This window comes from Neopsephotus bourkii, unplaced genomic scaffold (assembly GCF_033783945.1).
Source record: "Neopsephotus bourkii isolate Nb327-2 ecotype Australia unplaced genomic scaffold, CSIRO-AGI_Nbou_v1 NB_30, whole genome shotgun sequence".
Lineage (NCBI taxonomy): Eukaryota > Metazoa > Chordata > Aves > Psittaciformes > Psittacidae > Neopsephotus > Neopsephotus bourkii.
This window is the reverse complement of record NW_026900547.1, coordinates 378,647-450,735: the sequence shown is the minus strand read 5'-3', so window position 1 is coordinate 450,735 and position 72,089 is coordinate 378,647. Positions and strand designations below refer to the sequence as shown.

At 39.6% G+C, this 72,089-nt stretch overlaps 2 protein-coding genes across 2 annotated transcripts; one reads left to right on the top strand and one right to left on the bottom strand.

Annotated features, from left to right (window-relative positions):
• The first annotated feature begins 14,194 nt into the window (after window positions 1-14,194).
• Window positions 14,195-32,095, top strand: MARCHF3 (membrane associated ring-CH-type finger 3). The gene is made up of 4 exons (XM_061376881.1): window positions 14,195-14,388; window positions 16,445-16,652; window positions 26,562-26,771; window positions 31,468-32,095. Exons 1-4 carry the CDS (start codon window positions 14,216-14,218, stop codon window positions 31,624-31,626), a joined length of 750 nt encoding a protein of 249 aa, XP_061232865.1. The 5' UTR covers window positions 14,195-14,215; the 3' UTR covers window positions 31,627-32,095.
• Window positions 32,096-40,441: 8,346 nt separating this feature from the next.
• On the bottom strand, window positions 40,442-60,373 carry LMNB1 (lamin B1). Its single transcript, XM_061376752.1, has 11 exons — window positions 59,993-60,373; window positions 52,877-53,033; window positions 51,945-52,070; window positions 50,772-50,942; window positions 49,440-49,565; window positions 45,432-45,652; window positions 44,258-44,483; window positions 43,339-43,443; window positions 42,854-42,973; window positions 42,002-42,115; window positions 40,442-40,713 (listed from the first exon to the last, which is right to left on the bottom strand). The coding sequence occupies exons 1-11, from the start codon at window positions 60,343-60,345 to the stop codon at window positions 40,672-40,674; spliced, it is 1,761 nt and encodes a 586-aa protein (XP_061232736.1). The 5' UTR covers window positions 60,346-60,373; the 3' UTR covers window positions 40,442-40,671.
• Between the last annotated feature and the right edge of the window lie 11,716 nt (window positions 60,374-72,089).

Sequence of the window (72,089 nt, the reverse complement as noted above, 5' to 3'; positions counted from 1 at the left end):
TGAAAATAAGTTGTTCAGAGTAGTAAAGTGAACAGAGAGCCACAAAATTTTCCATCTTCCATGTTGCAGAATGGAAGTTAATGATGGAAGTAAATCAACAGGTTATAGAATCACTCATCCTAAACTTCTGTCACTGTTCCCGCTTATATAACTCACCAACAAGCAAGAACAGGAGGGCAAGTCTTGTCCTGCTGGAGATCTACAGAGGAGAATCTTTAGTTACTTGTTTTCTAAGAATGGATAATGTTTTGGACGGTGGAGTAGGTTGGCATAAGTCATTGCTGAAGACAGATAATGATTGTATCTTAGCTTTTACTTCTGGCTGTTCACAGTTTCTCCAAGAAACCCCAGAATTTTGCAGCCCCTGAGGCAAAATTTGGAGCTTTTTAGTTATTTTGCCCTTTTGCAGCAATTAATTTCATATAGGTTCACCTGCAACAGATCCAACATGTTCAGCCAAGTTCTAGTGTTTCCAAACTTCTGGATGCTTTCTGTGCCATCGGTGATGCTTTATGATATGCAAACTAGTACATGTGCACACATTTTGACGAGACTTAAGTGACTCTTTAGTAAGATACTGCTTTAAAGGGATGGCTGGAGGAATATCATAATCATCACATCCTCAGACCTCATGAGATTTCATCTTCTTATGGAATTTGGCCAGAGTCCCTTCATCATATCTACAAATATAGGATGAATTCCATACCAGATCATGCTGTCATCAAAATAGTGGCCCACTTCTCTCTAATACTGCTCTCTGGCCCTACAGGTATTAGGCTTGACAGACATTCTTCATCTTTGAGAAGGGGAAGTTAACTTTTAAACAACAAATAAACTTTGAAAGAATTCATGCTCAGTATACATTGATTATGGGTTTGAATATTTGCTGTGAGTTGATTAACGTTGTCTCTTTAGATGTGGATATGTGTTGATTTTTTAAACTTGCTCTGGCCAAAGTAGTATAAGTAAAATTTTTCATGACTGTGAACTGGGGTGTATTCCTGCACAGTGTGAGCATGAAACCTGATTAAAGAGGTCCTGAAAGATTTTTTTCAAGGCCATTGAAAATGGACAACTACATATTTCTTACTTTAGAATTTTCCAGGATGCAAATAAGATATTTTTCTGAAGGATCTGGGATTTGCTGGATACAATTTCCTGGACTGATTAAACCCCACTCAAAATTTCTGCAGCTGTAGAATACATTAGATGAACATCACAGCTGATAGGGGACCAGAATCTGCCTGTGATGGCTAGCTGGGAATTTCACAAGTTGAGAGAGCTATGTAGTGGTATAAATAAGGTAAACTATACTGTATGTGTAGTCCCTGAAGAAATAGATGGCAATAGTACAACTTAACTGCTTTCATTTAACTGCTGCAAAAGTCTAACAGCACTGGCACAAACTGAGATGTTTCACTATTACAGTCCTGTACAAAGCTCATTATGGGCACATAAGAAAATTTGCATCTCATGGCTGATTTCAGTGCAGAAGTCATAATAACACAGAGACTAAAATCACAACCTGCTCCAAAATTTCATTGCCTGTATTTCTCATAGTATTAAAGCTAACACCTCCTTCACTAACTCTTGTCCTTATTATTTTTCTTGTTTGTATTTCTCCTGGATTTGGATAAAGGGAATAAAGTTGTTCATCCAGATTTTACCTATGTCATTTTGATTTAGTTCTCTTGTGGGTTTGATTCACTAGTGCAATATTTCAGTAATTTGTTTGAAAATTACTGACTAGAAATTGGAATTTCTTTGCTTTGTTACAGCAATTATTTTTCATTTCCAGGGTGCATGTCAGGTTTGATTTGTATGACCAGTGCCAAGTTCATTTGAAAATGACTAAAAGCATTTTTGGTGTACTTGTTGCTGGAAAAAGGAATGGGACTCTCTGGTCCTAGTTGCACAAAGTTTTACATGGCTGAACACATATGCATGTAAAACCAGTTAGCGTAGGGGATTATCCTTGTTTATAATTAACTTGCAGTATTCCCATGTGCTTGTCACATCTAGAATGCTCTTTACAGTGCAAGTCTTGTAGTTTGATGAAAGAATCTTTCCCCCTAGAATTCTAGTTCAGAGAGAAAACTTTATGTAAATGTTGTAGAAAACCAAAGTCTATATTTTGCTCCTGCTGAGAAAAATAAACTCTTTCGGTTCTCGTATTAGCATGTCTTCCTCTTGGAAGAAAATGCAGTGAGATTATTTTTAGCTGCTTTTGTCTACAGGGTAAAAAGAGAAAATATTAAAGAAAAAAAGATGAATTTTGAGTAATTTTACTTTTAAAAATGTTATCTTTTTTTTATAACAGTTCTTTGGAAGACTAATTTCTTTGTCAGCAGACATCAAAAGCTCAACTACTGCCAACTAAAACAGTAAAGATAATACAAAGTAAATTCTCTTCAGAGAAGAAGGACTTGTTAGGTGGCACCTTTGGAAACACCTGGGATGACCACATAGTCTTGGAATAAAAGAGACCATACGTTTTACATATAAATATGTTTGTTTGGGGCATGCTTTGCAAAGCATCACATACAAGCTAAGTTTCGTGTATTAATAAAGTATCATCAGCTGATTCATTGCTAAATAAAGCATTAGAAAACTTGAATCTACCCCAAGGAGTCTGCAGTCACATTGTAGTACTGACACAGCATCTAGAGAAGAAGAGGTAGAAACCTTCCCTTCCTTCAGCTGAAGTTTCCGTTGTACTTAATACACAAAGACTTTTAATACACAGTTCCAGATGGTTTACTTACCAATGAAGTTACCCTGCATAGAACACTAATGGAAGGCTTCCCAGAAAAAGATGTTTGGGATGCATCACATAAGGAGAGAGGTGCTCCATACAGGAAGTAAATGTTAATATTAAATATTTATTCAGATAAAGGCTAAGGAAAAAAAGAAGTATAGGTATCTGAATGATTTAAGTTTAAATTATTTTGCATCAAAAAGAGATATTCAGGGTAAGATAATCTTTGTTTCTCTATTTCAAAACTGAAATCTTAAAGAGAAGTCATACTCATTGATCTTGTAATGAAGTTTTTGTTAGTAAGTGTAAGACTGACATAGCCAATATTGCTAAACTCTAGAACTTAAAGCTGTCAAATCCAGAAATATTTTTAATTTTTACTTATTTTAATTGGAAAGTGGTTTTAATGTATTTATTAACTTTCATATATCCAGCTGTTTTTCCATAAGTGGTGAGGACTATAAATGTTTTTAATGAAATATTTGAAGACATTTGAATAGAAATGATCATATTTGAATCTTGATTGCGAAGGTTGGAAGAATCAAATACACTAAAATAGGCAAACAGTTAACTTGGCAACAATGAACGGAAGAATTAGCATTTTTGTTAAGGTATGTGAGGAAATGGTGTGACAGCATTTCTCCAGATATTCCCCTTTAATAATGAAAAACATTTGGGTTTTCATCCCTGGTTCTCTTTGCCCTGCAGTTTTCAGACTTCTGCCTCCATCACCAACCAGTGCTGCCTCTGTGTCCTCTGTCATGCAATTCCACAGGGAAGTTGCACAGTCCTAGTTCTGCTCAAGATGTATGATGGACCACCATAAGCCATCTAAAACCAAGGGTTTACAAACTGCTCCTGTTTGTCAAAGAATTCGGTTACACAGGTTTTACACAAAAAGGAATTCATTACAAAACCTCAGACATGAAGTTATTTATACCATTTGCAGTTTAAGCAAGTAATTTTTAGCTTAACTTTACCTGTTCAGGAATAATCAAACAGTTGAATTCAGCTGAAGTTTGCCTGTGTGAGTAGAAAATGATGCACAGTTAGGGATTTATTGTGTGGGACAACGACTATAATTCATATGATGTTAGCAGCCCTCCTTTTAGCCTTGCAATGGAAATGGTGGGAGCTATTTTTTAACGGTCCCTGGGGAAAATACAGCCTTGGGAGCACATAAAGATTTAAGTTTGTGCATTTTCCCCTGAGCTTCATCCTACAGCTGTTGAACAGTGACTTTGAGTCCAACGTAAAGCTGTGGGAGGTCAATAATGACATTTCTGCCAAATGCAGTACATCTGGATTGGATCTGACTTGACTTTTTCTCTTTAGAATTTGTGTTTAAGAAAGAAGTAAGACTTTGCATTTGACAAAGACATTGGCCTTTGCTTGGTCTTGGTCCTTACTGTATGCTGAAAAGGTAGTTAGTTATAAAACATCAGGGTGTAGTAAGCGTAATTTCTGTTACGTTTCTTTGGTGCATTTAGCTGCCCCAAAGTGTGCAGATGTAGTGTGAATCCCAGAGGGCACAATGAGATGTGCTTCATGGAAGAAGCATACCACACTCTTGGATTATGCTTTTTCTAATAAAACAAGCACCAGAAATGAAGGATCTAAATAAAAGGTCATACAGAGTGAAGAGGCACTGAGTGGTTCGATTAAAACTGCTGCTATTGGAGATAGCAAAAGCCAGGATTTCTGATAAAATCCTAGATACCTGCAGAGAAGGGGATTTCTAAAAGTTTTATAGTCTTGTGCTGAAGGAAGTGCAGTATCAGTGATAAGTATTGTGTAAAAAAAGATTGCCACTCTTCAGAGCATAGAAGTTGGAGAAAGAAGCTGGAAAATACCTAATAATTTTGACTCCTCCACTCATGACTGCCAGCAAAACTCCTACATCCTTCTGCACTGAGGGTGGTTATCTTGGAGCAACATATCTTTAGTACCCCATTCTGAACTAACCTCTGCCACTCTCACTCCTGTCCTCTGATGCATCAGGCACAATGCACAGGGACAGTATGTTGCCCAGTGTTGGAAAGCTGGGATATGTCTGTCCCAGGGAGCTGTGCATTTGCGGGACCCTTAGACCGTAAGAGACTCTGTTAGCAAATAGCATCTAGAGTTGAAGCCACAATGGCTGGATGTAATAGGAACAGATTAAAAGGAGTCCTGGATAGGCAAAGAGAAAGACATGCTTGAGCAGATCTTGTGCCTATGTCCAGTTCATGATATAAGCAGGTGTAGATTAAGTGGCTATTCTGGGAGTCTGGCTCACAATACCAACCCATTGCCAGGAATTTGCAAATGCAAAATTCACAGCATATACAGAAACATTCATTTATTTACCAGATTATGCTTGGCAAGGGTGCAATTAAGCACATTAGGCTGCTTTATTCATGCCTGTGTTCTACCAGGTTCTGTAGGTGCAAGGAACCCATTCACACAAAGGGCAGTTGTAGACATACTGGGTTTCTGCAGCCCACATTACTCCAGGGAACCTAGAAGCAGCTTGTTCAGCTTAGGAGGAGTCTGTAGGCAGCATCATTTGTATGCTGAATCATGACTTCCTCCTGTTTGTCTAGTAATCCAAAACGTTTTCTAGGAAAAATAGGTCTTGAATTCTAATGCTATGGCAAGGGGTTTGGAACCGAATGATCTTTGAAGTCCCTTCCAACCCAAACAATTCTTTGATTCTACGAGGAAAGACATTTCCACTAGAAAAGACTAAAACTAGAAGAGAAAATTTATGCCTTTCTTTATACTTTGAAATAAACTATCATTACGTTCCAGTTCACTTGTAAACTGTATTTGCATCTTGTAATTTTTATTATTATGCAAGACTTAAAATAATACCAACAAAAGTACCTATGGTATATATTATCATGCAACATTTTCCACTTTGACAACCAAGAAAAATCTAAGCAAAATACTTAAGTTAGTGTCTGTGCAGACACATAAAGCAATTTATTAAAGTCCATGGTACCAAAAAAAAAGTAGGCTGTTGCTCTCAAGAAAAGAGGTTCGAGGTTCAGTACATAACAAAAAAATGCATTGATTTATGGGTGGGCAGTGATTTTTTAAATGCATGGGAAACTCTTCAGGACTATTCATGCTGACCTGCTTTGTGCTACTGCCTCAGACTAGCACTCAATTCTTTGATGTGCATGTTTATAAAATTACACTTTACATACAGTCTACTGCATGGTAATTTTTAAGAGTCCCCGGAGCTCTCTGCAGTCAGACCAGCTGAGCAGAAAATATCATTCACAGCATGAAAAAATATGTAACTGTGGACTGAAACAGCAGAACTAAAATTGCCTATTATCACTGAGGTTTGGTAATGCACTACTTTCTGTATGCTGACATGCTTTAAAGTGAAATCTTGCAAGGACTGTAAAGTTACCACTCTCCTCAACTGACAAACAAGTATTACTTCTGCTTCTTTCAGTGTTCTATTGTCCTCACAGCTCCTTTGAAGGGTGGTGGTGGGGTCGTTGTTACAAACTGAATGCTGTTGACCAGTGCCTGGACCTTTTTCCTGGGGCAGGGACAGGCAGCAGACCTGCCTGCACATGGTGTGCCCAGGTGGAGGACCGTATGCAGCAACTGCTGGGAAAGTTGCAGGAGGCAGTGAGGTGGCTGTGTAACCTCAGGAAAGCTGAGAAGGAGTTAGACATCTAGTTTGTAGTGCAGGCTTCAGTGAACCCACAGCCAAACAAAATGCAGAAGCATGGAAGCTTGCAACAGCTTAAAATTCTCTGCAGATCAAAGAAGAAAGACCTGTCCCATCAGGAACGATGCTGGAACCAAGGCAGCCTGATGTGCTCCCTGTATAACAACCAGAACAACTGAAAAAGGCAATGGGTTTGGGTTTGCCCAAAGAAGTGGTAAATTCTCCATCCCTGGCAGTTGGAAGGCCAGGCTGGACAGAGCCTTAAGCGACATGGTCTAGTGTGAGGTGTCCCTGCCCATGGCAGGGGGGGTTGGAACTAAATGATCTTAAGGTCTTTTCCAACCCTAACTATCCTATGATTCTATGATTCTATGATAGTAGTAGCAGGCTTTCTCCTGAGAAGTAGACCTTTGGTCTTGGTCAGCCTGGAGAAGAGAATGCTCAGGGGAGACCTTACAGCAGCCTTCCATTACCTAGAAGGGATGTAAAAAAAAAACTGAAGGGGGACTTTTTACAAGGGCAAGTAGTGATAGGACAAGGGGTAATGGTTTTAAACTGACACAGAGTAGATTTAAATGAGATACAAGGAAGAAGTTCTTCACTGTGAAGTTACTGAAGCACCTTTGGGAACAGGTTGCCCAGGGAAGTTGTGTCTGCCCCATCTCTGGCATTGTTCAAGGCCAGGCTGAATGGGCCTTTGAGCAACCTCGTCTAGTGGAAGATGTCCCTGCCCATGGCAGGGGGTTGGAACTAGATGAGCTTTAAGGTCCCTTCCAACACAAACCATTCTATGATTCTATGATTCTGTGACCAGGTTGTAGGGATCTTTTGCAAGAATGTTGAATATCTTTTTCTTGACATTGTGTCCCAGAACTGTTGTGACCTGGTGGTTGGTCCCCCACTGCCTTTCTTACTGATGGCTTGATGCCAATGAGAGCTTTGTATTTCCGTAGTGAACAAGTTAAGCAGCATCTTATGTCCTCCTATATACTAAGCCACATGTGAGTATCAGATGTAGAAATTATTTAATCTTCTCAAATTCCAGAAATTATATTTTTACTATGGAATACTTAAGGGACTTACATGCACTGCTTTTGGAGTTCAGATATTTTTTTTCTGATAGCTATCATACCTTTCATTTTCTTTATTTTTTCAACAAACAGAGCAAGTGTACTAACTGTACTCATCCTTATGTCTGCTAAGACTGGAGGAGGGATGGCATTTCCTATTATAATTTCTGGGCTTAGCTGCTATAAGGTCTAGCTTCAAAGAATAACCCTGATCCACACAGGTTCATGAAAAAAATCCACCGAAAAAAGTAAGAGTACCTGATGAGCTCAGAGATCCCTTCTCTTGGGGAGACAGATGCAGAAGGGATGGGGTATGGCCACCAGAAGGGGACCCATACAGCTCTGTGTGGCTGAGTGTGGAGGGAAAAGTCAAGAAGCATTTAAAACAATCCCAGCCATGAATGCCTTGGAAATGATGTACAGAAAACGTCTTCATGGGTGTAATAAGAGTTACTAAAATAAGAGTTCCATGCACCCCAGAGTGTCTATCTCTTTTTGAGAAATTATTTTGAAAAATTTTTGAGAAATTTGGCCAGTCCATCTTTTCCATACCCTGCATCATTTCTTAATAGGTAAAAAAATTCTGCAAGTTTCACAGTCCTCTAGAGTTGGGAATTCTGGTTCTTCTTTTGCATTTTTCAGTGGGAAGATGAAGCTGAGAGACAAAGCAGGAAGCCATCCAGTCACTGCAATGCTGTTTTAGTCTCTGGAGCATGTTAACATAGCTGCAGTAGGAGGGGCTTAGAAAACAACTAGCTTAACTAACTTAACTGCCTAAGTATATAGCTTCTCAGAGAGGTTTGCCAGCCAGTCTTGACTTCTGTCCTGCTGTAACTAAACCCCAAATAGTAGTTCAGTTAAAGCAGAGGCCTTCTGAGCATGGTTGTTTATCTCAGTAAGGATCATGAATTCAGGATAACTGGAAGACAAGCAACTTGCATATTGAGAAACTACTAAAAAAAATAGTCTTAAGAGGCAGGATGGTATAAAAATACTGTCTAAAACTCAGTGAGAGAAAGATGAGTTCCTGATCTCCATTTCAAAAAACAAAGCATAATATACACTGTAATTCTTGCCTGATGAGTTTGAAAGCAGTAAAAACACCCTTTCAGTATAGCCTCTGATAACTGTATTACAGACAGCTTTTGAAACTAGTAATTTGTTCATTACTTAGAATGCAACAATTTGCATTCTGGGTAATTAACTAGGATTGATAGAAGAAATAAAGGCATTTCTCCACGAGGTGTACTACTGTTCTTCCAGATTGCAGCATGATGTAGATCTATATCTGTGCTCCAAACCTGCTGACCTGTCCTGAAGTAAAGCTCTGTCTATGCACACAAGTCACTGGGGCCAAACTGCTAAAGTAATAAATAAAGTCTGAGGGGAAACTAGTTTGCCATTTCTACTTGATCTTGATACTGGTTTGTAATTTTAAGCCTGGCCAGTGGGTTGCGGTTAAGAGTGGAAAGTGAAATATTTTTCTGGCATATGAAAGTACGTAAATAGGAAACAAAAGTACACTCCAAAAATTGGTTTTTTTTATATAATGGTTGTTTTTTTTTAATACAGTATTTCTTGGGAAAAATGTCTCCAGATAGGAAGGTGGTGTTTTTTCATGCTTTTTTGTAAGTCTTGAAGCTGATTGATCCATGCTTGAGTTGCATTTCTTGAAAGTAACAGGTTGACTCATGGGAACATTGAATAAGAAAGGTGAATGAATTTCAAGTTTGAAACTGCATGACTATGAGAGATACAGTGTGTGCTATTCTTAAAAAAGATGCTAAAATAAGAGGAAAAGCAAGCAATTCACAGGCCATCTCTACATGAATATTTGTTTAACTTTTCCAGTCCCCTGCTTGAAGCATTAGATCTAAGCCACTCGCAGCTTCATCAGAAAAGTGCCACGGATTAAAAAAGTCTACTGCAGTAATGTAACTCATCAGCATGATGATGCTTTATGGGTTTAAGAAATGAGGTCAGGTCTTGCACAATAGGAGAGACTACAACAAGGACTCCAGTTGTAGGTGCTTGTTGCAAATGTAGATAGATGATTTCTTCATTAAATTCCTTTTCAGGGCATTAATGCTAGTTTTTAACATGTCATTGTCCTGTGTTCAGCAGTAGCAGTCATTTTTCTCCTTCTTGGTAGCTGGTGCAGTGCTGTGTTTTGACTTTCGGGCTGGGAACAGAGCTGATAAAAATGTTTTGGTTTGGCCAAGGACTTGGTGAGCCTCATGCTCTGCCAGGGAGGAGGGGAAGCCGGGAGGAAGCAAAGACAGGACACCTGATCCAAACTGACCAAAGAAGTATTCTATACCACATGGGCACATCATGCCCAGGGTGTAACTGGGGAGTGACCCGGAAGGGGCTAGGTTGGACTGCAGGGTTGGAGGAGGTATCGGTCGGTGCTTGGTCGGGCTGGGGGGGCAAGTTATCTGTTGCCTGGTGATGAGGTGTTGTATTCTCTTTCCTTGTTATTTCCTTTATCATTACTATTATTGGTGGTAGCAGTAGTGATTTGTGTTATACCTTAGTTACTAAACTGTTCTTATCTCAACCCGTGGGAGTTGCATTCTTTTTGATTCTCCTCTCCGTCCCTCCAGGAGTAGGGGGAGGGCAAGAAGAGGAGGGGAGTGAGTGCACAAGTTGTCTGGCTGGGGTTAAACCATGACACTCATATTTGAGTGTAATTCAAAAAGAATAGCAGTGCCTTGCTCACTAGTATTTGTTGAGTCTCATGGTTTCCGTTGATACAGAAGTTATCTTTAAAAAGTATCTTCTAAAAAGAAATACAAGCATGGGAAAGAAGATGTGCTATAAATGCTTTGCAACATATAATGTTTTTCGAGCTGAGTGAGGACGTATTGTTAGTAATAATCAGCAGTTGACTAAGTCAAGAAGTAACTTGTCTTTGAAACAAAGATTGTGTTTGGAGGCATGTGTTTGTGGGGCCAAGCCCCTTTTCAAAAATACGTGCATTCACTCATATAATGTCAAGAATAAAAGAAATACTTTCAGATACCTTTTAATAACTAGAGAAGCCCTATAAAGCAGTTGGGACTTTGGAATTATTTAAAAAATGAAGCAGGGGGGAGATGGCGGGGAGAGGCAAAACAATCAGATGATGCTGACTTAGATTTTAACACTGGGGGTGTTAAAATTATATCAGGAGAGAAAAAGGAGTGTAAATTACCCCTAATGTTTGCTAGAATAGCATCTAGCTATTCTGTATTTCTATATATATCTATGCTATATGTTATTATGTAGCAAAGGATATAGGTTGCACTTGAAACTTCTACCCAGATCTACTATGGCCTCAAATAATTTGCTTGAGTACACTGCATCTCTTTCTGTCCTATAGTTTCATGCTTCACAGTGACTGCTAGGTTGAATTTACTAACTCTGTGTATAATGCCTGTGGGGTTTTTGAGGAAATAGCATAAATATCCGCAAACTACTGTGATCATCTGCATTTGTAACTGTATAAATTGAACAAGGGAGTAGAGTGGTTATTTTGAGACTTACGCTTTTCATGTCTGTAAGCCAGCATACTGAATGCAAGAGTAACAGGAACATATGTGAGACTTTTCAGTGCTCACTAAGGAATATTTACTCCATAAGCCAGTGGATGAAGTGGAAGCAGTAAATCACAACCAGCACAATTTAATCAGTGACTAATAAAATGCTGTTGTTCCCACCACAAAAACCTGCACTGACCTCTTTCCAGACAGGAATTTGAAATTTCTGAGGACAGAGAACACCTTTGAGAATTTAACAACTTCCCCCTCTCCCCCCAAACTTATGGTACAGAAAGGATACATGCAGTGTATTTATTTTTACTCTGGTACCCATAAACCCATATCTGTTTATATATAGATAGATATATAAACTGGCATATATATATATATATAACACACTAAAAAAGATTTTACCTTATTTCAGGACTTTTCAATTTAGGATCATTAAACAACTTTGAAAATGAGATTTTTTGTATAGCTGTTTGAAGTAATTGCACAAAGAAATAGAAGAAATATACCAAGAACTATGTACTGATCAGTGATTGCTGAAGTGCTTATACCTATCAGTGCTGACTTTGGAGAGTCACTCTAAAAGACAGACTTTGCCACTTGCCATCACAAAATGTCATGTCATGTAGATGAGAAGAGGGAGTCAGAGACTGGTTCCAAAGGCAAAGCAAAAAAAAAAAAAACAATCCAAACCAACCCAAAAAAAACTAGAATAGGGAAAAGATCTGGTTAAATATTACAGTAGTAAGGCAGTCTTAAAGTAGGTTTTGGAGAGACAAGAGAGTGTAAGAGGAGTGGATGTAGTAATACAGCAAAGAAAAAAGAGTGCTAATTACTAGATTTCTTCAAACATATGTCCTGAGTGCCAATTTCAGCCACTTTTCTCTGAATTTTCTAGCACCCATAATGGATGTTGATATTCTGGCTTCTGCCATTTAATATTGTATCCCTCCCTAAATACTGTGTAAACACATCTTCTTGGTCTTTGTCTTCATTTTTTCCATTTCTGTTAAGACATTCGTGGCAGATTTCTCTATCTTTCAGGTGAAAAACATTCTGACAAAAAATAATAGATGCATTTCGGTAAATACTGACTTCGGGGTTTTATGACTATTAAGATCTACAATTCTGTATTGGCAGCTTTGACTTCAGATATGCATAGGATCTCTGTGCTTCTCAGAACAATTAACCTTCACTATTCACCACAGGGGTCAGTGTTAATGCACGTATTATTTAATTCTATAATTGTATTACTTTCATACACATACACTGGTTTAGCATGAAAATGCTTGTTCTGAAATTAGGAAAATATGCTGGTGGTATGCCAAAGTGGGATATTGATGCAGTACTGTATGCAGAAATTTGAATTAACATAATTGCTGGGATTTAGCTACATTATTTCTGATGTGCTTTAAAGCTTTACGTTTAGTTGCATCATCTGGTGCTTCAGCAAATACTCTGAACTCATCAAGTGGCTGATGCATCTGTTCGTAAAAGGCTTGGATGGTCACTTTATACACAACAATAAACCCGCTGTTGTACTTAATGAGGTCAGCGAAACAACCATAAAAGAAATATATAATTCTGTAGCATGAGTCTGCAAGCATGGTATTGCCTAAGCTTTTTAAGTTTAATGAAGCAGCTACTCTACTGCTGAATATTCATATTAAACAGTTTCAGCATGGATTTTAAAACTAAAATGTTGCTGATACCATGGTCTCCTTGGAGAGTCGGTGGCTCTTATTCTCTTAAAAACCCTGCATCTTTTATGTGTTAATAGTTTTTAAATCAGCCATTTGCTTCATTTTCATTGTAAATGAAGGCCAGTCTGATTTTGGCTGTAAGCTGTCTTATCAGCCTCCAGTTTACTCTCTGGGGTGTGTGTGGTCTGACATAGCTTAAGTAATCCTGTAAAACAAACATTTTGCAAGCATTTTCTTATTTTAGATGCCTCTCTAAGAATATAAGTCCCTATGTGAAAACTTGCATGTTTGTGGTACAGCATCCTCATCGCATTTTCACATGCTACAAAACCTTACTGCCAAACAAAGACATCCATTCATTCAGGATACTTCTGAAAGTTAGCACTGCCATTTGCTGAAATCCAATGAAATAAAATTACAAGATTTCTGCTACTGTACTGGTACTACACAAGTAACAGTGGTGTCTGATGCAAAACGCTTTTTCTTGAGGGTTAAGTGCAGGGCAGACAAATATGCCTGATTTCGACTTGTGAATATCACAGTAGTAACCTGTAACATTTACACTTGGCTGTAGGCAAGTGTCTCAAGTCATGCTAGGAAGTCTTTCCCCCTTTTGCAGAGGGATTAATCCAGCCTGTATGTATGCCATCAGTAACAAACCTGGAGAACAAGCTTACAGGCACATGGGCCGGTGTTCTGCCTGTTGAGCCACACAGCCTCCTTTCACCAACAGGCGCGCCCACCAAGGAGCATCGCACAAAGGTATCAAGAATTTATGTTTCCAGGCTCTTTCAGGTTGTCAACATAACCCTTGGTTTCCAATTACCACAGTTAAAAGCATCATACAAAATACACTTTAAGTGATGGAAGAAAAAGCGAAGAAGAGAGGAAAGACACAGGGAAGCTATGATTTCTACCTCACCTTGTGTCATAAATTATTACTGCACATAGGCTGTCATTAAGCAGGTCTATGTGACAAAAGTCCTATACGGAATTATTTGTCAGGTCTGTGTTCTGCATTAGGGCAGAGGAAGGCACTTAGCAACAGCAGAGTGTTTTCTCAGGAGATTTGGAGCTCATCGGTCATTTTCTCCTGTGATAACATTGATGGACAGGGGCAGTCTTTAAGTTTAAAAGCACACAATCCGAAGATTGTATATTCCTTTGTAGTATTTGGAGGAGGAAGAGACAAAGCGGTTCAGTCCTTCCATTTATCACTCATAACTTCTGGAGTCCGCAGAGAACAAAAAAAAGAAAAGGAGCACAGAAGCCCCCGGTTGCTGTTTTTCCACGACACGTAATGCTGTAAGCTTCCCTGTGGCGATTTGGAGGGCTGGGCCAGGGAGGGGACATGTTATATCTCACACCTGGTATCGATCAGTGTAGCAGAGTTGCAGATAGGGAAGGACGTACTCTCTCCCTCTGCCTTACTGCCCTCTACTCTCTCTTTTGTAGATGCGGACCCACTGCCCACCACCATGAGAACGAACCGCGGCAGATACTTGCCAGGAGTCCCACCGGAGCACCTGTACTCTCCAGCACCCACCAGCAAGACCAGAGCCAGCGGCAGTGGCTGCCCGGAGCATGTCACACCGGTGTCCACCAAGGATGGGCAGCTGCTCTCTGTCATGCAGGTCCTCACCACACAGAGGTATGTGGGGGGTGCCACGAAACCCTTTCCTTCATGGTCTCACACAGGCACTTGAGGGGGAGATGTGGTGATGTGCTTCATGGGGGCTTACCATGGTACACTTGTAATTAAAGCCTTATCTAACTTTGTAATGATTGTTCTACATATATAATTAAATCCTCACCACTACACTTGGTGAAGAATAAGGAAGCAAGCAGTCTAGGGATGCTACTGCTCGAGTGTGCCAGCTGCAGTAATTTGCCCTGATAGATAGTAGGGGGCTCCATCAGGTGCTGGCTGGCATGGGATGCTGTGTTTAGCCTGTGTGATGCTGCCAGCACTTCCGTGGCAAGTTTCCTTCACACTTCCTAAGCTAGTGTGTTTAGCAGACAGACAAGCTATTTCTAACAGAGCTGCACACACAACTGTTGCTTCTTCAGCCATTGCAAGTGATTGAGAGCAACTCTCTCTGTCAATTTAGAATGCCAGATTTCAATGGTAAAATATACACTGAAACTATACCCTTCAAAAGCCTGCTTTGGGTTGGCTTTGTTTTCATCAGAAGCAAGAAAGAGGATGCTTAAGGGTTTGGCTGTTTGCAGACTTGATACTTGGGTCAGAATTAAGTTTCGTTTCACTGGTAGGAGGCTGGAAAGACTGCATGGGTCTTAAAGTAGCCCTCGATTTTCACAAAACAACAAATTATAATAATACAATTCAGTTCACTGCATTCTTGTGAAGAGTGAACTTAGTAACTGCTGCTGCATGTGAGAAGTGACACCTGAAAGGCTCTCTTTTCCCCGTGACTTTTAGCAAGTCTTTTAAAACTCGTGCATTTTGCACAGCTCAGATGTGTGTGCAGAGTATGGAGCACAACTTCTTACTGTTTTACCAGGCAGATTGAAAGGAGCAGGCTGGCTTCTTTGGACTTTCCTGCAGTTACACCTGAGTGAGGTCTAGCTGGGGTGTCCTACAAAGAGACAGAAGGGGGAACAGAGGGAACAGCTGTGTGCCACCATACACTACTTGCTAATGAGGTTTTGTCAGTGCCAGTGATAAAACGTGCTTCTCTGAGGAGATCACCTTATCTGGTGTATGTGGTAGGGAGGGTTGTTTCTAAGATCTCAGTCTCAGCCTTGGCAGTTGGGGCTGAGTCAAAGCTGCAGTGAAGTCCATGGTCCAGCAGCACCGGTGCTTGCAGCCTGCTCCTGCTTTCGTCCTGATGCCCTGAGTCTGAGCACCCTGGGAAGCCGTGTGCTGCCTTCCTTTCAGAAAAAAATTCCTCTGTAAATTCGAGAATCATCAGAGTCTTTATGTTTTCACTGTCAGGAGGAGCACCCATCTCCTTTGAGCATTAGCATCCTACCACCAGGAAAGTGGGTGCTTTGGGGGAAGCAGTGCAGGAGAAATAGGCACAGGCAGCAATGAGGGAGAGATGTGTTTGGCGCAGTCCTCCTTTTCAGTGCTTCTGAGCTGCTTGTGAGATGTTGCTCCAAAGAGAGGGAAAACTTCCCCAGGGACACGAGCTTCATGCCTGGAAACACCTGCCCAAACTTGTGGCCCTGCTTTCAGACCACTGCAGGGCAAGTTGTACTGTTGTTTCAAGTCCAGAAGTCCTTTGCTATTGATTACTGAAAACAGCTTACCCTGTAGGCTAGGGGATCATTACTAGCATAAGAGAGTGCTACCCTGTAGCTCAGAAGAGATGGCAGAGATCATCAGTGGCATAAGAGGGGACCAGCTGAGGCAGGTTTAAAACTTCCGTGATGTATTTAGAGATTTCTTGAAGTGGCTGCACTGCTGCACTGTGAAGAGGTGGAAAATACAAAGGTGCAGAAGCCCTTGGTCATCTGTCTCTAACGTGTCACTCTGATGTTTTTCACTCTCCCTCTCTACTTTCCCCCCACAAAAGAAGAGATATTTTAAACAATAATATCGAAGTGCCTGCAACCATCAGCCAGCAGCTTGGTGTAACAACTGCAGAACAAAGTTCGCAAGCTGCACATGTGTCCCAGTTGTTAATTTGTGACATGCAGAAAGAGAGGGTAGATCACAACAATTTTCCCTCCTCCTTCAGCAGCCCCTTTAATGACCAGCCGATATGCAGGATCTGCCATGAGGGCAGCAGCCAGGAAGACCTGCTTTCCCCTTGCAAATGTACAGGAACACTGGGGACCATTCACCGCAGCTGCCTGGAGCGCTGGCTGACGTCTTCAAACACCAGCTACTGTGAACTCTGCCAATTCAGGTTTGCAGTGGAGCACAAATACAGGCCATTGGTGGAGGTCAGTACATGGGGCATGTCCCCAAAACCTTATCTTTGTTTCATGTTTGTTTCAATATAGGCAGAACACTGAAACAGGCTGCCCAAGGAGGTTGTGGAGTCTCCTTCTCTGGAGACATTCAAAACCCGCCTGGTCACGTTCCTGTGTAACCTTATCTAGGTGTTCCTGCTCTGGCGGGGGGATTGGACTAGATGATCTTTTGAGGTCCCTTCCAATCTCTAACATACTGTGATACTGTGATCACAAAGTCCTTTGGCCAAAGCCAAGGCAAGCTGTGAGTTTTGGGATTGGCATGATGAGGGCAAGAGGTCAAAGAAAGGGCAGAAATAACAAAGCTCTTATTTTGAAGTGAATCAAATCAAGTGAGAAGAATAGGATCGATGGGTTTGCTTCATTGTAAACTTGAGTGAAGGTGTGGGAAACAGTGTGCAGTGTATTCCTGATCTACCAACCAGCTTGGTAGAGGATGGGGGGCAAGTAGTAATTTCTGTGGAATGTGAGACAAGCATCAGTATTAAATATAGGTCAAGAATATATTTTCACCTTGCTTTTGAGGGAGCAGTAACAAACCAGGGAACCTTAGAAAGGTAGTTTCCATGTTAAGCCCACAAGGAGTAGTTTTTAGTTGGTGTTTGGCATGTTTAGCCATTTGTGATGCCGTTTGTGATAGCCATAGATGCTCTGTGGCTGCATAAGCATAAAGTTTGCCAGGTTTGGTGATCACTATCTTTACACTCTCAATGATCTTTTGCCTCTCCTATTTTAATTTGAAAAAAAAAAAAGGCAAAAAACAAAACTGTAAAAATAGTGGCTTATATTGGAATTCGAAGTGAATTACAAATAATAACATCTTTCAGAAGGACTGTGTGTCTTTCCTGTGCATCCTCATTGCTCCTGTGAACTGTAGCAAACTGGTAGAAGGAGATATGGTATTAAAAATAAGTTTTTATCCACAGATTTTTTTTTATTGCTTTTATTCACAGGTGAGAGGTTACAGGGTAAAACTGACTGCTGGGTAGTGGGTCAGAGGCCCATGCAGAAAGGGGGTGAGCAGTTCTCACTGAGGATTACCAAAACTGCTTATGCTGGGTTAAGGAATGTGTATTCTTTTTATGACACAGTATTTAGCACAAAAGATGTAGTCTAGCCAGAGCAAGCCTAGCCCAGCTATGTTTGCTTGCCTGTTGTTTAGTGCTTCTAGCAGGACTCCAGACGACTCCTCCGGGAAGCTGGTCCTGGTTTCAGAAATGCTGCTGTTTATTGAGGATTCTCAGGCAGTTAGGGACTAAGCAGCAAAACCTTTGTGGATGATTCTTTATCACAGTTTGATTTTAGAGTCCAGCTTCTCCAAGCTGGTCCCTTCCAATAGCTGCTCATAGGCTTGCTTTAGAGAGAAGGGGCATGATAGTGTTCAGAGCTAATGATCACTGAAAAACTTGAATGCAAAGCTAACCCTGCTGAGGCTGGGAGGATCTGATTTCTTGATTATTCACTGATAAAGTAAGGCTTATTTTTGGCAAAAGAATTAATAAATAGTAGCAACAGCAACAATAATAACAATAGTAATGATAAAGCTGTCCTTTTTTCTCAGCTGGATTAATAAGAACCAGGTTCGAGAATATTTCTGAAACATAGTACACATTGTTAATTGATGTTTTTCTCTTTATTACCTAATCTTTTCCTGCTTCTCAGCTACTATACCCACAATACTTTACTACAGTAATCAACTATTATATGCAGTTGCACAAAAAGTCATAAAAGAAAAAGCAGGTCCGTTGTGATCTTACACAAATATGTTTTCAGTTTAGACAGGAACTGGAGCTGTACTTTTGAAGTTGAGAGCAGCAGAGTCAAAGAGTAACTAAGATGACTTGTACACAAGGGGAAATATTAAGCAGAAGGACACGAGTCAAAGTTTTTTATTTCTGTTAGTATAATTTAAGCTTGCCCTAAGTGCTAAGATGAAAAGTTCTATTGCATCTGACCTTTTAGATTATCTATCATGTCTTTAGTTTCCATATACTTGGGCTTATAGATGAAGATATTTACAGTGTGTAGAAATATGTGTTGCCAATAACCAATCTGCTTTGCTTTTGATTTGAAATGCAAAATGTGATTTTTGTTGATTTTCTTGAATGCACACATTTTTCTGCCTAATTGGGAATACATTCATCCAAAATAGAATGGGAAATATGAAAGACTTACAGGTGAAAGGGAATACTGTTTCTCCCACACTTTCACAAAATCTTTTTTCTTGACACATCTTGCAATCTTTTACCTATTGCAAGCATCACCTGAAATAAAAACTAAGATGGACAGTAGGAAAACAGAATAGCAGTAAGCCAGACTAATACTAAACAGTATAATACTGTTTCATTCGACCTACAAGAAATTTCATAGGTTTTTATTGTGCAACTTAGCAAACTGTTGGTTTGGTGGTGGTTTTTCTTTGGTTTGTTTTTTTTCACTATCAGAGAATCAGTAATCCTGTTTTTAGACATCAGTTGTATAATCCTGAAACTAGATTATACAGTTTCTGTACTGACCACTGTACCTGCCACTGTATTATTGCTACTTGGTGGAGCATTGTATAGCAGACTCCTGTTTTTCAGCTGGCAAACTACCCAGGATCTAGATTACAAATTCAGTTATGGTGTGATAGCAACAGCCAACAGCACTCTCCCTACACATTAGCTACCACCTAGGGTTGGTTCCTGTCTGCACTGTGGTTTATTCATTTTACAAAACAAACAAAAAGTAAAAGTGTATTATACACCACCACCCTTACAATAAATAAGATATCCTTTCCACTTACTAAAAGATGCAAATGAAATTAATTTGATATTTCAGGAAGTAGCTTCAGCTCATTCAGACATCCACAATTAAAATATTCCCTCGAACTTAAAATAAGGGCTAAACTTAAATAAGAGCAGACTGAGTAACATGGAAACTACCTTTCTAAGGTTCCCTGTTGCTAAAAGGCTTATAAAAAGTTACAAGAACATAATAAAATTAAAGCTCAAATTGTTTAGTTTCTACCTGTCAAACAGGACCTTCTTTGGGACCAAAGGAACATATCTGTGAGCTGTCACCATGGCCTTTCTAAAAGCACCTACTGAAGACAGTAATACTGTGCCAGTAACTGAATGGTTGACCTAAGCAGGAAACCCCAAAACTGAAATACAGACTTTTTTTCAATTGAAAAGTAACTGTCAAATATTTGTTTTCTTTGGCAAAACATTAACCTAGAAAAGTTTCAAGTCACACCAAATGTTTCATTGCACTGAATAGAAACATACATACCATTCTGGTCTGGAAGACTTTATTCTGAGTTACAGGTAGTTAAGCTTCATTTCAGAAAATTCCAGTGGAAAGGTTAAAAGAAAGTTTTCAAGTTAAGAAGTATTTGAACAAAAATATTCAGATGGTTGATTGGGGTTTTGGCCAATAAATGGTCCACTTGGTCTTAAAAAAAGGTCCCTCATTCAGATGAAACACACTAAGAAAACTCAGGCAACATGAGTCTTTCTTTGCCTAAAGCCCAAGGAAAGCTGCTGCCATTTGGTCATTGCTGGCATGAAACCAGAGATGAGAATAATTTCCAGTTTTGCTTGTGCATAGACAGTTTTCACCAAGAATCACTGCAGAGCTATCGCTGTGAAAATAACAAAATGAACTGATATGTTTGATGCATAATAAGCTATTTTTTTAGTTCAAAGGGAAATGTATTTAGGGAAGACAATTCTTTCTTGTCTTTCCCCTCCCCTCCAGCTTTACTTGTGATAACTATTTACATACCTTTAACTAAAAAGCAGTGTGATAAATTTTCTTCATGCTACAGAATCTTCTCTGCTGCTGGTATAACCTCAGTAACATTTATGTAAAATCAATTTTCCAAGGAAAATGTAGTGAACTAAAAAGAGCTTCCCAGTAGAAACAGGTTGTAGACTTAGAATCTAATCTGGAAAACACTATGCACATACTTAGCATTTGTGTAGCTAGACCTAGGAAGGTGAGAGCTTCCAGGATTTGGCCTTTGGCAATGGTGAAGCAGCTCATACTTGTGGAGGTATTTTACAGCAGTTTTCTGCTGGCAGCTCAGTTTGGTTAGGTTAGATAAATTCCCAGTCTGAGCTCCTCCAGGGTGTTCTGGTCCTTAGCTGCTGCTTGTTATGATGATTTCCTTCTCACCGTGTCAGTCTTTACTTTGCTGGCATGTCTTGTGGATGCCTCCACCTGTCTATCCCTTCAGATGAGCAGCTCTTCAGTCTTCAGTTACGTTTGCTTGGGCAGGATGAATAAACCTGTTAAAAAGAAACTGAACCCATTAGCTCATTGCAGGAGTCTGAAGTTTCAGATTAGTTGACAATGTCAAACAAACATCTCTGTATGTTTGTGCTTGGGGGGGATTTTAGACAGTTTCATAGAACTGGTTTCATGTGCAGTGTAAAACATAAGGTAAAATTTTGGAAGCCAGTAGTAGGCTCACAGACCAAAAGTCTCCATAGGACTGTTATAAACTCACATTAAATTCCTGAGCACCAGGGTTTGCATTCAGTTGAAGGAGGTGTGGAGACCCTCTGATGAAGATCAAGAGCTCAGTCTAATCCTTCTAGGGCAGATAATAATTTAAATTCAGCTTTGCTTTGTGAAGTAGAATTAAAGAACTATAAGACCTTTGAGGTCAAAAAGCCCAACCATTTTCCGGGGCCTACCACATCTACCCCTGTACTGTGTTGCTAAGGGCCTCATCTACATGGTTTTTGAACACTTCCAGGGATGGTGATTCCACCACTTCCCTGGGCAGCCTGTTCCAATGCCTGAGCACCCTCTCTGAGAAGAAATTTTTCCTAATATCCAATCTCAGCCTCCCCTGGTGCAGCTTGGGGCTGTTTCCTCTTGTCCTATCGCTTGGTACTTGGAAGAAGAGACCAACTCCCACCTCACTACAGCCTCCTTTCAGGTAGTTGTAGAGAGCAATAAGGTCCCCCTGCGTCTTTTCTTCGCCAGAGGTGGATCGTATGAAGGCTGGGAAATTTTTTATTCTTAATCTAAATGTATTTATGGCCAACTGTTACCCTTTTGTTCTTAAGCCAACATATGTATTCGGGAGAATGCACAATGTTGTGTTTGGCCTCACAATGTTGGTTGTTCTTAAGCCAGCACTGTGTTTAGGAGACTTGTTTTTCATCCAGTCCAAGAGACCCATGGTGTATAAAGCTTGAGAAGGGAACTGAACTCCCATTCCTATGTTTCCCATTTTTGACATCAGCATTTCTGCTCCCTCTGCCCTGGTCTCTGAATAAGAGCGGTGTTGTCCTTGTCCCATGATGTTCAGAAACAAGGTATTGCTGTTCCCAGAGCTGAACTGTCCCCACAAATGAAATTTTGTGTTTTGTCTCTCTCCTATAAAGGATTACTACTTTAAAGAGTTTATGAGATCAAGCAGCACTTCTCCTTTACTGATGTCCCCCTTCAGTTCTCCCTTCTTTTGCCCAGCCCCAAGATGCATTTAGAGTGTGACTTTGTTGCAATAACTAGACTTTTTAAGTCACCTCTAGTGGTGTGGGCTATTTTCCTGACATCCCTTCTGTTTTCCAGTTGAAGCCATCCTGTCTGAGTGCAGTAGATCACTAGTATGTCTCAACAAAGCTTTTGCTACTGCCTGCAGGCTTACACATCTGCTGGGCAAAGAGGTATGTGGCTGAAGGTGCTGTCCTGCCCCAACTGGTTGCTGTGGCTGCCCTTTTGCAGTGTGCAGTCTGGATTATTTCAGCAGCACCTTCACTGTTTAGCAGAATGTGGCTGAGCACAGACTTCTTGTGCTGGAGCAGTGTGTGTGGACCATGCAACTGTCACAGCACCCACTGCCAAAGTGATGGCATGGATAGTGGGGGGCAGCAGACAAGGGTTTGGAGGGTATTTGCATCTGAGCAGACCCCATTTGCTATGTGTCACTGTGAGGGATGAGGTAGGACCCCATGTTTCTTCAAGGGATTGGAATCTCCAGGGTTTCTTCACTTGTGTCAGGCATGAGCCAGTAGTGGGTTGTGCATCAGGTGCTGCACTTACCTATTATTGAATTTGTGCTTGCTGTTCATGTTGTATTACTCTGGGTCTCCACCTGCGTATCAGGAACTGGAATCACTGTTCATTTTAAGATTTCACTCAATAAAATAGTGCTTTGCCAGACAAGCCAGCATTTTACTTCAAACATAACCCTTATGACTTTTTTTCCCTAAAAATGGAAATTATTACTGTAAGAGTCTCAATTTATGGCAGAAATAATTGAGTGCATTGACACATTTTAATAGAACAGATTTCAGTGTCATAGTGCAGATATGACAGTTGCATCTGGCCTTACATCTCATTCTTTGCCCTCCTGTACTGCCATACTAATTAATCAGCTCAACACTTTGTTGAGACCGTTGTGTGGGTTTCAGTTTCAGGAAAGGATTTGCTGACTTGCCTTTTTAGCTTCAAAGTAACTTGACAGTGCACATTTCCAAAAGAAAAGACTGAAACCTAGAATCTAAAGAGAAGTACTTCAAGAGATAAATCCATAAGCCACTCGAATTACTTACTCATTGCTTTTGACTTCAACCTCAGAACTAGCTTTTAAGGTTAGACTGTAGAATTGTGGGAGAGGAGTTACTATTGTATAATACTACTCTTGTCTGACCCAGCCTCATCTAATATTTGAACTTTTTCTATTTGATTCTTTGTTCATATGGGTCAGACAAGACAAGGAGTGCAGGCAGCCTGTAAGCAGCCTCACGCCATGTTTTGCCTGCCCAAAATTTCAATCACGTTAGGTTGCACATCATAAAATGATGTCTTAATTCAAGCACATGTCTTCTGTACCATGAAAGCCACAGGGCAGAGATGACAACACATGCCTTTATGTGTGTGCTTCTTCACATGCATGTATTCTTGCTGATCTTCCTTCTCACTCTGATCAATAAAAAGTATTTCATGTACTAGCTGAGCTGCATGGAGGACGAAAGGATCAAAACAGGCTGTGATTTGAGGATGCAGCCTCCGCTAAATGGACTCTGAAAGGTTTCATTGTATTCTTCACCGCTCAGTTACAGGAGGGGCAGTGGCCATAGCACTGACATAAGGAGATGTTGGCATTTTAAGGTCTACCCTAAGAAAGTGGTGAACACCTGCAGTTCCCATTGAGATCAATAGTGCAGCTGCTCAGCAATTCTCTTGTAGGTCACAGTTTATAAACAAAAAACCTCTTCATAGTCACCTTTAAAAGCAGAATCTCCACCACCAGATGCTTTCAGTTCTTTTCATTTTCTTGGCAATTTCAGATTACAGGGATTCATGGCAATTGCAAAGGTGAGGGTTGAAATCAGTTCTGTCTAACAGCAACAAAATAAAACCTGGAACTGTTATGGACACATTCCTTTGGAGTATTTTTAAGTAAATGAAATAAAAGCTCCAAGGAAAGTGGTGTGAGCATCTCACACAGGACTATAGCTTTCTCTATGAAGTTGTTCAGATGTAACCATACGTCTCCTTATGTTGCACAAGCTCTAGCTGCAGCCTCTTCCTGTTCCCTCCTCCATACTGATGTGGTGGGTAGGTGGGCGAGTGTCTGTGTGGTGCTCAGCTGCAGGCTGCGGTGAACCTACCACACATGGTATTCTGGTGTCTTAAATAAACTTGAGCTTAAGACACTGTTTGGAAAGAGAAAAAACAATATTAAGCCTCCCTCTTTGATTAGCATCTTCCCTTACAGCTTCTTGCTTATAGTAGTACATAGCAGTTATAAAGTACTTCCCCCATCCTTTGGATTTTAAAAGTATTCAGATTAATAAAAGACTATATCCTGCAAAAAATGTTTATGAATATATTTTTGTGTTCTTTGAAATTCCCGAGTCAAACACGAAAATAGATCTTAGGCTGCTGAGTTACTCTGTTGTATTTAAACCTCACAAAAAGTCCTGTTAAGTAGATAATATATTATTTCCATCTGAGAAGATGGTAAGGCTGAGGCAAACTTGTCTACTGATTTGTGTCTTTCTGCTAGTGTCAAATTGTCCCCTGGCTGGACTTAATTTCTTGACTGTTGTTACACCCCATATGATAATGGAGAGATAAATGCTGCTGTTTGTTTTCACGGTGTGTGTAAAGCAGGAAAAGATGAAACAGCGTCCAAATAGAGGTGCAGAATGCCTAGATGAGGAATATTCATTATCTTGCACAACACTCTTTAGCCTTATTCTCTCATCAAACCTCTGAGTCCTGCTGTTCCTCCGGGAAGTTGCTGTAGCACAAGAAGAAAAAACCCCAAGGTGACTGGGCATAAGGGCAATAACTGATGAAGGGATGAAGTTTTAACCTTAGTTTCTGAACCTAAGGAGACTGGCCTTCCACTGCCACGTATTATGTGCTGTAATGAGAGGCCAAGTTTATCCACATCTGCTGGCACAGAGCTGCAGGAGCTTTGGTTTCTTGTTGTACTGATCACAAATAACGCCATAGCTCCCTGATGGAGCATGACTTTCCTTGCCTTCAGCATGGCCTCACTCTCGGAGCAAGAGCCTGGGAGGGCATGATAGACTGGGAATCTATAGCCTGCCTTGCACCCAGCTCTGGCTGCACAGGCAGCTGGGGTTATGGCAGCTCCCTCCACCTCTGCTGCCTGTTCCCAGCTTTGCCTTTTCTGCTTAGATCGTGGGCTCTGGGGTACTCACAGTCCTGTGCAGTACATAATGTGTTTGCCCTTGGTGGCTAGGGTAACATGTACAGCTCCTAGGCTGGTTAGAGTCCCCAGTAAGAAATATTTTCTATCCTTGGTAGCACCAAGTACATGCTCAAAGAATTAAAATTGTTGAAGAGTGCTTCTGACCAAAGCCTGCAGCTTACATTAGCAAAAATTGCAGGGCTTGGTAGTCTTCCTATTCAAAGATTGACTTGAGTGATGAGGTTTTCTTATTAAAAGGCCTTAGTGTACTGTCGTAGGCTGAACTTCTTTCACCTCTGCCATCTAAAATCCTGTTTATAGAAGCATGGGCGTGTGGGCTTGATAGCTGTTCAATCAGCCTTCAGTTCAGCAGCTGATTATCAGGCCTTCTGTTTTCATAGAATGATAGAATAGTCAAGAGTGACAAAGGGCCTTAAGAACATCTAGTTCCAAATCCCCTGCCATGCTCAGGGACACCTCACACCTCTGTCCAACGTGGCCTTGAACATCGCCAGGGATGGGGCAGTTATCACTTCTTTGGGCAGCCTGTTCCAGTGGCTCACCACCCTCACAGCAAAGACCTTCTTCCTTACATCTAGCCTGAACTTTCCCTATTTAACTTCAAACCCATTATCCCTTGTACTATCACTCCAGTCCCTGATGAAGAGTCCATCTATGGCACCCTTGTAGGCCCCCTTCAGATACTGGAAGGCTGCTATGAGGTCTCCATGCAAGGTTTTCCTCTTAATAAATGTAACCTTGTGTGCATTCAACTGCTTGCACATATCTGAAAGCGAGTTGGAAATGGCTTTGCTGGTATTACAAACAATGTAAAAATAAAAAAAAAATCCAACCAAAAGCCAACTTAAAGTACTGTGGCCAAACATTAACAAACACTTTCTGCACTTTTCTTGAGAAGAGTGTGATTCCTTCCACATTAAGGGAGCTCCCCAAACGGCTGAGCAGACAAATGCCAGAGGCTGCGCTATGCAAATCACTCCCCCTTATCAAGGCAGCTCTAACTACAGTTGAATAAACGAGGTGGGACAGTTCAGGTATGACCTCTGTAGGGACAGCCAAAGCCATGTCCTGCATGTGGTCCATGATCCCTCCTGAGGAACAGGTCTGCATTTTGTAAGCGAGCTGCTTGATTCTTGTAAAACATCCTCCCTGTGCTGACGCTTGCTTTATCTGCACTTTGCCTGCAGTGGCTGAGGAACCCAGGCCCCCAGCATCAGAAACGGACTCTCTTTGGAGACTTGCTGTGCTTCTTTTTTATCACTCCACTGGTGAGCATCTCTGGCTGGTTGTGTCTGCGAGGAGCGGTGAACCATCTGCACTTTAGTAACAGACTAGAAGCTGTTGGCCTTATTGCACTTACTGTCGCACTCTTCATTATTTACCTATTTTGGGCTCTAGTAAGTATTGGTTTTCTCTTTAACTCATAGGAATATGGGAAAGAGCAAATCAGAAGATTAATGATGGTGTGCTATAGAGCATGTGCACCATTGTACAAAGCTTTGCTTATATATGCCTTCTGCACTGATAAATTTAATTTACATCTGCAAGAAACCTCTGGGTTTCACACTATTCAAATTCTCTGGAAAACCAGAAAGACAGTTTGATTTCAGGTCAGTCATTCCCAAATCCCAAACACCAGAGGAGGCAGCAAGAGGGAGACAACATGGAGTTCTAAGACACATGCTATGGGAGGGAGCTACATCAAAGATAATGTGCAATAGGTGAAGGCACAGTGGACAAAATAGCTTTAGATGAACAATGTGGAAGCTAGAGGATTCAGATTTTATTCTAATCCAACATTTGGCCAATTTTACAATTCAAAAGCCTTGCATGTGGGTGCACCCCATGCTTTCCTCATTACTTGTGCTTGCGGCACTATGGGAAGTCCATAGCAGAGCACACCTTACACCCAAGTCTGTAGAAATACAGCTGCCTTTGCAGCTGTCACTTGCGTGCTGACCCATCCTGAAAACCACTTGATTTGTGTCAAATTGTTAAAATTGTTAAACAGATCAGCTCCTGGCCCCAGTGTGCCAAGGAACACTTGGCTTGGCATTAATGAAGCAAACCCAGAGGACAGCTGCCAAAACAAGTGTTCATCAAGTTGTGGTCTAGCAGTTCACTGAAAATCCCAGGTTACTGTTGAGTTTGACATTCTACACCTTTAGCTCTTGGGCTAGGAGGAGAACAGAACAGCAGATGCAGATGGTGCATTCATGTGCGAGGCTGCGCTGCTGTGAGAGGAAAAACCCATATGAACCTGTACTGTCCTGACTGGGGGAAGACCACCCTGCCCATGGTGCCAGAACAGCCACTGGTCCTGCAGGGCTAGCACACAGCTCTCGTGCACACTGTGTATGGCCACATACTGTATAGCTGACCCCATCCAGCAGTTTTTGATCAGTGTAAGCTGCTGAGGAGGTGACACTAATAGAGGTAAAAACACAGTAAGAAACCCGTATCATGAGCCCACAGTAAGCTTGCAAAAGCAGGGATGGTGACGGTAAAAAACACAAAACCTCCACGCTGTGTAATAGCTATCTCCAAGAAACCTATGAAAAGTAGCCTCTCATTTACTTCATTTGTAACAGTGACACCCTGTTTCATCCATAGAAGACTGCAAGCAAATCTTAGCAGCACACAACAGTAGGGAAAGCTGAGAGTTTTCCCTCAGGATCCTGCAGTTTCTTTGTGGTGTTTCTGCTTCTATTTTCTGTGAAGCAGCACCAGCAGCACTCCCCTTTGACAGGACAGACATTTACTCCAGTAGTGAAGCAGCACTTGTATTTCCTGCAGTACTGCCAGGTGTTCAAGCAAAGCTTTTTCAAACCTCCTTTGTGTATGACTGTCTTGAACCCCAAATGCTGCCCAGTTTATCTAAGATACCTAATTCACAAGCACCAGAACGGTTGTAAGTTAGAAAGGGGAGCCTGGCTAAGAAGTTGGATTTAATTACCCATGACACATGGACATACCTGACCCTGCTCATTAAAATTTCTGCAGCATCTCAAGTGTAGTCCCTGACATCATCTGTTGTATTTATATCATAAGTGGCAAAATCCCTTCTATTCACTTTCTAAGTCTTACCTCTTCAGAAGCATACAGAGAAATGTGTTATAGGAGCTGGAGAATATGGTGATAGTGAGCCTGATGTAAATGTATTCCTTGATTAATTTAATTGAAATATTGTCTCTTTAATGTACACTGAATTGTGGAAGATGCAAATCCATTCTGATCTATTATTCAGACCAGCAGGAGGTGGACGGGCTAATGAAGCACTCTGTTCACCCGGGAAGGGCAAGGTAGGATGCCTTTCAGTGCACAGCAACCCTCCTGTTCAGCATGGGGTTAATTCACTGGGCAGATGGGGATGGAGCTGAGGCTCTCTTCACAGCAACAAGGTGCCCTCATTGCCCTGACAGCTTTAGTACTTGGAAGAGTTTGGAGCAGATTTAAGTATATCTGCAGATTAAGTCAACAGGCTTGAGTGACAGTGTTTACACACATTCTCAGAGGGCAGATTTGCAAAATCAAGGTAGAGACTTCAAGCAACTACTTAACCTCGCCTGCATGAGGGAGACTTGTCCGCTCTGCTCAGCAGCTGAGACCCATCCGTCAACACAGGAAAGTCCCAGCTTGCATTTGCACAGGGGATGCATCTCCTCCGCTTGCCACATAGCAAGGAATGGACCCACATGCTGAAGCCAGCCCAATGAAATGCTTCAGCAGCACCTGCCCTTTAATATTTGGAAATAGGGGAATCCTGCACTGCTTGCTTAGTTATTGCTGTGCAGGGTGTATATTGAGAGCTGTGGGGCAAATTACACAGAACATGAGGCAAAAGTTGGCATATAGATTATTTATATACCATAATTACCCAAATGAGCAGTGAATGGGAGAGATTCTATTTTTAGCATCCAATAAGCTATTTTATCCATCCCCTTAAACAGCCACACTCTCCATTCAATGCTGCTGCTTTTTCTCTGAGTTTATTCACTGTACCTGATAACACCCCCAAAAACCCAACCTACTCCCAAGAAGAAAGCTTCAGACAAAAAACAGAGATTGCTATTTAAACCGAGAATTAGGGGCCATGCTCTGCTTTCTCTCACTCTTGAATCCTTTAAGATCAAGTAGCATGTTGCAGTACAAGATTTGCCCTATAGCTTCCAGTGTAACATAACTGCTAGTTTAGAACAGGCCCACCTGAATTAATTCAGGGTAAGTTAGAAAGACACTGCTTGCTATCCTGTTGAAGAGGTCGACAAATATTAGTGTGCCAAGGACCAATGTAAATCTGGCCTTTGCTCAGCATCTCAAGTTTTGCATCCAGTGTAACAGCTTAGAGTGAGTAACATCGGCTCTACTGAAATTCAGTAGCTGACATCACTCGGAAACTGCCTCCAGGCAAGACCCCATTGTAAACAAGCTGTCAAACTTAACTAGGTTATCCTGCGAAAATGCCTTAAACAAACGAGCAGTTAAAGCATGGCTTAACAATGAAGCCCTTCCTCAAAGAACTCATGCGATGCTACTTGAAAACTCAACCTAAACTGTAGCTCATTCCTCTGAAGCACTCACTGCATCTTGCATGGCATTTATCTTTCCAGGTGTTTGGCGTCCAGTCATTTCCCCTCCGTCCCCATGCCCCCATGGCTCCTGCTGACACTGCAGTGCTTTTTAAAGAGAGATTTCTCATGTTCATTCGTATAATGATGTTCCACAGAAATGAAGGTGTAGACTGCTTTGCCTTCCAGGACAGCAGAGGAGACTGAAAGATGGGGAATCGATCTGTTGGAAGAGCTGTCTTTGGGCAACTGTGTAGTCAACAAAAGCTCTATAAGTTTCCCTCATTAATCAGCAGATAGCCGAATAAAGATCTAATAAAAACCAAGTCTTTTTTTTTTTTTTTTTTTGTCCCTAGTAGGATTTTATAGAAAGGTAAATAATTTACTTAGTTAAAAACACCTTTTTGCAAGAAGGAAAGGGTTTTGAAGGATACAATCATAGGCATGTATATTACGCAGTCTCCCTCTACACTTCACTGGCAGCCATCCTATCACTGCTGTAAGGGCAGGAAAGCAAGCAGCACACTGAGCCACTTCTCTGCAAGCAGTCAGCAGCATCTTCCACCCAGCCGTGCAAACCAAGCATGTTACCCTCCAGCCTTCATGGCACCCTCTGCATAGCACAGACCTACAGAAGTGCCTCAGGTGCATAAAAATCAGTGACAAATGACCAGCTGCATATGAAGACAGAACAGCTAACAAGACAAGGTTCCTCCTGTGCTCACTGCATGGGTCCCTCCTGCTCACAGCTAAGAACACAGTAATTGTCATGAAAAAGGTCCCAAGGCAGTTTACAGGGTTGTCATTTGTTTGGGTTTTTTTTTTACTGCACATGTTCTTAAACATAATTCTCACTACACTCAGCTGTCACTAAAATAAGCAGTAAGCTATTAAAAAAAAAATAGGGCCAAGTTATCTTGTATCAGTCATTTCTCTTCCACTACTGGCAGAATTATATTAAGGTTGAAATCTGTTAGCTATTAACAATAAAAACAAAAAAAAAATCAAAGACAAGCTAAACTGAGACCCACATGTTGGCAGATGGCTCACACTCACCTTGTTGCATCTGTGCAATCTTAATGTGATGCATCTAGCAATAAAGCATTAAAAGGTAGAACCTGTAACATGACCCTGTCACTGTCTGCACACAGTTTAGCTACTGGCAAGCCTTCACCATCCAGCCAGCTACATTGTCAGTTGAACCAACTTGAAGCATTATAGGACCCCAAAATCATTCTCATTCCAAGTAGCTGCCAGGAATTCTAGCTCTCGGGAAAGACAGAGTTTTGTCTGAATTTTCATGTTATAAAGGAAGATGTAGGCAACAGCAGAAAGTACAGCTTCTCTGCTGTAGCAACTTGGGGAACAAGCTGTCTACCTGGTAGGTCCCATCTTTTTGCTCATTTTTATCCCACCCAATCAGGCTGCTTTTTGTTCCACTTCAAGGCATTTCCCCCAAGCCCCAAGTGATTCCTTGGAGGAACACTTTGACCCTAAACAAAGAGCATCTCCGTTCTCTCCTCAGGTATCTTTTAGGTATTACTGTAAGTTATACAGCGAATGGCGTCGGACCAATCAGCGTGTGATACTCCTACTGCCGAATTCTGCCACCATTCCCTCCAACCAGCAGTCTCTACTGGGCCTGCAGTCCATCAAGAGGAACTCAAAGGAGACAACAGTTTGATTTGGGCAGTTATGCACAGGGGCCATGCACTAAAAAGATTTCCATCAAACTCACTGGCATCAAGCACTGTCCAGAACACTGAAGTGTGCTACTTTGATTTACCAACTCTTTGCAGAGGAATAAGTCATTGTTCGTTTGAATTCAAATCATGGATGCTGCAATCACATGATTTTTGCTAAGCTGCCAAACTTGCTTATTTAGCAGATGCTGTGTGGTATTGTACAAACTTGCGTTAATAATTGCATCAAGTGATGCAAACTTTTTTATTGTTTAAAATATTAAACTATGGTAATTATCAATGAAAAACAGGTTTAAGAAGTATCTGTCTTTATCATTCCCTGTTACTACAGTATTATTTAGGCAGATTGACAGTAACCACTGCTGGTTTTAGTTTGCTAAAGCACAGTAATGGCACTCCCCCAGTTGATTTTATTTGAAGATCCTTTAGGCCAATATTCTGGATTATTAAAACATTGGCATATTATTTAGAATTGGCATATTATTTAGAAGCTACGAAGTGATCAGAAAATGATCTGCTGTTTCTTATTTGGCAGGAAAATTCTAGGTAACAAATTTAGCATGTGCAAAAGAAAGAAGTTACACAAATTGCAGTAATCTTCCAACTCAAGTACTTCAGTACTTAACACTCGGAAACAAAATAATTGCACTTTTCCCACTTAGAAGCAACAAATTGGGCAACTCATTCTGCACTGAAACACACATTTTGCTCCTGCAAATTCAAACTTAGCTGGTTTTCTCTGCATTTACACCAAGCTGCATTTAACCCTAATTGTAAGACTTAGTTTTGTAAAGAAAGGTCTGCATACATAATAAATGAGGTCATTAGACACGTTTTGGGAAGCAGGAACTTGTGCATAAAAATTAGCACTATTTTAAAGCTGCAGAGTTCTCAGCTTGATGCGCAGATATGAGTATATGTAAGCCTTGACCTCTTGTGGCAACACTCAGACTAAAGCACTTTCTTAAAAAGAATGTAATAGCCTGCCTATGGTGACCAATCTGAATTTGCAGCATAAAGACTAGACTCTGCTCCTGGGTGGAATTAACTCTTCCCTGCTGGTTTTACTCCCAATTCATTCAGCAATTCTGCACTCTAAGAAGACACACACACTTAGACTCATTTTAAAGAACTACACAGAATTTCATGGCAATGCTTTTTTCCCAAACTCCACAGCAACTGAAAACAAAAGCAAGAAGGCTAATATTTATAAATTCAGATCATTCAAGGTATTATGGTGTTTATCATCAGACAAGCTCATTTTGTTAGCGTAGGAACTGACACATAACCACCGGAATGGTTATATGAGGTGCTTTATTGCAGCGCTGGGAAACCAGGGGCACGCGCCCAAATCTGGCTTCGGTCTCGTCACATCGCGTTCGCAATTTATACATATTCGATATAGATTGCATCATTCACTAATACATATGCATTAAGGATTGCCACGTCAGTCTATTGTAACATCAGCCTCTTCTGCGCTTGCGCAGCCCCCCTCTGGTGGTCGTCCTGATGAAGTAAGGAGTCTTCCTCGGCTTGTTCTTTTCACCTTTTTGTCCTCTGGACATATCCCAGCCATTATGTGGACGCCAGCATTGTTCTATTTTCCCTTGGCTACCTCTGTTAATTTCTAGGTTCTGCTTGGATAGAATTTCACAATCTATCTTTCTAAATTCACCCATACACCCTTCACCATTTATGGTCATATGAGCTCTTGCTACCAAGACTACCATTGTATCACTGGTTACAGGTTGACCACAATACTGGACAGACAGAACTGCAAAATTATAGCTCTTTCTAATCTACAAAATCACACTATTGATTTATAAACCTCTTAAACATAATCGTTCCTACCATTTTATATGATTATTTATCTTAACAACTTCACTCTTTTCTAACAATTTGATGTTCTTTGTGCTCTATGGGAGAAAAAGCTTAGTAAAAAAAACAAAAAAACAAACAAACCCCCCCACCAAAAAAAAAAAAAAAAAAAAAAAAACACACCAAAAAACAAATCAGTTCACTTCGTTTGGTTTTGGACCAATCTAGCTGTAGTCATGTTATTTAACAATATTCTTTGTAACTCAATTTCATGGGGATACAAGAATCAGCTATACAAACCAGTAACAGCCTCATTCAGACATAAAATTAATTTCAAAGCAAGCCAAGATGTGAAGAAAAAAAAAAAGAAACAACAGAACATGAGCCTGCAGATCTATATTCATTAGTCTAAAAATAAGGTCTGGGGTTGGTCATGTTTGGCAGCAAGTATCTGTTTTTCTTCCAGAGGAAACTATAGAGGATTCTTAAGACCTCGATACCACAAACTCTAATGGCCTAAAAACCTGTAGCACTTTTTCCTTAAACCTGCTTTGCAAATGCAAATAATTGCCTGGATAGAAGACTGAACATTCACATAAGCAGAGTTCCACGTTAAAAGTAAGCCTACAAATTTGCTTTAGGTACGTATTCTTCAAAATTATGGTACTATTTTTGCTTCCTTGGGAGATATTCTAGAAAACTGGCCCATGAAAGAAGTGTTACTCCTAAGGACTGTTCTTGATCTTAAATTAGGATGATACAGAATTAAGTAGCAACTAAGAAAACAATTACTTAAATCAAGATCAGCACAGTGACTTGGTCATGCTTTCCTGTGTTATTTCAAGTATCACTTTTTTGTTTAAAGATAGCTTATTTATTCTGAGGAATGTATATTGAAGCCAACAGAGAGAAAGCATGGTCTAATTTAGCACATACATCACTACTCCAGTTTCTCAGCTTAGTGTACAAGTACAGCAAAAAGACAAAGTCATCACTAGGAATAGTCTCCCACGCATTTACTTTTTGTGGGGTGTGATGGGAGAGTGGGAGAATAAAACAAAAAATTATCAGTCACACATTTATCACTTTGCATTAAAGCCATGGAAGAAAGCATACTTCATATTCTTTCTTGTTTCTCCTAGAACATAACAGGAAGGTAGGTGATATTAATCCTTATTCCCATTTCTAGTTCTGAACTAAAGACTTGCATATAGAAAGCTCATCCTGACAAGGATTACTTTTTCTAACACTAGTTGAAGCTGTTGCTGCCAAAGTCCAAATTTTGGTTAAAAAAATTTAGACCTGGATCATTACAGCCAATATTCTACATCAGCAGAAATATTCATTTTTGCCTGATTAGATGTGAAAGACAAAATTAACTGCATCAGTACAGTTACAGCTAGCAAAGTTCCTGGCAGTACAATGACATCTGTTATGCTATCCTTAAAGAGTTCCAGTTAAGCAGAGATAAGATAGCTAATGAAAGGATGGGGGAGGGTGTTTTTTTTAATGACACAATTCGATTTTCTTCTCAGCAGCATTATATTTTCCTCTCATGCAGCTGGCCTTGTCATTCACATTCCTCTTCCACGTAGTTATACAGAACTAGTATTCAAATCAGTATTTTAAGCAGCAATTGTTAAAAGCAGCAGCAACATAAGCCAGCCAAAGAAACCTCCTAGAAGCTGCAGATATAATAGTTTTGTTCCTTCCTTTCACATCCTGCTTGCTGACAACAGAAATGCCATGCTAAGTGTATAAAGCTGCACAGAGTTCACTACAATTCAGTATTAGGGATGACTACAATGCAAAGAAAGGAAGTTCTACTTCTGCTACATAGACTAGTCTTGGAGGGAAAAGGCTATCACATTACATAAAACAAAAGTTAAGCAGTGGTATTTTAAAAAATGCTGATGCTGAAAAGGTAAAAGATCCAACAGCAGGATGCTATGGTACTCCTTACCTGCTATTGTATTCAGAATAAAACAGCAGAAGCAGCACTGTAAACCACTTAGGAAGAAGGGGGAAGAAGCACATTCAATGAATAAACTGATACAGAAGGATGTAATTGATGATTTAGTAATACCACAGCCTTCTGTTCAACTGGAAGTCACAGCATGAGCAAGATTAAAGATACTTTAGGCGTGGGGTTTTTGTTTGTCTCGTGCTTTTTTTTTATTTTTATTTTTTTAACTCAACTGTATAATTCTCCCAGACTTAGACTTCAAACTGTCACTTACATTTCATCTATTAAAAATAACTTTTCATCAGTTTCACAGTGTGAAGTCACACAGGGCAATGTATGAACTCAATACATAAAGAGAACCAGGGCCAATATATGCAAGAGGCCTTTGATGTGATGGGCACCACCAGGAAGAGAAATAAAGAGCTACTGGGAGAAACGGGTACTGAGAAAGCCCAAAAGCACTTCCTTTCAAATTAAGGTAAGTTTAAATAAAGTAACTGTTAAAAATGAAGCTCTTCATCTGTTATTTTTTATGAGACCAACCTCTATTTAACACACAGCTGGCTAATTAAACAAACATGTGCCTTGCAAGCAGAATTCAGTATGGCCTCTTTACCTTTCGGGTATTCAAAAGTTATCTTTAAAAACTATTAGACAACACAAAATGTACAACAGAGTCCCCCAGCTTTATAAATACATAGAAGGCCCATAAAACGAGCAAGCCTACAGTATGGGTATATAGAATATTACTGATGATGACACCACACTAATACTGTTATTCCACATCTCAAATTTAATTTCTGCATGCACTGCCACACAAAAAGCTTTCTCAAAAATTTAAGAGTTGCATCTCTCAACAGCTGCCAAGTTTGTCAGTACTTGTGACTGCTTTCATTTAAGATTTTTTTGCTGACAGCTTCTTACACTTCATTGCGGCAATGTTACGAAACATTTCCCCCCACCTTTGATGTTGAGAGGGTATAGAGCTGATTGTGATTTTTTCTTTAACTCTGTCATAAGTGTAGAAAATACCTTCCCAGTAAAACTTTTTAACAACAACAACATCCCATTGCAACCAACAAAACACACTACTTTCAGAAACCAAATGCTGCCACTGCAGAGAAAACCAACATTAGTTTCATTCCATGACTTACACTATGGAGAAGGTTATACCTGCTTGCCTATAATCTTCTCCGTTCACAAAATGCAACAGCCAAACCAGCTATGAAATTTCACTTCCGGGATTTAATTTGTAACCGTACAAAAATCCTATCAAATAATCAGTTTAAGCTGAAACATGCCTTTACTGATGTCACCACATGCAACTCTTTATTTCATTGGGGTTAATCAGACACATCCTGTATTTATGCAAACCTGTAAAAGGAAACCAGAGGACAGGAGCAGAGGACTCGAAGCAATTAATGCACACTAAGCAAAACCTGAGATAAAAGTCTATTTTTGTTATAATCCTATGATGGATCTAGTAAGTGTTCCAGTGCTTCCTTGAGGTTAACTGTCATATATCAGGAATGGCTAAATATGCATTCACATCCATCATACATAGCCTCCATTCTCTTTATTAAAAAAAAAAAAAAATCACCCATTAGTCCTAGTTGTCCTATCTGGGACAACAGCTTTAGAAGTTTTATTTCCCATCAACTGCTTATTTTCTTTGCCTGGAGAAAAATGCTACATAGTCAAATTACACATTGCCATTTCTGCAAAAGCAGCAGAATTTTTCCGCCTTTTTTTTCCTACTAGAAGTACCTATTCTGCTTACAGGACAGTATGAATATAAAAAGCACAGTCTCTCAGATTTGGAGTTTCCCCATAAAACATTTGCATTAGTATAAAAATTGTATACTCAAGAGAGTTGCATTTCTCTATGAAAATGTGAGACCAGCATTTTAGATTGCATCCTTTACCTAAGCAGGCAAATGAATAATTAACATCTGTTGAACACCAAAGTATCTACATTACTTACACATTCATTTCTCTTCCTGTATTTTGCTGTCTGCCTGGGCAAACGTGATGCAGCAGAGATAAAGAAGTCAAAGGCACGAGACAATTTGTAGCACAGGGCTACAATTGACTACACTGTGTAAAATAATTCGTACCATAAAGCTACAGTGATTATACTGGGGATTATTAATAAACTTGTCCACTATAAACAGTGTGGACTTCACAGCTTTGCTGCTTTTGCTATGAACAGACCCAAAAATCAAACTTCCTGAGAAACGGGAATGCATTCCTTGTCTCAGGAGTGTTCCATCATACTAGTACTGTGCAAGTCAAACTGCTTGTTTTCTAAGCAGATTCTTACTCTGGTTTTCAGGAAATAAATGTATTTGAGCAGATACATTTCTGGTAAACTCTTTTTGCAGCTGCAAGTCAAAATTACTGAACAGTTTTCACCTGCCAGTGTAATACGATTTGTACCTCTTGTCAACTGTGTAACATCACTGTCAGATAATGACCATCCATATCCATTGCCAACTCTAGAAAGGATTGTACGTACCTAAAAATAATCTTTACATATTACTTTAAGAGCAGGTAATAAAAAGACCTACCAAAATTTTAATCACAAGTTGAACACATCAATTGAGCTAGCTAGGATATTGTTTGCTTCTCTGACTCAGTATCTAACAACCTCCAGAAAAAATGAACAAATTACACATAGCATTGTAGCCAATTGGTTCATTTTTCAGTGGTTAGGTACCTTTACCAAATCCATTAGTGTGATTTCTCTCACCTAAACTGGTGTAATTATGCCAATAACCAGAGCAGCCAAGGTGGTGTATTTAGAACGCAGCTCCAAACCAGCAGGGACAAGAACTCGCAGAGAGTGTGTGACAGAAGATAGTACATACCCTTCTACAAGCTTGACACTTTCGTTTCAGCACAGCAATGAAAGGCCCACCCTGCAGTAATCAAAATGCACTTCTGGACTTCAGTTTGGGAAGAGGCAGGATAACAGAAACTGTTCTGTTTAAGAAACCAGTAACTTTCCAAAGTTACTATGGAACTTGCAGGGAAGTATAGGAAGTTCTGGGCTGGTGCCTGTTTTTGCTTTTATATTTGAATAGCAAGCTCACCACCTGGTGGTAGAATATTTTACTCCAAAGGTAACACACACACGCTCACCTCAGAAGAGTCAAGGGTTTCCCAACCCTCTTTATTTCTAGTTTACAGAAACACTTGCAACAGCAAAACTAATGTTTTCCTAAAATCATGATTTCTCCTATTTTCATCCATCAGAAGACTGCCGATTTACCTGAACATTCATGTAAAAGCTCTCATTATGGAGAAAATCAGTTTCAAGTAGCAGCTTCTAACTACACGTTCAGCTAGGAGTCACAGCACTGTTCATCACCCTGGTGACAGGTAGGTTCTATAAATGCTGTAACCAAAAATGCTTGATTACATTGGCAGATTCGTATTATGAATTAAGAATTAGGTACCCATTAACCATTTCCTACAACGTATTGTTCATTTATATGGTATATGCCTACAGATACCTAAATCTTCAACAGACAGAAAGCCATTATTCCTAGAGATCAAACTGAAGAGTATTCCGAATATTACAGGTACAGAGTGATGCTTAAAAGACATGAAAATATTTATACTATGTGAATATTCAAATATAAACAGGGAATTAAATCAAGTACTACACTGGGGTTTAATGCAGTTCTTTAAACCATCACTACTGTCAAAAGAAGTAGTTCCCCTCATCTGTCTGCGTAACACTTGGCCATTCCCCCCTCACCTTCTGCTGGCACAAAGTTTAAATGCCACCACGTAATTCACCAGAAAAAGGAACTTTTCCAAGATGGAAGACATGCTAAAAAAACTGAAAAAGATCTTAAATTCATCATGATACTAATACAAGGAAAAAGCTCAAGTCAACTTTTAAAATTCTAGCCATGCACTTAAAACTACTTCCAGACTAAGATAATGATAACTATTTACAGTATTTCTAAATTTCTATTTATGTTACTGTGCCGTGCTTAAACTGGTCAGCCTGGTACTCATATGAGTTAAAAGTCAGCTCAGTAAGAATTAAGACAAGCAAAGACAATGCGGAAACAGTTACTCAACAGAGCTTGAATAAGGAATTTCCCAGACATGAAGTTGTTACCCATTATTCGGGGGGGGAGGGGAGGGCGGAAACAACAAAAAAACCCATCAATTGCCAATGTTACATTTACATGGACGTTTTAACCAGCTTCAAAGCCTGTCTGTTGTAAGTATTCATCCCTCATTAAACTTTTAGCTCAGTTCTAGGAAGAAAAAAATTCCCAAGCTTTACTTGACAATTTTAAGAGAAATACTTTATTCAAAACTTTTTCAGACAACAGATTAATGCAGGAGAGACATAAAAACTTTCTACATTGACAAAATCAAAATGGGTTTCCATACAAATGTAGACTAGAACCCTAAAAGCCTTACTTTTGTTCATACAAATTATAAGCAAGACAACCCATATGAAAAAGGTTCTCTGCTTGCTAAAAAAAGTTTGAGAAACTGGTTACAGTATCTTAACAACACATCTAACACATTCAACATGAACCCTCTTCCAGAATAAAACCTAAATAAAGGAAAAGAGTACCTATAAGGAGTTTCACTGCATCCTCTGAGTGCATTCATGACCACCTGGGCTATGTTTTTTTCTGTATGTTTTCTTTCATTTGCTTTCATTTGTTTTGCATGTTTTTTGTTTGTTTTGTTTGGGTTTGGTTTTTTTGTTTGTTAAAACAAAGCTTTTTTTTTCTGTAGAAAAAGTTTTATAGCCTTACTTGCATTGTAGGGAAAAAAAGTCTCTAGTATAAAAGGATTCATAGTATCACAATATCCCCTTCCCCAACAGCACCTAACAATAAAGAGATCAACAGCAACTGACTAGTCTACAGTGGTATAATCTAAAAAATCGATCCCCAAAACAGTGGAATATTTCTATTCCAGTAAGGTTTCAAGAAAAAAGGACTGGCATATAAATCTGGGTGATAGGGACATCACTTTTCAGACAGTACATTGTTCAGAGTCAACAATTCACATCCTGTGACAAACTTGCAGGTATTTCTTTTACAAAACTTCCTTTTCATTGACAAAGAAAATTAAGGCCATCAGACTCGCAGCGTAAAACTTCACATACAGAAAATACAAAAATATGTTGTGCTTATGAGCAGGCTCTGTTCTGCAGATAATGTATACCGTAATTTGAGGAATCTCGCTGGCTAGAAGTTTACATGATCACACAGCTTCTGTTAGACGCCTTCGAGCTTGCCTGTTATGAATAGAAAGAGTCATCTTTGAAAAAAAAAAACCAAAAAATCCAGCAGGAGAAAATTGAGCAAAACAATAACCATTTTTAATCTATGAAATTATTAGCCTGGCACAGTTTAAAAAATCTACATCTGTTGTACCCTGTATGTAAAAGAATTATAAATATCTATATTTTCCTGTAAGAGGTAACAGATGACATGTACCAGAAAAAACACAGCTTAAATTATGTTATTTGAATCTCAGGTCAAGAAGCATCAGTGAGTTTAGACAGGTGGTGAAAACTGCAGGGAACACCTTGTATTGTACCTTGTGTTGTACCTTGTGAGTTTTAATCTAAAGAAAGCTAATCTCTATAACATTTTTATAAGTATAGCTACTGAGACACACAGTTTAGCTGAACTACACAATCCCAGAAACCAGAAGATCAGAAGGCTGCACTTCAGTACTTTTGCATAACTGCAATAAAAACCTGACTCTATTAAAAATTATGATTCAGTTATAGGCCAAAACCTACAACTGTCAAAAAATATGATTTCCAACACAGCCAACTCTAATTTTTGTCTGTCTACATATGCACACTTAATTACTGTTATATATTATCTTTTCTAACTGACTTTAAGATATGTACTAACTGAAATGTGGCCAAGTTTTAAGCAAAGCAGCAAACCTGAACCTTACATTACAGGAACTTATGCTTGTTACATTTTTTTTTTCCTTTTTAGAAGGACTAGTCAAAATAAGTCTGATAATAGATAAAACCCAGAACATGAACAATAAAGTATGTTGTGTTTCAGTATTTTCCCTTACTAGAATATTTTGTGGTCACTGCAATTTCACACCTTTCCACTCACCACTGCATTTCTTCAGGATGCAAGAGATTTTTTTCTGATAGTGTCTTCAGTATCTCATTTCCTCTATCACAGAAAATGAGATATTTCAGTCTCAAAACTGTAGATAAATTTAGATGTTCCTGCTCAAGCCAGACTTTACCAAAACAACTGCCCTGGGGAAGTTTATCAGGAAAAAAGCAGGGGGGGGAAATCCTGAAATCTTTAAGCTTTAAAAGCTCTTTTAAAGAAAAATTCACTTATCCATCAAGGGAATGTGTGAAGTAGTATTTTTATACTGGTTTTAGTAACACAGCTTCATGCTTTTGTCAAATTACTGATAAAACAAATTCAAAACAAAAGAACATCCACACCTTAACAAGTATGATATTTTCCAGAAAATTCATGATTTTAGGTTGAAAAAAAACAGATGCATAACTTTGTTAACCTGAAACAACATACCTGCTGGTAATAAAGGCTTTGCTTCTCCATAGCTTCAGCTGCTTCTTCCTCAGCTTCCTCCTCTTCCTCTTCATGTACAGTTGTTTTAAAGACAGTGCTTCTCTGAGCAACCTCCTGCAACAGAGTTTTATTTTGAAGACTGGATTCTTCTAAATATTTGGTGCTAATATATTTTGAACAATGGGAATTCCAGCTGTTGGGAAAGCTCCTTGTAATGATTTTGTCTATATACTTCTTAGGTACTGCTGTGCATAAACAGCATTTATAACAACTTAGTTTTAAATACCTTACTGATTTAAAAGTCTAACACAAAACTCAAAGTTCTTTCAAAATTTGGGTGGTTTTTTTTAACGTATTTAAATATTTTATTTTAATTGCAAGATGTCATAGCAACTGCCCTACCCAAAGTTTTAACTCTCACCTTACCAGAATTAATGCCTCAGTGATTAAAGTGAGTTTCACTGTAGTGTTTTCCACAACCCATAAATACAGTTTTAAGGAAAACTAATTTAAGAGACAAAGCATTACAGAGATTACCAAAACCTTTTCTTTTCAAAGTGTATTCCAAGGCACTGCCCAGTTCCTGGTATGAAGTCAGTGTCTGAACAAGTCATTCTACTACTTATACTGAATACAAGGAAAAAAAATCTCACACACTTCAGTAGACTGCATTCCTAAATTGCAGTAAAGACAGGCAGGGATACAGTATGATTGGATGTAAAGCAAAAAGAGAAAACTTTAGCAAACACTCATGTGCATCCATGCATAAAGTCCTAAAAATGGTTCTACCTTCATCTTTATAAAGGATGGCACTGCACAAAGACAAGTTCAAACACAGCTTAGGTACTTTACCTCTCCCTGAGAATTTTTCAGTACAACTTTCACATTTTCACCAGTGCCCCAAGAATTCTGGTTCTTCCAGATGAGGTCAGTGGGAGGGCTAGCAGTTACTCCAGCATTTGCAGCCCAGATCTGTTAAAAGAAGTCACACTTGAGTATTATTTACTAGTCTTACGTATTTCCATGTTATTTAACAAATTAATGTAGTCTATTTAAGTGACATTAGTGAATCTTATCCTGTTATTAAAAAAAAAAAAGAATATGGAAGTGCACCTCTTTATGGTCAAAATGATTACTTCATAGAGGAAGTTTTTGAAAAATGTAGCTCTGTCAAACTTTTTCCCAATGAGGGACACAAGTAATGCCCAATACAACCAGGTGATTATTTTCTGAACATGTACACAGAAAGTACGAAACTGAAAACCTTGCATCTTACTGACATACACAATTCGGCCTGAAGTCCATTTCAACTGAACAGGTGAAGCTTAGCAACTTACTGTAACAGTCTGGCCTGCCTTTAGTACATATCTTGAAGTATATCTGTAAATAGCAGAACTGTCTCCTATTTTTCGGATCAGCTCCCAACCTCCCATAGGTTGATCCTAATAAAAAGGAGAAAAAGATTTCCATCAGCAGTCATTTTCTGTTACACATGTAGGGTTTCTTACGTAAGGCTATGAGGCAAATAAAATTTTCAACAAAAACTTATCACTTGATCTTCAACATGCCAATTAGAATAATGTTAGGTTTGTCTTCCTAAAGCTTAATGCAACCTGCTTTTCAGTTCTGATGTTACATGAACACATTATATATTTATAATTTGCATTGGTTTTGTTACTGCTTAGTCCAGAACAATATATAACTATTAAAATCCCCTTACAAATATATAATACTTTAAGTACAGAATGAAAGCAAGCTTCTTAGAAAACAAAATGTGCCTGTCAGTCTTAAATGTGTGGATGTAGCTAAGGAAGAAGGAACACTATAATTTAGAGAAGCTATATGCAAGTACAAGGGGCAGAGGCAATTAATTACAGTATGTATTTCTTCTGAGGCTTTTTAAGGCAGAGAAAGTTCTTAAAAGACAACCTGATGTCTGCTTGCACTATTTCTTATCAGTGATAATGTTACCTGTAATACTTTACAGGCAGATCACTTGCAAGGCAGAATTCTGAAGAGTGATGTAACACTTGGTAGGTGCTATGGAAAGCTTTAAAATTAAGTAGGAAATAGTCATTGTCAATCAGGAATACTGTATGAAAGCTTATTTTGTGACACACTAGTTTCAGTGCCTTCTCTTATACAGCACGCTTTTTTTTTTTTTTCTACAGTCCACACAAAGCCTAAAAGCTGAAAGGGTGCCAAGGATGCCTTCTACCTCTGATCAGCCCATTGTATATGTATGCATTTTCAAACCTGTCTAGAGTTGTTCTTCAAGCGGATGAACTTTCCATCAATGTCTATCTCCTCAATAGAGACATTTCCAGTGGCAGAAGCTGAGTGGGAAATGCTAACACTACTGCTGGCTTCAGATTCTTCCACATCTATCCTCTTCCTCTTCCCTCTGGTTGTACGCACACTACGGCTTGATGAAGCACGTGAAACAGTCACTCGGGAAGATGGGCCTGCAGAAAGTTGCAATCTGTTGAAGAAGAAATACACATCACATTTTGGTTTTATTTTTTTCTACTTTTTATTTTTTATAAGCTTCCCTCTCTTCTCTTCTTTCCACAGAATTACAGAGCAAAAAGCTACAGGAACATAGTAAACAAAGTGTGTTACACAAAAAAGTGAAGCCTTGGGTATGTTTTGGAGAATTGAATGACAGTTTGTCAAACAGCTTATTAATACTTTTGGAGCATAGAATTCTGAAAGCCTACTACATTAAGATCATAAAGGCACCTCTATCCATCAGTTAAAGGACTGCATTCCTGGGTAGATGGAACAAGTTCAGAAAACACTCTTAGGGGGATTTAAGCCATTGTAGAAAGTTTATGCAAAAAAACGTGGCAAAACTTTTTCATCCTCAGACTTGAGGGACATCAGCCTGGATCAGTAGGATGCCATTCAGAAAATGGTCAAAATGCTTTAGAGTGACAGCTGTGACTTATCAGGCAAAAATTTTCAGTATGGCTGAACTCTGGGGTCAGATGTGGAAAATGCAACTAGCTGATAAGCTGGGCAATCAAACAGCTATTAAAACTTTACTAAAACTATTCTAAAAGAGATTTGACGAACAACTAAGTAGACCTGTAAATAACTCTGAAAAATAATATTAACCATGGCACCAAACAGACCTAAAAATTATTTCATAAAAATGATAATTCATTATATCCTCAGTGCTTAATAAAAAAAATAGTAAAAGAATGGTATTTGTTCCCTTGAGAGCTATCGGTCCAGTATTCGAGCAGCCTGGTCTCATGGAGACTTATTTAGAAGCATCAGAAGGATGGTACAAAACCAAACAGTGCCTTGGAGCCTACAGTAAAGCTCCTAATAAATACATTACCAGTAAGAACTACCTTTTAACAGAGAATGGAACAAGCAAGGAAAGCACTTATACCGCATTTGTTGCTACATCCTTTCATACCTCTCCTCTTCGCCCTCAAGCAATTTCCGGTATGCACTGATCTCCATATCAAGCGCCAGTTTAACATCCAGAAGTTGTTCATAGTCGTCCAGCTGCTCCTGCACCTTACTTCTTAACTCTGCCATTTCTCTCTCTTTCTCAGACAGTAATCTGTGACAGTTTTCCCGTTCCTTGGCCAAGCTGTCCTCAAGTTCTTGCACTCTATCTTGCCATGCTCTAGCCTAGAAAACATCAAAAACACCAGTGATGCAAAGGAAAGCCCCCCCAAACCTCCATGCAGTCTGCTGTTCAGGTAACATGAAAATAAAACATTAGGTTAAGCATCCTTCCCCATTTCTGAATTCAAACTCACGTATTTTCAAATTCATGTTCTCCAACTTATCTACTAAACACAACACCTAAGTTTGAGTCAAACTTCCAGCACACTTTGAAAGACAACCACATGCTCCATTTTCCTGAGATCTGAAGACACATTACTATGCCCGAATTTACTCAAGTTGAGAAAAATTGAGCTGAAGAGTCAAACCATTTTGAAATGTGCTGGACAGGTAACAGAATCAAAGCACAGCTCACTGTACTTCAGACCCTGCAGTAAGTAATTGCTCTTTACCTTCAAGATGTCTACTTCCTGCTTCAGTTTACTGCTTCCAATTCCAGATTCTGGGAGGAAGCTTCTCTAAAGGAATAAGGATTGTTGCCAGTGAAAGCCTGTCTGCCTGAAAGAGACAGGCTTTCCATGTTCCATGAAGAATGAGATTTTAAAAACCACATCAAGTCAGTAGAACTTAATATCATACATACAAAATAGAATGCTTATCAAAGAAAGGCCAAATGATGACATTTCTTAAAAGCATGCTTTATTCTGTTTGATAGACTTTGAGATTTATTTTTTTTATTAAAAGACAAACAAAGGAACCACACTGTTTGGTTAAGTCACTGAGTTTGCTGTGCAGGCAGTTGTAGAGACAGTGTTCTCACAGGAAAATGGATAATTGATACATAAACTCTGAATAATCCTGAAAGATACAGCAAGGTCATGAGCGGCCCGAGGAAGCTTAAGCAAGCAAGATAAGAAGAAGCTGGAATTCACCGAGTTATAAGAACTGTGGACTGTTGGAAAGCTTTCCAGGTCAAGTTCTCACACCTATGCTTAACCAGTTATATATTAGTCACTAAGGGTCTATAAGACATGTATCCAATCATAATATGCCAAATCACTGTAAGTGCATGTAAGAAATAGTATATAAGGGGTTAAGGCTTTGCAATAAACAGCTTTTGTCTGATCATGTTGATCTCTGAGTCCATATATTTTCTGTGGCAGGCACTCTACATAGGAAATCACAGCTATTAAAGCGTTATAATTCTATATATGGACAATAAAAACCTGCACTCAAAGTCTGACACAGAGACCCAGTGTCTGGTTGTCAATGTTAGACTCATAAGAAATTCAACAAAAGGACTCGAGTGTCAGATGGAAGATTCTAGTGAAAACTGCTACAGAGTTCAGTGCTGGTAACTCAAATCTGCTAACTGAGTTGTCTTCTTCCAAGAGAACAAAGCTAAACTTAAAGCTAGCAAAGAGAAAAGAAACCTTTACTGGTTGACTTCACTACAAAAAAAGGAAAAAAACAAACAAAAAGCAACCAAACCACCACCACACAACAACAAAAAAAAAAAACATTACAAGACACACACAGACAAAAACCACACCAAACAAAAAGTCACAAAAAAAAAAGCCCTACACAAAAAAACCAAACTCACAGCAACAAAATAGTTTTTGGTGGCCAACTACAGACAAAATGGCAGAAGTTGGTTTTGGTAATCCTGAAGTTAACAACCAACACCTCTGCAAATTCAGAAGCAAGTTTTCTGAACCTAGCTGTCAGTCACAAATAAGCAACAGAACACAGGTAATTGCTACACTGAGAAAGAAAAAAAACCCACCAACATCAGAAATGCCTATTACTGAGCCCCCAAAAGAAAGGTGATGGTAATCTAAAAGCAGAATTAAGATTTAAGTAGACAAAAGTCTCACTCCAACTCTTGTGTAACCTCATGTGCATTCATCGCCTATCTTTTGCACAGACTAACTTGACTATATAATGGGAAAACTTGGAAGACTCATACTTGTATCTGCCAAGTTATTTTGATAATTATGAGATAATATCCCCTGAATTTATATTCTTCTCTTTAAATACACGGAACTTTGAAGACCTAAGAGTCTATTGTACAGGAGTAATACAATTCAAACCTTATCACAGAAATAATCAAAGCTAAATATTACTAGTATCTTATACTTTTCAAGAAAATGTTTTGTTGCAGTTTCAACCGATTAGTAAATTACAAAACCCCATTGCAGAACCAACTCCTAACACTTAATGGTCGGACTTGTTCTTAAAGGTCTTTTCCAATCAAAGTCATTCTATGAAAATCAGAAAGCCACTGCAGTACACCTGATGTTACTCCCATCAAATAACCTAGCACTGAACATACAATTTGTCATAGGTTGCATCACACTTCTTTGGGTGTGATCTATATGCTCTGTGATCTGATTAAGTCTATTTAGTTTCTGCTCAAAATTCTGTGCTCTACAAATATTCAAGTATAGTTATTTGATACATTTGCAGTCTCACTTCACCTTAATCCTGGTAATGATCCAATAGAACCAATACCTCAATCTCCCACTCAGCTCTGAATTTTTAATCAGGAAAGGTACACTTTTTTCCCTTGGTACCAAACATCTAAGTGCAAAAAAAAAAATCAATCTTCTGTGGACAGAAATAAAGAAAACACAAAAGTAGTACTCGCCAACCTAAGTTCTCCCCCTTTCACCCTTGATACAAATATCTCTTGGGCATTGCACCTTTGAGATGCTTACTGCCCTGACACCCGAGGGGAGTCAGCAAAGCCCCGATCAACTGGTTGGTATGAACTGGAGTCCTGTTCAACCCACTCCTCTGCTATTGGGATGGCAAGACAATCTGGGCAGGCTTTATTGAAGTGCAATCTGGGGTTTCAAAACTGTTGTCCCTAAAGCAGGGTTCAGTGTGCAAAAGCCGATCAATACACTGAGTTGCGACATTTGCCCCTATTACAATTCTGTGCAACCAGCGTACCTTCTAAGAAACAGGTATTTTTTATACAAAATCCTTTTATACAAGATTCTGACAAGGAAGGAACCACATAAAAATAAATTATCAGTTACCCACATTTTACATAACAAAATGTAAAACACGCATGTCTCAATTTTTACCCAGGTCATTATACCAAGCTGGTCTTATATTTACGTATGAAATCTCCTCCTAGAGGTGTGTTTTTCAGTATCATAATTATCTAAGGTAACTAAAGGTTATACTTTCATCCCATCATCTACCACTAAGATCTTGCCTAACTTTACACCCTGTTGCAGCTCCTGCTTAAGCAATAGCTATGCTTGAAGTACTTACAGCATTCTATTTCTAAGGACTTCCAGCTCCTGTGCTCCCATTGCTGTAGTCTCAAAACAGACCATCATAATTGCTCATTTTGTAAGTTTTTAACCCCTTTCAAAAATCAGCAAGTTCACTTTTTTTTTGTAAGACTTCTAGATGCAAACTGAATCTAGGATGAAAAGAGGTAAACAGAGAGAGACTGCATATTCCAGTTCTGGCTTGAATGTTGCTTTGTGGAATTCTATGCTAGACTGCCCAAGTTACTACGGAAAAGAACTAAATTACATGTAATGTCAAAAGCTTTGAACATAGAGCTATTGCCTAAAATTGTCACACGTATTGCAAAAGTCACTTAAAAGTACCACCTTTCAAGTACTCATTCTGTAGCAGGATACTGCACACAAAAAAAATCAGTTTTGTCAAAAGGAGACATTAAGAAATTTGAAGAAGTACAGAACAGTAGAAGACAAATGAAAATCGTGATGCTGAACATACTTACAAGTTAAGGGAAAGTCCTTTAATACAGAAATCAACATCTGTAATAGACAAGACTGAAGAGTCACAAACAGCTTGTTACCTCTTTCTGAAGGCTGGTGAGATGGGAAGTCAGAGTATCAATTCGTATGTGACTTTCATTCAGTTCTTCTCTTATCAAACTGGTTGCAGAACTGCTCATTTCAGAGGACAGTTTAGCATTCTCAAGCTGTAGTGGAGCAAGTTAAAGCATCAGTTTCAAAGTAACTTCTATTACAAGAATGAGTCACTAAAAACCACATGAAACACTAAGCCACAAAGTTCCTCTCTACGGTTCTAACACAGTGAAACAGTTTTTTTTTTTAGGGTTTAGGTATGATGGCTCAATTACCATGCTGGATTGCCACATTTGAAATCACAATCCTCTGAATTTTTATTCTAGGATTAAAAATGTACATTTTCCCTTGAAGACATCACTGAAGTTGGACTGTGAAGTTCAGTTTTCATGTTGTCCAGTGTTTAGCATTGTATGTTTATTTACTGTAATTAAATTACTAATTCTCTAAAAACAAACTTATGTTAATTTTCAGACAACCTAAGCAAATTGGCAATGTGCCTTCAGATTACAATTCCAGTGTCGTAAGTCACTACTGCTTCACAGTAATATCATCATACTGAAGAGAGGGAACAAGAAAGCTTCAACTATGAAAGGACTATTAGACTAATATATAAATTGAAAAACTTTTGGCCCTATTTTACTTAAGATTTTCCAAGTCAGGTGTAAGCCCCAAAGACAAGCATCCACACTCTGTTAAGACACTAGAACTAAAAAGACAGAACTATGATACTAAATTCAGCTTGTATCAACTTTTCTGCTGTAACATCCCACCTTGCTCTAAAACATACCAACTGCAAAAAGTATAGCCACAGAAACCAGTTTCAGTTGAGACATCAGGATCCCTCCTGACAGAAGTGCTGAATCATATTAGAGGAAGGAAATTACGAAGTACAACTCAGCCTGAGTATGCTTCCTCTCTATAACAGTGAAAGCAGGTATCACTGGGTGTGATAAAGCTTCCACACATTATGTACAGGGACTCAGGAAGCTGTCTTCTCAGTAAGCCCTATTATGAAATAAGTTTCATTAAAAAAATATAGGACATCTTAATTGATCATCAAGGCTATGTTACAGTTGATATGTAACAACACACAAGTTTCCTTTGAATTCACAGCAATCCCTGTACCAAGCACCTTTTCCGCACAATTTGCCTTCATACAGGGCTTCTTACTCAAATGATACCAGAAAATGCAAGTTCACATTCAAATGCATGGTAATTTTAAACCAAACTCCATAATAAACTCCTCTGAAATGCATATCTTTTCATCAAATAAAACAAAATGTACATCAGACAACTGCATGAAAACATGTTCTCACTTTGGCATAGTAAGTCTGTTCAAGCTCTTCTTTGTACAGCTTCACTTGTGCATCGTGCTCCATTCTTATTTCACTAAGGGCTTGAGCCAGTTTATGTTCATATTCAATTTGACACCCAGAATCCACCTCAACTAAACGAGTCTCATGTTTCCTTTTTGTTTCATTGAGTTCCTAAGAAAAACAGAAAAATTACATTCATTGAATATGAGACAAAAATTTTAGAAGACTATCTGCTGAGTGGATAGTCATACAGATTTCAGCTAGCCTTGTGGATCAGCATCAGTTTGCTTTACATTGAAACTTTCAGTAGCAACACAGAGCCATTTGTCCACTCTGATCTGCCAAGGTACTTGACTTTGCAATAGCCAATAATTGAAATAAGAGCTAGAATACCATCAGCATGTAAAGTCACATTCCTGAGAGCTGTCTGTATTTTCAACAAATACACCTCAATAGGTTAGATTTTAGAAAGACATCCTCCCTTTCTTCAGGTCTCTTCTATGCCTGTACAAAATTAAAGTAATGTGAAATTAAACAGTTACTTGCACTAATCAGTATTTTCCTCATTAATTTGTATGCTTGCCTGTGGTCTCTGGAAGAAGATTCCAACACCATGAACAAAGCTGAAGATGAACCTTGCAAAGAAAATCACAAAACCACATACAGAACAAAGGACAGTGTGGCTAAGTACATTTGTTACTGCTCTGAGGTTCCTTCTGGAAAGCGTTCAATAACTGCAAGTGAAAGGGAGTCAAGAAGCTCTAGAAGACAAATCTAGAAGACAAATTCATCAATTTCTGTTTCCATTGTTCAAAAGCATTCAACTAGAAAGTTTCAAAATTAAAAACCAGGAAAAATAGCATCTGCTTGAGTGTCCCTCTCCACTTTATTTCTCATAAAGGGATTATGCAAGAAAATTGACCTACTTTCTCATTGCTATGAGATGATGTGCACCATGGGCAGAACTTAATGTGAAACATGACATATGAAGCTATTTTATGACAAAGGCTCCGAAAAAACTATCTGGAAATCTTCCAGCTATAATAGAGGCAAACTCTGCTCTGAGTTAGAGTTCAGACCTCTCAAATTAAACTATTTCAGTATTGTAAGAATGATCCCCCCAGTTGTCTTCTTTCCTTTAAAGATGTGAATTCTTGAGACTAAAGCATTTACCTCCTCATACATATTTTTACGGAATTCCAAGTCCTCAATGAGACTCTGACAACGGTTTTCAAGATCAACATTCTGTAAGGTTTCATTTGCAAGCTGTTCCTTGACAGCAGCTGAAGAAGCTTCAAGCTTTAAGAAAAATAGAAGAATCAACACAACAATGATTATGTAGCAGCACTCACATAACACAATGACCTCAGCTACCTAGCAGTACACCTAACCATGTTATGGTTGAATTTGACAACCAAATCTGTCTTTTCTACCCTTGCAATCACTTCTACAAGTGAATTCTAGATATTTCACACTGGTATGTAGCATTAAAATGCTACTTAACAACTTTCCATACAAAACTTCAGGTTTTCTACATGGCAAATACCAGTTTCCTGATCTGCTCAACTCATCTTCTTGAGGTAGTGTTACTTTAAGATCAAATTATTTGTGTCAAAGGGTTAACAAAATTTGCACAAGACTTCCCCCTCTTTGTTTTATTAGATGCTCAGAACATTGGGAATCACAAGCAGAACAAAAACGAGGGCAGAGAGCTTATTTGCCAGTTTTTTGCATCTGCATTGTGAAGTCAGTCTCTCCTCCAAAACAGTTCCGCAATTTGACAGGCTTATTTTGACTCTTGAGCTGTTTCTTTCCTCACAAGTAACATCTCTTGCAATTTCAGAGTCAAAATTTTAAAAGCAGTCTACTCCGCCATTCATATTGTAATAAGCTGAACAGTACTGGACACAAGACACCTACTCACTACTGCCTCCGATGTTGACAGTAAACCAGTTTGTTCTAGTTGTGACTAGATGGAAGGCTGGCATCCATTGTTTGGCTACAAGGCTTCATTTTGCCAAAATGTCAGCTCTCACTATAGATTTTTATACTTAAAAGTACCCCATTTGCTGAAAGAAGCTCAGTAGTTAAATATTTCCTCTCACCTGTACAATTTGATCTCTTAAATCGTCATTTTCTTCCTCCAGGCTTCTCTTATCACCAAGTGCTGTGGCCAGTGCAGCTTCTTTAGAATTGAGGGCTGCTTCAAGTTCTCTGATTTTTATTTGAGCTCCATCGAGGTCTGTTTCTTTTTTTTCATAGCTGCAATAAATCACAGAAAGTGGTAAGAAAGTCTAGAAATGCCCCCAAAGTAGACTACTAAGTAATAAAACAAGGTGTAATCTGAATCTTATTGAGACACACCACAAAAACACTTTGTCTTGGCTTAATTTACCTAATTAAAATCAACTCCTTTCTGCTTTCTCATCTGAGAAGTACTAGCTTAGCATTTCACTTGGCTGTAGAAATCTAAATATAGAGGAAATTCAAGAGTGTCAAACAAGTCTGAGACACATACACAGAAAGGGGAAACTATTTATTAAAGGCTTCTCTTGTTTTCTCTTTAGCTAGCCACCGTTAAAATGGCCTACCTTCAACAGTATATTAGTAGGAAGAAATAAGCTCTCCCATCAGAAGGCTCTTTCCATAGGGTGGAAAGAAGTAAATTAACTTCATAGCTTTTTATCCACTCAAGAACTTGTGCAAATAGCCTATTTCTAATTAACAAACCAACTTCTCAATGAAGATTTTATGTTCCATGAAATTGATATCCATGCAGTCAATTACACACCTCTCCTTACGGAGCTGCTCGCCAACGTATTCTTACGATCTACTTGCTGTTGCTACTTGCTGTACCTTTGGTATGTACCTCTGTTTGTGATTCTATTGACTGTACGGATATCAATGCACAAAGAGCTTTGTCAAATGTATACGATTTGCCTGATGATTTCTTTCCATCAATTGAAGATTTAATTCGAGATACAAAAGGTGCTTTAGAGCCATATATAGCAGAGTATACACTCATTTGATGGTATATAAAAATTCCAAAGAGATTACACACCTCTCCTTACGGAGCTGCTCGCCAAGGTATTCTTACGATCTACTTGCTGTTGCTACTTGCTGTACCTTTGGTATGTACCTCTGTTTATGATTCTATTGACTGTATGGATATCAATGCGCAAAGAGCTTTGTCAAATGTATATGATTTGCCTGATGATTTCTTTCCATCAATTGAAGACTTAATTAGAGATACAAAAGATGCTTTAGAGACATATATTTAAGAAAATTCACTTAAAAAGCATGTTGTGTTGGCTACTCATTTTTTAGATCTTACTGAGGATTTTTGGGCAACTACAAAAGGAATGCATGATGTGGCAGAAGCTTTGAAAAATCTTATTCCTGCTGATGCTCCTGCCATTCCTGAGACTGATTATACAACTCATTCTGAATTAGAAGAAATTCCTTTGGATGGGTTGTTTAATCATCAGGAAGAATTAATAAGACATAAAGATCCAAATTATCCTGTAGCAGGCAGAGTATACACTCATTTGATGGTATATAAAAAACTCCAAGAACAATCACTTGACACTGCAAGGCGTCTTTTGTGGTGGCATAGTAATTGTTTGATTTGGGGTGAACCGAACGTCACTGATTACGTTTCTCGACTCTGTACTTGGTTGTCGACCCCTGAAAGATATAGAGGTCATGATGCCCCAACCATTGGAGCAATCACTAGACCAATCAGAGTGGTTAAGCAAGGCGCAACTAGTTCTCAAGGAACTAGAAAGCCTCACGGACTTGAGCCTAGAAGAAGAAAAGTTAAAACAACAGTTACTTATGGAAGACGAAGGTCAAAATCAAAACATAGAAGGTCTCCTTCAAGGAGCGGAGGAGAAAATCAACGTGCGGGCTCCCCTATCCCACCTGTTAGGTTGTCTAGATGAGGATCCCCCTCTAGTAGGAGGTCGTAGAAATGGGCTTCACAAATTGGGTACTTTAGCAGGATTATGTCAGGTAGCAGGATGTGATTTTAATCCTGATTGGAAAATTCCAGACATATCACAAACTAATGTGTCTGAAGATATAAGGGAAGAAATTCCTTTGAGAAATTGGAAATATTTGTTACCAGCCAAATTCTGGCCCAAGGGCATTTCCTATTTCCCAAAAAATATGGGCATTAAAAATAAGTGCCCAGAGAATACTATACAGCATCAAAATATAGTGAAGCAATATTTACAAAAGCTGTTTGACAATGGTATCCTATACAGATGGGAATCTAAACGTGTCATGTCATTCAAAGGCATACCATATTCTTGGGAATCAAAATACCTTGTCGATCAACAACATGAGACAAGGACGCTCAATGGCAGATTATCGAACCGATGGGGGAGAAATGATTCTTCATCGCATTAGCAGCATGATGTTACCAACACCTGTAAAAGTCTCCCCCAATACGGACCCCAAAACTATAGAGGAAGTCATGGCACACATAGACGCTATGGAGGGAATGAATTCAATGACAAAACAAGGACTTTGGCCGGAAGGGGCGGCGAGATTCTTAGGCTTATCCAATCCAGACCCACATCCACCGGAGCAGCCTACTTGGAGACCAGAAGACGACAGACGGATCAAAGAGCAATTCCGTCACGAACAGGCATTGCGAATTCAAGCCGCTCGATCCGAGGAACAACGAGTGCTCTCCCGTTCTGTCTCAACAAAGCAGGCAAGTACTCAGCACATAGTTCCGAAAAAAGGTGTTTGGAGCGATCTAGGCGAGCCTGTTTTAAACACGTCTCCTATATCAGACTCAGCAGAAACTGTGCAACCGATACCTCCCCTTGGGAGGATCGAGAAGAGGTCTGTTACATTCGGCCAAATACTACTTTTCCTAATCGGTGACCCCTCTAGTAGGAGGTCGTAGAAATGGGCTTCACAAATTGGGTACTTTAGCAGGATTATGTCAGGTAGCAGGATGTGATTTTAAGCCTGATTGGAAAATTCCAGACGTATCACAAACTAATGTGTCTGAAGATATAAGGGAAGAAATTCCTTCAAGATATTGGAAATATTTGTTACCAGCCAAATTCTGGCCCAAGGGCATTTCCTATTTCCCGAAAAATATGGGCATTAAAAATAAGTACCCAGAGAATACTATACAGCATCAAAATATAGTGAAGCAATATTTACAAAAGCTGTTTGACAATGGTATCCTATACAGATGGGAATCTAAACATGTCATGTCATTCAAAGGCAAACCCTATTCTTGGGAATCAAAATACCTTGTCGATCAACAACATGGGACAAGGACGCTCAATGGCAGATTACCGAACCGATGGGGGATGCTTCCTTCATAAGCAGAAGCTGTATCATTGAAAACTGCTTTCTAATCATGCATAGTGGCAAAGTTACATGGCTCTGAGGAAAGATACCCAAATCCTGCCTATACAGCAGTATGCTGAACTGCTGAAACTGCACTAGTGCAGAGATACGGGTGTCCTACTTTACAAAAGCTAACATACAAGATTTTCAAAATACTCAAATTATTCTTCATTCCTACATAAGCAGTCAGTGTCTAGAGGTTTATTCCCTAGAACAGCACATGCAAACAAATCAGTCAGTTATGCAACACAAAACCACACTCTTCAGCCTAAATTAATTAATTACTCACAAATAATTCTATGACAGGCTACTAATAAAAATGGAAAAAGGAAAACAATACTCAGTAATCAAAATACTGTTGACTTTTAGATGGCACAAGCAGTTATGTTTAAATGTGTAACACAAGTCCTTCCACCTTGAAGCCAATTCTTTTTCGCTCTGGGATAATCACATTTCCCTGCTAAGGGCAGTAGCATACATCAGTTCTAGATGTTTATAATTGATTTTATGGAAAGGACAGATTCAGGCTCAGTAAGACCACAGCTAGCACATTGTTCAGTTTTTACATTTTTTTGCAGAAGTAAAAAAAAAAAACAACCCACAACAAAAAAAACCCTCCAGAATTCACAACACTAAACTGAGAAGACTGAAAATTGGATGAAGATTCTCAAGAACAAGATTCAAAACTGTCAAAGCATTAATACATTCATTATTTTTAATCAGTCTATTGCCTATAAGAAACAATAGGAATGCTTCTCAGTGAAATGAGACTAATACTAAAAATAAACACGCAATTTTAAAAGGAAAGACTCTCAAATTTAAAAGATACATGCAACATATGTAATTAACATCATCCTGAGAGATTTACAAAAAAACACCTGTAGACATAAAAGTAACGTTTCACCACTACAGCCAGAAGATGGCAGGCTTTACATAACAGACTCACTCCAGCTAATCCGGCTCCTGATGAGTGAACGCCACACTTAACGGGTAGGCTGCCAAGAGCCTAGACACACACAAATACTCTTCTACCCTCAACTACTATTTTCATTTCTGCTGCTCAACACTACCCAGTCCCTCCATAGCATTTTACATACCCCTGCTTAGACCCAACAGTTCAGAGCAGTTAGGTCCACAGATAGGGCAAAAGCACAGAATTTAGGTTTTGATCATGTGGACTCCTAGTTCTAGCTCTTAAGAATTATTCACTGAAGATCTCTGCCCTGTCTCTCCCCTCCCACCCAGGCCTGTGTGAACTTCACCATACCAGGAAGCAGTGCAGCAGAGGATAAAAAAGAGGGAAGGAAATGCGTCTTGCTGTGGTACATCTGTAATAAAATCTCCATTACCTAGTAGGGACGTATGAAGGCTCACGTCAGGCCTTTGTCATTTGATCACTCCTGGATAAAACTTTATTCAAAACATGGAGACACTGCTTTCTCACAAGACTTCATGCTGAAACCAAGCTGGATCCTAAACCCAGAAAGGCTGCAGTGTGCTGCTCCACCACACACAGGCTGCAGTGTGCTGCTCCACACACCACCCTAAATTACCGGCTTATCTTGGACTTCAAAACAGGAAGACTTCCCAAGTAACTTTTTTTTTTTTTTTTAAATTCAAATATCTCTACCAATTACAAACTGGTAGACAGCTGAAAAAGAGCTCTTGCAATTGGGGCAGGACAGAAAAAGATGTATAATATGGACAAACAACAATATGATTAAAACCCAATACACTGCTTGTACCACTAAATTTGGTATTACAAATTTCATCAGATCAAAGTACCCTTCTGGCTTGTTTGCAACAAGACAACTGTGAAGCCATCCTACATTTAATGTAAGTGAAGTCACAGAAGGGGAGAGGGGAAGAGGGATTAAAATTAAACAAATCATAACACTAACAGGTAATAGTGCTTAACTATGTGTTTGGATGAGCTCTCTCATTCTCAGAAAGAAACAGAAACTGGAGCTCAACACTTCAAACGCTGACAGCCAGATGAAATCTCAATTCAGCAGTATCATCCTAACCCTAAAGGAATACGGGAAGTGAAACAAGATCAGAAATGCCTCTGTGAATTAGAAAAACCAAACTTTAAATGTATACAACATGTATATCACCCTTACACCTAGTAATTTTTACCAGGAAGAACATCAGTCTCCTCCTTATTTCTCTGGGTGCTCTCTTACAATGCACATTAGAAGACTGTCAGGTTTCAGATTAAAGCTCAGCAGTTCTCTTGCCAGCAATCTTCACCTTCTTAAAATCACCACGAATACATGCTTTGAAACATTTCAAGTCTGCTTCTTCAAAACAGCTCCTCCAGCTCTTATAGCACACCAAATACGCACCACAGGAAACCCTGCAACAGCTGTTACAACTTTGCTTGTATTAAGATACGACTGTTCTTCTGCTCAGGGTACCAGCTGCAAAATGCCTCACACTTGCACAGTAATTCAAGCCATAGGCTCATACTATTACTGATGTTTCTTTCATTGCCTAATCCCACTGAAGAAATTAATTTAAGAGTATTGAAGGAAGACCAATTGAAAATACAAAGCAAAAGAGCCAGGGAAATAATCTCTTCAACATTAAAAATGCATAAAACTAGTTCCTTGCCACAATTACATTTACCATAAACACTCCCTGTCATTGTCAATAATCTCTTTGATGTAGGACCTTCATGGGGCACCAAGAAGTAACCACAAGAACAGCTAGACTCATTAATTAGAAACTCATAGTTGTGTTGGGGTTTTCTTTTTAAATAATAAGAGCCCGAGTTTATATTGCAGCTGTCTGCAGACATATGAAAACATAATTATGCTGGTTCACACATATCTTTTTCCATTATGAAAAATGATGGCTGAGTGTGTTTAATTGAAGAACCAAAATTAACAAGTTATACAACAGTAAAGGAAGATTAACAGCTCTGCTTTTCTTTTTTTCCAACATCAATCCTTTGACAACCTTTGTGATCTCAAGACTAAGATCAGAGTGGCAGGTGGGCTTCACTAATCAAAAAAAAGCCCAAACAGAAGATTTTTATTTTTTTTTTTTTGCTGATGAAAAGCTACAGCAGTCACAGAAATCAAATTTAAGGTAAACACAAGGAAGGAAGCAAATCAACAACCGAATCAAGTCAAAAGTCTAAGAAGCAAAATCCAGCAGCATAATCAGTTCATTGCAAGAGTAGAGATCCTGGCATTGTACCAAAGCTTGCAATCCTGAGAATATCTGGTCACAAGCTTACCTTTTCTTACATTTAAATATACAGCGAAATAAATTTATAGTTACGTTTTGGTTTAAGAAAATTCCTACTTGTTATCTACTCGCGTTTTTTTTTATTATGACATTAACATCTTTCAGAAAGGTCATTTTAGAAAGCCTAGACCCAAGACAACCACTATACAAACTGTCATCACTCCGCATTTTTCGTCCTGAAGCAGCTTAAACCTAACGGACAGGGTCATCTATCTGTACGGAGAACGGTGGTGAAGGATCATTCTGACCCAAATCCAGAATGAACCTGGGCTAAGTTCCGAGGGTGCCGCCAACACCGGTTCACACAGAGAGCTTGCTCTCCGTAGAGGGGCACACGGGCGGCGGCTCTCTCGCAGCCAAGCAACAGGCACCGCCAGCCTTACGGCCGCGGGCGAGCCCGGCAGGCGAGGGGCGGAGCTCCGGGGGCCGGGCCAAGGCTTCTCGCCGGGGCGGAGCAGGGCAGCGCTGCCGCTCGCTCATTCATTCAAAGCCGAGACGGGCGGGCGGGCACGGCCACTACGGCGGGCACCGCTCAGCCCGGCCGCCGGCTACCCTGTAGTTCCTTCACGCGTACCCTCTCTCACCTGCCCAGGAGCTGCTCATAATCGGCGCGGAGCTTGCTCAGCTCGATCTGCAGCCTGGCCCGCTCCCGAGCCGTGTCGTCCAGCGTCTGACGAGCGTCGGCCAACTCGGTCTCGTAGACCGCCTTGAGGCTGGCGACCTCGCGGCCGCGCACCTCCTCCCGCTCCGTGACCTGCAGCTGCAGGGAGCTGTTCTCCGTCTCTAGGCTCCGCACCTTGTCGATGTAGACGGCCAAGCGGTCGTTCAGCTGCCGCAGCTCCTCCTTCTGCTGCAGCCGTAATTGGTGCGTGGGACTCAACTGCAGGGAGGCCGCGGAGCCCAGGCTCCGAGACCCCAGCGGTGTGACGGACGCCATGGCGGAGAGGCGAGAACAGCGCGAAGACGGGGGACCCGGCGAGAGACGCCACAGCAGTGGCAGAAGCACGCCAACACCGGCAGGTCAGGGTTGGGAGGAGAGGGAACAGCAACCCAGTTACCACCGCCTCCCGCCAAACACGAACAGTAGCCGCTCGGAATTGCCGTGCTCCGCGCCGCGGTCCAATATGGCCGGCTGTCGCCCAGCCCCACGCCCACGTGTCTGGCTGCCGACCAATCGCGATCCGAGGCGGGACGCACGCCGCGTCCCGCCGCCGGCTGGAGACTAAATTCAAAACCAGCCACCGCCCAAAACTGTCAGCCGGCGCGCGCGGCGGGCCCCGCCCACCCCGCTGTGCTGCTGAGGCGGCCCGCGCGCGGCGGCGCCTTCCTTTGTTGCCGCTCCCCGGCTCAGGACAAAGGGAGTCGGGCCCCGGCGGGTCTCTGCGGCCCGGGCCGCCCTCCGCTGCCCTGCAGGGAGAGGGGGGCCCCCTTCGCCCCCAGGGTCTGCACCCCTGATCTCGCTCACCTCCCCTGCTCGGGCCGGGGGAGATGTTCTCGTTCGGTGGGAAAAGACTGCCTATGAGAAAAGTGATTTTGCTGCGCCAAACGTTTCCTAGCGTGCATTTACTCTTCCTCGTCTGTAGGCTGTAATTTGAAAACTCCTAGTCCTGCAAGTGCCCGAGTGCTCGTTTTGAGGTGCAGCAGATTAATACTCTCGTTGCAATATTCAGAATGCTCAACCCGAGTTTCAGTGTTGGTATTTTAATAGTCTTTATCTGATGTCAGTCTGGCTCCTAAGGGTTTATTGTAAGTGAGATCTTGTGTCCTTAATTAGAAGTTAAACATTAATTTTTCAGGAAAAACATGAATCGTTTGGTGCTGCAACAGCAAGGAGTGAAAAAGCCACATTCATAAATGTGGAACTGAGCCCACTCAAGCTTTTAATTTATAGCTTTTAAATAAGCACTGTCCCTTCACAAGCTACAGTGTTGGCTGCATCTTCTGGGGATCCATTTATGTGAGGGACCACTGGGCATTGCAACTGTACATCAGAAAGTAGAAACCAGGAAGTGGAATACGCTGAGGAGTTCTAAATCTCAAGTGTAAACCCAATTGTCCTCACAGAAATTCCTGGAGAGACGGCTTGTCAGCAGGAAAACACTAAGGTTTCCTACTACTTACACTTCCCCAAAGTCTTTCAGTAAGGATCCTTCTAGAAGAAACACTTATGAGATTCCAGAAACCCAGTAGTTTTCCACCAGACTTGAGATCGCCCCTGTGGGATCTGGGTGCCCCTTCACAGTTTATGGACATTCATTCTCAGTTCAGCTAGTTTAGCAGAACATTTTTGCACATTTCCACTAATAAGAGACACTCCCTCAAACAAAAAGGTAAAACAAGTACTCCTGTCACAGGGGTGCATACAACTATAGGCTTTTTCCCACATGGTGCCTTTATTGACACAAACCGTCATCTGTTGTTCCTTTTTCCTCCTCTGCCTGTTATTACAATTTGCTGTTTTCCAGCCCTTTGGGAAAATAGCAAAGCTGGCTCAAAAGAGGGACAACAGCTGGGGAAAAGGAAAAAAACACCCACAAAAAAAAACCCTCCAACTCTGTAGCACCTGCTGCAACATAAAATTGTCAACAAAGTAGGATTATAGCCCAAGGTAGTTTTACACTGCAGCTGGCACTAGAAAGAAAGGATCTATATTTACAGGCAGTACAAGAGGCAGACAAAATTTGGGAGATTTTATTGTACAAACTAAGCCCTCTGAGGTGTTTACTGCTGACTCTGATTCTGTCTACTCCCAGGATTTAATTTAGTGCTGGGTTTTAAATCACTGAGTTTACATTTCATTAGAGAAAGATACATGATCATTATTTCCTCCCCACCCACCCCCACTCCCCACCCCACTCGGTATTCATTTTGCAGTTACTGTGCCTGAAGCAAAGCTTTTTTTTTCTTCCCCTCTCCCAAAGTGTTATGGGTGGGATATGTTTCAGTTCACCTCCTAGATCAAAAGAATGCATTTAAAATCCAAACTATGGGTAAGGAGGCCTTCTTTTCTCCTCAGAAGCCTCAAGCTTTAAGTTTTTTTGTTGAAACTACTGCATTTTACCTTCCCAGCCTACCACATAGGTTGACATTCGATGGGGCTTACTTAGCCGACTAGGTTGGCTAGTAGCATAAAAAATAGATGAAAACAAATATTGCAGTATTAGTGTCTTGTAATAATTACTGGTGAAAATCAAAATGTTTGTCTTCCTGATTCCATGTTTACTTTCCACCAGTCTGTGTTTTTAGGTTGCTACATCCACCTAATTAAAAAAATAATATTGATGTAGCATTTCCTATACACATTAACCAAAAAAAAAAAAAAAAGAAAAAAACCAGTTGAATTTATTAAAATCTCATTATCAAAATATAAATCTTTTGTGTGGTTTCAAAAGGCAAGATTGACTTCCATATTGGAGTAAGTTAATCTTCAGTAACCGTGCCATCAGATTTCTCTGCCATTTGCTTACAACTGAGATTTCCTCCTGCTAACTGTGTGATTGAATTTGTCTTCCTCTAGTAGTCTGAAAGAGAAAGTAAGAGAAGAATCGGCCTTCACACAGTGCCTCAGCTGATATCAGACTCTTGTGAAACTGCCAACATTATTCCTCTTCACGCTTGGCAGCTTGGGCCTGATACAGCACATGTATGTGATACACTTCCTTTGTATAGAATAGCCTGTAAGTGCCATTATTAAGTCAGGCAGAGGGGTCACTCACTGATCTGAGGCACCAGGCAGCCACCGAGGACTGAGCACTGACATTCCCATGCTTCCAGGCTGCTGCCTACAGGAACCAGGAGTGTTTTCGCCACCTCAGAAAACCAAATGAATGTGATGTTTACCAGTGCAGCTAACAACTTGGCTCAAAAAATGTTCATCTTATTTCAGTTTACTATGATAACACTTAGCAGCTCTTGGAGCTGATCTTTGAAATATATCACACATACTTCAACACAGCTTTGAAATACCTCCACAGCTACAATTTAATACCTTTATAATCAACAGTAATTGTATATATTTGGCATGCTTGCATCTTCTAGACACAACAGGCTATATCACACTTAGGCTTGCCTCTGCTAAACATGGAAGGTATTTCACCAACTGAGACATGTTTAAAGAAAAGCCTTCCAACACACAGCATTTAACAGAAAGGCAATTTGATTTTGGTTTGTAGGTTTACTTTTTTTTACACTGATTTGAATAAACAAACTTCTAGAATCTGGAAAAGTTTGTGGAAAATTATCATAGACTGTAATTCCCAGTAAATGAGCCATTTATTGAAAGACATGTTCTTTTATATATATATATATGAAATAAATTCTATTTATGCACTATTTTAAAGTGAACAAGAATCATGGTGAATACATTCTGCAAATCTGTCAGTACACTGAGGGTTACATCAGGCATTCAAGCACGACTCTTCTAAAGAAGAAATGAACAAACACTTTAACTTTATGTTACCTAATCTCAGTATCAGAAAATACTGTTTATTTTCATTTGGGGAATGTCTGCTATAGAAGAATCTAAGTAAATCCTGCCCCCTCTGCTTTCAAGAAGCAGAACAAAACGATTGGAAATGTTTCTTTGTAACAGCAAGAGTTACAGAGTAAACAGTTTCAGTCCTGCTGTGTGTAGCAGGGGTGCTGCTTGGGACAGCTACATTCCATGTAAAACAAGTGAAACTTCGCTCAGCATTTTCATAGTGTCAGAGAACAAAACCAGCTGTACATCCATGACACCATACCAGGGCCTGATCCAAAGTCCAATTAAGTTTATACTTCAGTGCTGTGAAAACTTCTCGCAAGTCAATCAAAATGTTAATTTCTTGCTCATCCAGTGCTGACTAGAGACCATTTCTGGGGACAAAGCAGCTGGGAAACAGAATCTTGTTTTATTTTTCCCTTGAGATGTTGCTGCAGTGGGAGGGGGGAGTGTCTGCAGCTGTTCAGAAAGATAGTAAAATCTGGAGTCTCATCATATGAGCACACAGGATAACAGTAATACTCCTCCCTGTTTTTTATCTTCAGAAATACCAAAACAAAGCCAGTTAGATAGCTGTAGGTGCAGCATGATCCATGTGTTTCTAATTGCTGCTCTGAATAGTAAAAAGTCATAGAATCATAGAATAGTTATGGTTGGAAAGGACCTTAAGATCATCAAGTTCCAACCCCCCTGCCATGGGCAGGGACACCTTGCTTTAAACCATATCACCCAAGGCCTTGTCCAATCAGGACTTGAGCACTGCCAGGGATGGAGCATTCACAACCTCCTTGGGGAACCTATTCCAGTGCCTCACCACCCTAACTGGAAAGAATTTCCTCCTTATATCCAGTCTAAACTTCCCCTGTTTAAGTTTTAACCCATTACCCCTTGTCCTATCACTACAGTCCCTAATGAAGAGTCCATCCCCAGCATCCCTATAGGCCCCCTTCAGATTCTGGAAGGCTGCTATGATGTCTCCACACAGCCTTCTCTTCTCCAGGCTGAACAGTCTCAACTTTCTCAGCCGATCTTCATATGGGAGGTGCTCTAGTCCATGTATGACTACATTATTCTTAATAGGAGCTGTCATGTATAATTTAAATCCTTGACAAAAAAAAATACTAATTTTACACTGTATTTCACCAGGATTCAAACAGAGCTATCACTATTGCCTGCATGAAAATGAAAAACAGACAAACAAACCCCCAAAACTTGTGTTGGTTTGTTTGCTTCAGTTTTGGTTTGGTTTGGGGGATTATTTTTTTTTTTTTAATTACAGTTTAAGGTACAGTGGAAATTAAATTTTTAATTTCTGCTGGGTCTTTCATACTGAAAATTTTCTTAGAAAACTTTGCTAGTATTCTGTGGGATCTCTTCCTCCAGAAGAAGCCAAATGGGATGAATAAACATATTTGGGATACAGCCATGCTGTATGTGTATGTCTGTGACAGGCTTCAAGATTAATGAGAGCAGAGGGGGAGAAGAAGGAGACATAGCCCAGAGAAGTGATGATTAAAAGACAGATGCAGAACAAACTGTAGTAAGAACTGCAGTGCTCCTCAGTATTCATTATCAAAACCACCTCTTCTCAGTTTGCCTTGCTTAATCAGATCTGAAACCATGCAGGGATGGATGTTTAAATGGATGCACACATGAGGGTGGGTGGCTGGTTTGGGCTGAGAGTAGTGCAGGGAATAGCCCACCCACACTGCTGACGTACCTGAGGTACAGAGAGAGAAGATGTAGTGATACAACTGCTAGTCATAGCTCAGCTCAGTTCCCACAGTGATTGCAAAACCCCAAAGGTGAAAGGAAGATACTGCAGAAGGTAAAGAAGCAGGAACTGATAATTATATGGCTCCACATGAAGATCTGATTAAGCTCACTTCTAAACAGCTGTGCAAAACTAGAAAAGTTACATTTCTGTAGAACAGGCTATAGAGCAGATTATAAACACAGACTCTCTAAGAATACAGTCACTAGCACACATGCCTCATGCTTATACAGAAGTACTAGATTTTTGGGAAAAACTGCTTGCCAAAAACTTACAGAGGTATTTCACCTACTAGCACATGAGAGTGCTTTGCTGTAGCTGGTGACAGAACAACTGATTCACTGTTACGGTATAGCTAGAGAATACATCAACTGTTGCCAACTTCTGTGTCTTTGTGATTAGTTTTATAAAACTGGTTTGTTTTTCCCAAAGACTAGTTACATGAATTAATCTAATTAATCACAATTCAAAGTTTTAGTTGAATGATTCTTGTCCCCTTACAGGTAGAGAAAAATAATTGTTGAAAGCGTGAGTCAGTGCAAAATTAAACACCTTGAGGAAAATTAATCATTTGTTCTAAATGTAAACAAGTATTTGACAGGTAATACTGGTTATAGTGAGTTTCCAGCTTTTCTATATTAAGGTGACTACTTATGTAGTTGATGTGCTCCTTGTCTCTGAGCAAATTCAGCACAGAATTTCAGAAAACTGGAGTTTAACAGCCTGTTTATCTCTTGCGCATGCTGTTCTCTCTCCAGTCAAAGCTCCTTTCCTCAGAACAGTAAACACCGTGAAAAGCCAGAGGAGAAATACCTAACTGCATCTAACACCACGAACCACTTGCTCACGAGGCTCCTCCACACCTCCTGGGCATAAGAACAACAGTGCTAGCTCAGATTAAAAAAAAAAAAAAAAAAAAAAAGAAAAAAAAAAGAAAGAAAACAACAACCCAACCCAAAACAGACTCCAGAACCCATGTACAGCGGCGATGGGATGGATTGAGCAGAGTGACTCAGACTGATGATTTGCTCCCACCAGAAACTTGGCTCCAGACTCCCTAACAATAGAGGTATAATAGAATGCTTTTTTGGCATCTTCAGTGAAAATACCGAAATCTGGAATATGGACAGTCTGTCTGCTCCTACAGCGGTTGCTGTACTTGTTGCAGTTTTCAGGTGCAGACATGCCCTTATATTTAGTTTTATACCAATAGCCGCTTTTATGTGGCTGGGAAGATACACAGTGTCAGTGTTTGTTCTAAGGGTGTTACAAACATTGGAAACACCAGTTTCACTCTGTATATTTGAGGACACGGGCATATGAAAGCCTTTATGAATTTTTAAAATAAACTAGCAAGGTAGTAAATATGATTTTAAAGTTTGCATATAGGTTGTAGAGTAATTATTTAGAAGTCTTACTCATAAAGAAATCTTATTAAAACTCTACCATGCTTCAGAGTCAGGAACTGTGCTTACCTCAGCACGTCAAGGGATTTCTAATGTAAAGGATCTGCATAAGGAAAATACAGTAAACTGCAAAACAATGCAATGTAATTAAGGCTTACTCCTAAGGATTTTGCATTTTTCTGTAAGGAAAAATTCCAACACAAAACCTTGATATTCACTGAAAATAAAATCAGGTAGTAAATTCTTTCTTCCCCAGAGCCCAATTCTGCTTCAGGTGAAGCCAGTATATTCAACAGCAGCAGGATCTGGCCAGGCAACAGAATAACAAAGAGGTTGATTGATATATCAGTCTTATTCGAGAAATGGCTTAGTATTTGCCTTATTAGTGTTTGTGCGATTAGTGTGTTGATACAATCTCAAATTAATTACGATTACAAGCTGCAATAATATTATAATTAGAATATGAAATAAAATTTACCGTCTGTGATTATTTTACTTACAAGGCCAGAAAAATGTAGGCCTGAAAGTCAGCTGGTTTGACTATTTAAAGTTGGTATGAGGGAAAAGCTTAATAAAATGTTCTAAATCATAGGACAGAAAATAATGACATTAAAATTGTCTTACGCTTGGACAATCACATACTTAAAATACACTAGAAAATACTTTTTTTTATATTAAAGTCCTATCATTTTAGCATGAAGAGAAGAGAAGCACAGTGTACTTCTGATCCAGTACTGAGGGAGATAAAATTAGCATTTCAAGATACGTGTATAAATGTATATCCAACAACAGCAATAGTATTCTGCCACTTATGATTTCTCTCACTGTGTAATTGCATCTAGCAGAATCCAGAATAAATTATTTCTTAGCTGTGTAATATTGTCTGTTGGTGTACTCTAATTCAATATGTTTTTTCAATATGTATTTTGAATATGATTATGTAGATTCACTACCTATTTTCTATACTTTTGAAAAATCAGAAAAAAGGAGGCTTGCTTCATACTCCTCAAGTTGATAATAATTACCATTTTTAAGTGTTGCTTTAGCTATATCTATTGAATTGTCCCCCGTCTTGCTTGGCAAAAGAAAAAATTGCTGTCTTCAAAACTGTCATAGTAGTGTCTTTTCACAGCCCAGCTATTTGTAGCCCTGAGTTATGAGGCAGAAGGGATTATGGATGGCAAGAAAACTAAGAGAACAAACAGAAAAGATTCACCAAAGCTTCAGAAGGAGGTTGCAGCATGGTTTTGGCTACTAAGTTTCTAGTTCTGTGACTCTATTAATAGCATTGTAACAACAAGATTAGAAGAATTTCAGCTCTGCATGCTTAAGAGGTTTTTATTTTTTTACTGTATTTAATTTTGGCATGCTGCTTCTTACTTCCTGAAAGCAATGCAGATACAAATATTGATAGATTTTACTATTTTATTATTCATTATTCTTCAAAAGTCAAATGCTGAATCTACTAAGCAGGCTCTGCCAGTACTTGGAGTATTATTTAATTTCCTCTGCCTCATAGCGGTAATTAATAAGTACAGCTACATTCTAATGAAATCCTCAAATTGCATGCAGATTCTAACCCTCTGTATGAGTGCTGGTGGAAGAGTGAGGCAGAAGACTCTGCATCTTGCATCACTCAGCTAAGCCGCATGTAAAGGTCTGAATGGTGAAGACCACACACAACAGCAGAGGACATGGACTGCAGGAGCACTGCTGCTGATACACCAAAGCCAAATTCAGCACTTTCAAAAATCCCTTTACCTCACAGAGTTGTAGGCTCTAAATAGCATAGAGGTGATGTGCCTCACCTGGGTATGATGTTGCTCGCAATTAATTTCATTACCTGTAGTAATGAAGCAGAGGTAAGAGGCAATTTTCCCAGAATCATAGGTGCAGAGCCCACATAGGCATTCTCACTCTGAAGTCATCTCTGGTAGAGATTTCAGCAGTCGCTGAACCCCAGTGAACATCTATCACCACATGCATGTAAAGACTCATGATTTAAAAAAAATCTGTGCAATAAATAGCTGCTATTATAGATGAGGTATGTAAGTTTTTGTTGGCTAAAAAAGTTAGAATTGAAGTGTACGTAAGGCATACACCTTTCTGGCCAAGAAGTTGCCATAAACTAAGAAATATTTCATGCAGGTATGGGTATGGAAGTAGAACTTGAATTAGGTGCAGAAATTACTGTCAGATTGTTACCTTTTAAATTACCAGTAACATCCTTATAAACACTCTTCTGTGTGCCAGCCGAAAGTAAGATGGCATAAGGAGTCTGTTACCAGCAATACCTTCATGATGAACCTTTCTAGAACCACTGAAACCACTGCATGCACTTATTCATTTGCTTTGGTATGTACAGGACAAATTACTAAGAAAGAAGGACCTATACTGGGACACAGGGCTTTATTGTACAGATCCTCTCTGCTCCAGTAAAAGTGATCTCACCCTATAATTTATATTAATAACTGCCTTTCACAAAATAACAATGCTCATAAAATAACCCTTCTTGGTGTTTTCCCTTCACTGACATACACACTAAATGATGTGAAAGTGCCTAAAGTTAACTACAAAAAATTAAGGATAGTGTATTTCCATTTGGCTTCAGTGACAGAAATCATAGTACCTGGAACTATTCAGTGACAGAAATCTCTAGTATCCAGAAAGCAAGTTCTCTGAAAATTCAGCTCACTACCCAAGTGTGAGGGGGAAATTAAATGAAATAAACTAAGAATAAACAGTACAAATCTGATCTTCCTATGTGCATGTGTACCCCTCTCCCAGGGGCTGTATCCTGCTGTAAGGCAGAGTTCTCAGCTTGTGTTCTGGCACTTGTCAAAACTCACAGCCATACTGACTGAAGCCACAAGGATCAGTAAGGTTTGTGCAGCCTAAGGGCAGGAGCTGTTAGCAAGAAAGAAGCATGGATGTGATTGGTCAGCAGTCAGTTGCATACATTTCTGAATCAATTGGACACTTTGCTGTGCCAACTCAAAGATCACAATACCTATGGTGGGCATGGGATGGGAAGGCATCTTCATGCAGTTCTAGGCCTGGTCATACAGTCTCCTCTGCAGACAGCTCTAGGTACCTAGAGAGAGCTAGGAGGAGGTGTTATCTCTTTAAAGAGCTACTAGCTCTTGATGATCATGCTCTGGGTATGATTTCCAAGGTTGTAGACTCATGCTCTTATTTTTTTGTCAAATACAGCTCAGCATTCACTGCTTTCATGATCTGCGTGTGTTGCTCTGGGTATTTGGACATTAGCTATCCTAAATATGTAGGGACTGTTAGCACTAACTTCCCAAATCAGTTTAATTTTTGCACTGAGTACACTGAGTGGACATGTGCTTTTTAGTTCCATGTAAAAGCCCTGCATGAACCACTGCAGTGTTTCGCACTTAACCACTAGAAATTACATTTAGAATTACATTACCTTTAGAAATTTCTCTAAGCAGGATAGGGAGGTAATCTGCTTTTAAGTCACACTTTCCTAAGTTTCATATTCTCTGTTATTTTTTTCCTGGGAAACACTTTTACTTCCATGATAGTAAAATTGTTTTACTCTCATCATTGGTTGTCTTGCAAATGAAGAATTTCTGGAATCCTAAAGCTTAGTTCCTCATGATTTAAGAGATTTGAGTATTCATTCCAAATGGCATCTCACAAAGGGCCAAATTCCACCCAGGGATAAATGACTACTCATCCATGCCAACTTTAACAGGATCCGCTCTGCTCAGAAGAGGACAGCATTTTATAAAAGGCTCTTACTTGATTCTGCACCCATTTGCAGAAGTAAATAGTGTATACTTCTCTTGAAGCATTAGTGAAAAAGCAAACTCCTGCAAAGAGGACAAGAGTATCAAAAAATAACTTGAGTTAATGTTCTTACTGATAAAAAAACTGTTTTAGAATAAGTTGTCAGAGATCTCATGAATAAAAGGCAGTGTGCTATGTAGTGCCTATGAATGGGAAAAACCTTTTTTTGATAACAAAGACTACTTAAATAACATACTTCCTATAGGTTATTATGAAGAAAGTGTAATACAAATAAGGCAGTTGCTAGCATATTAATAGGCTGGCTGCAGAAAAAAACTCTTATGCCTCTTTAGAACTGCAGAAGAATCTGCTCATCTTGCAGCTTTCTTGAAGGCTCAAATAGTTGCTCAACTGCTTCAAAAAGTTAAAAGACATTTGAATAACTTTTTCAGGCCATGTGCCAAAAATTGCTTCAACATCTTGCAGAGATGACTTAGTTCTGAAAATATGCATACAACTTGACAACAGTGAACCTGCAAGCTATCTTCTCCAAAGTTCTGGGCTAGAGACCTGAAGCAACAAAATCTGTTACTTTCTCCCCTGCCCTTCCAGGCTGTACCTCATTTTTCTTCCCTGCAATTTCCGCTAAATATGTCACTGCAAACACTACCTCCTCTTCTGCATACTGATATCTAAGAATATTATGCTAAAGCAATATGGCATATAGCAACAACCAAGAGGGAATAAGGAAGTAATTTATTTTTTTATTTGGTGTGCCTGCTAAAACCCATGCTTTCCTTTGAATCCACTGTCAAGCATCAGAAAGGGACTACCCTAAACACAGACAGATTATATTTTTTTTATTATTTATTTTTTTAATCTTCCAGCTCAAAAGCACCATCTGCATTCTTTAGGACAGAAATCTCATTATTCATTCCTTGTCCTCTGATAATTCTTGCATAATAACCTGAGTAAGCTTTAAAGGTTAAAAAAATGCAGGTCTACACCCAAACATCATAAAACCGCTGCCAAAGAACTGGCTTGGAAACACAAATAAATACTCATGCTTTACCTTCTTTCTTCTTCATCTTTTTCTTTTTCATCGTCTTCATCTTGTTTGTCATCTTCATCATCTTCTTCATCTTCTACTTCATTTTCATCTTCTTTGTCTTCTATTTTGTGTTCATCTTCTTCTTCACCTTCATCATCTTCTGTTTCCATGCCTGGCCTTTGCTAGGAAATGCTTGCGGCAGGATTGT

Coding starts and splice junctions, on each gene's coding strand:
- MARCHF3 (XM_061376881.1), top strand. CDS start 14,216: ATGAGAACGAACCGCGGCAGATACTTGCCAGGAGTCCCACCGGAGCAC. Junction 16,653..26,561: donor AATACAGGCCATTGGTGGAG/GTCAGTACATGG, acceptor CTTTGCCTGCAG/TGGCTGAGGAACCCAGGCCC. Junction 26,772..31,467: donor TTTACCTATTTTGGGCTCTA/GTAAGTATTGGT, acceptor TTCTCTCCTCAG/GTATCTTTTAGGTATTACTG.
- LMNB1 (XM_061376752.1), bottom strand. CDS start 60,345: ATGGCGTCCGTCACACCGCTGGGGTCTCGGAGCCTGGGCTCCGCGGCC. Junction 53,034..59,992: donor TATGAGCAGCTCCTGGGCAG/GTGAGAGAGGGT, acceptor GATTTATTGCAG/CTATGAAAAAAAAGAAACAG. Junction 49,566..50,771: donor AACAGACTTACTATGCCAAA/GTGAGAACATGT, acceptor GCTCCACTACAG/CTTGAGAATGCTAAACTGTC.